Source organism: Macaca fascicularis, chromosome 11, assembly GCF_037993035.2.
Source record: "Macaca fascicularis isolate 582-1 chromosome 11, T2T-MFA8v1.1".
Taxonomy (NCBI): domain Eukaryota; kingdom Metazoa; phylum Chordata; class Mammalia; order Primates; family Cercopithecidae; genus Macaca; species Macaca fascicularis.
The window spans coordinates 104,706,271-104,778,359 of NC_088385.1; the positions used below are offsets into that span (position 1 = coordinate 104,706,271).

Genomic DNA, 72,089 nt, shown 5'->3' on the forward strand with positions numbered 1-72,089 from the left:
ATTATTGGAGGGGACAAATACAAGATACTAACATTATACACGAAGTGATATAATATTGTTTTATATAGATAGTACTTAGTTAAAGATGTAGATTATAAATATCAGAGAAACAACTGAAAACATCCCCACAAACAGATATAGCTAATAAACCAACATGGAGATAAAATGTAACCATAAAAATGTTCAACAAACCCAAAAGAAAGCACAAAAACCAGAAAAATGAACAAAACAAATGGCACAAATAGAAATAACATAGCAAGATACTAGATATAAATTCAACCATATTGATAATTAGATTAAATATTTTGTTTTATGCTCCAATTAAAAAATAAATATTTGGACAAAATAAGAGAGAAAACCCCACTTTATAAGCTGTCTATAGAAAACTGACTTTAACAGTGGTAGAAAGGAGGCATTTATTTGCACCAAGTAAGGAGGACCAGGTAGCTAACATGTAAATCCTCACCTCCTTGACGGCTTGCAGGTAAGAGTTTTTAAAAGCAGGGTAAATTTCAGGAAAGTGAAAGTTACAGGCAAACTCGTAAATCAGTACATGGAGGTAACACATTGGTTTTGGCTCAAAAGGGCAGGATCCCTTAAAGTGGGAGCATACCAGTCATAGGTACAATAGATTCTAAGATTTTCTGATTTGCAATTGGTTAAGCAAGAGAAGCTTGGTTTAAAATTTGGGGTCAGCAAAAAAGAATGTCAGCTCAGACTCCCTTCAGGCCCCTCAGGAAGAAATTCAGAGCAAAGTATGGTGACCAGAGTTCAGTCCTCAGTTCCCCCTAATCTGAGATCTACATGCCAGCAAATCCATTTGGTGGGAGGTCGGGTTTCTGAAAAACAACTCAGGGACATATGTTAAAATATTATATTTAGTCTCTGATACAGCTTGGATATTTGTCCCCTCCAAATCTTATGTTGAAATGTGATCCCCAGTGTTGGAGGTAGGGCCTAGTGGGAGGTGTGTGGGTCATGGGGCCAGATCCCTCTTGAATGACTTGGTGTCCTCCCCATGGTAATGAGTGAGTTCTTACTCTGTTAGTTCACATGAGAGCTGGTTGTTTAAAAGAACCTGGCACTTCCCCCTCTCTCTCTTGCTCCCTGTCTCTCCATGTGACACATCTGCTCCTCCTCCTTCGCCTTCCACCATAAGTAAAAGCTTCCCAAGGCTTCACAAGAAGCTGAGCCATGATTGTAAAGCCTACAGAACCGTAAGCCAAATAAACCTCTTTTCTTTGTAAAAAAATTAAAAAAACAAAAAAGAAAACTGACTTTAAAAATAAGGATACAGATAGTTTAAAAGGAATGGAAAGATACATGATACAAACTCTATTCATAATATAGCTAGAGTGGCTAAATTAGTATCAAAGAAAGTAGAACAAGGAATGCTATCAAGGATAAAAGTAACATAGCATAATAGAATATTAATTAATCAAGAAGACAGCAAACTTAAATGCATGCGCAGCCAATAACAGCATTTCAAAATACATGAAACAAAAACTGACAGAAGAAGAAAATAAGCAATTTCACAATTATAGTTGGAGATTTTAAAATCCCTTTCTCAACAACTGATAAAACAAATAGACAAAAATTCAGCAAATATATGGAAGATTTGAACATTATCAAACCACTTGACCTAATTTACAAATATAGAACATTCCATCCAATAAGAGCAGAATATATATTCTTTTTAGATTCACCCAAAATGTTTACTAAGATATTATATTCTGAGTCATAAAAAACATTCAAAAATTTTCAAAAGTAAAATCATAGAAGATATATTTTGTGACCACACAAAATTAAATTAGATGTTAGAATATACATTTTGAAAATATTCAAACATTTGGAAACTAAGTGATAGACTTTTAAATAACTTTTTGGTTAAAGAAAAAGTTATAAGAAATATTAGAAAATATTTTGATCTGGAGGAAAATGTAGATACATCAAATTTTATGGATGCAACTGAAGCAATGATTAAGGAATTGTATAGCTTTAAATACTTACATTTGAAAACCATAAAGGTCTAAAATAAATGACTTAAACTTTCATTTTATTGTGATGGGGCAGGGAATAAAGGAAAGGAAAGAGAGAGAAAAACAAAGAAAGGAGGGAGTGAAAGGGAAGGAAAGAAAGGAAGAAAGAAAGAGAAAAGAAAGAAAGAAGGAAGGAAGGAAGAGAAAGAAAGAAAGAAAAGAAAGAGAGAGAGAGAACGAAAGAGGGAGGGAAGGAGGGAGGGAGGAAGGAAGGAAGAGAGAGAGAGAAAGTATGGGAGAAAGAAAGAAAGAGAGAGAGAAAGAGAAAGAAGGAAAGAAAGAAAGAAAGAAAGAAAAGAAAGAAGGAAGGAAGGAAGGAAGGAAAGAAAGAAAGAAAGAAAGAAACAAAGAAAGAAAGAAACAAAGAAAGAAAGAAAGAAAGAAACAAAGAAAGAAAAAGAGAGAAGGGAAGGAAGGAAGGAAAACAGGGAGAGAAGGAAAGAAAGGGGAGAGAGAAGGAGGAAGGAAGGAAGGAAGGAAGGAAGGAAGGAAGGAAGGAAGGAAGGAAGGAAGGAAGGAAGGAAGGAAGGAAGGAAGGGAGGGAGGGAGGGAGGGAGGGAGGGAGGGAGGGAGGAAAGAAGGGAGGGAGGAAGGAAGGAAGGAAGAAAGGAAAACCCACCAAGACTCATTATAATTGAACTGCTGAAAAACAGAGATAAAGAGAAATTCTTAAATGTAGCCAAAGAAAAATGACCAAATAGGTCTAGAAGAACAAATCACTTCTGACTTCACAAAAAAGTATGCAAATCAGAGGCAATGGAATGACATATTGAGGATTTAATACAGGACAGGACTTTTGGAAACTTTTCATTCATTTAATCTTCAAGACAATGCTCTGAGGTAGTCTGTGTTTTCCACATTTTACAAAAGAGAAAGCTGAGGCTCACAGAAATAAATCATACATAGTAGTCATTAGCAGTAGGAGCACAACCAGAATGTAATGCAGGTCCACCAGGTGTCCAATACTTGACCTCTTACCTCTTCCCACCATCCCAGTCATTTGTAGCTTTGGTAGACCTGATCATATCAGTGTTATGGTGCTTATTAGGTGAGAAGCACTGTTCTAAGTGCCTTAGAGCAATTCATTTAATCTTAATAACAACTCAATGAGGCATGTCCTACAGTTTTATCACTGTCTTACATGTGAGGAAACTGAGGCACAGAGATGTTAAGTCATTTGCCCAAGGTTAAACTGTCTATAGGCAGAAGGTCCAGAATTTGACATAACCTAAGTAGTTCCAGGGTTGCTGGCCTCAACCACCCTGCTGTACTGCCTCTCACCACAAGCTGTCAAGTACACGTGCATCCTTGCTACCCCCAGGTGAGCAATGCCAAGTAAATCCTGTTCATCAGAGGTCTGATCAGCAGCCACTCCAGAGGCAAGCCAGACATGGATGGATACATCAGCAAAACCTTCTCCAGCTTATTTTTTTCTTAAACTTGTCATAGTTGAGGTAACCACTAGAATAATAGATAATAGACTCCAGTTTTTCACCCTTCAGGAAATGTATTTCCCAGTCCACATGCCAGCACGTATCCCAAGCTGGGATGACAATTGGGTTTTATTTTTCTTAGAAAAGGTGAATTTCACACATGGAGTTGATCTCCATGGGTTGCTTTTGCTTTTGTTTTTATTTTTACTTTTTTTTAGAAAGAAAATATACATTGGGAAGTTGTCCAAAACAGTATAGCAATTATTTACACTGCTTTTGTGCAGACCCTTCTCCCAGCTGCTGCTAAAAAGGCAAGAAGACATTTTACCAAATGTTGTACCTGTGGCAACTCCCTTCTGTTTGTTACCTCTGAAGAAGCAAAGTGAATTTTGCCAAGAAGCAATGTGAAATGTGTTCTCAGAACCGTATCCCTCCTTCTGTTTCCATGGGTAGGTGGGGGTGAATTTTTTCAGACTCCCTTTACTTACTTTGTCCTCATGGAGATGAAATAATTGATCTAATTGCTCAATTTGGGAAGAATTCTGTAACAAGTTCTGTTTCTCTTTTATATTGTCTTGAGCTGCCTTCAGGGCTAAGAGAGGAACTAACCTTAAATTTGTGTGTGGCTCGTTTCACAGCTCAAGAGACAATTTCCCCACAAGATTTCAAGCTTAAGAAGCAAAAACTTTATTTTTACTTCTACTTTACATGAGAAACTGATCCCTCCTGTGATCCCAGCATTTTGGGAGGCCGAGGCAGGAGGATAGCTTAAGGCCAGAAGTTCAAGACCAGCCATGAAACATAGTGAGACCCCATCTCTAGAAAAAACAAAATTAAATATAATTAGCTAGGCATGGTGACACACACCTGTAGTCCCACCTATTGACTACAGGTATGGGCCAAGCGTAGTCAGTCAGTGGGACTACAAATGTGTGCCACCTCTAGAGGCTAAGGTGGGAAGATCGCCTGAGTCCAGGAGTTGGAAGCTGCAGTGAGCTATGATCATGATCATGCTACTGCACTACAACCTGGACAATGGAATGAGACCCTATCTCTAAGAATAATAAAAAGAAGTTAAAATATACTTGAAAGGGAAATCTCTTAGGTCTAAGCAATTCCATGAAGGGAATCAGTGGTAGTGGTCACAGTAACATAAAACCGAAATGCCTGCTCACAAGATTTTGGAGTGCATGGAAGCCAAACTATTGAACAAAGCTCACCCTTCACGAAAGTATCTTCAAAATTCTAGTAACACAAGTCCCTAAGGGGGAATGAGAATTGCGAGGTTCTAAGTACACTTGAAAAAGCAAAGCACTCGAATAAGACCGGTGACTGGAGCTGCCGTCATCTGAATTTCTACACATTGCTAGCAGGTGGAAAGATCTCAAGAGACCTTTTCTGAGAAAGAAGCCAATATGAGGACAAAGACTTTCTCTCACATACATAGTAAATGCAGTGTCCAAAATTAAGCTCTGGTGAGAACATTTCTGCCAACTGTGTCCACATTCATGGATTGTGACTTCAGGACAAATGGCAGCTACTAATCGACATGCTGATGAAGCTAAGACTTCTGTCAAAGGCCATTAAGTTTCTGGGTACCATCTGTCCAACACTAATTCAGATAATGCAGAAGGCTTGCTAAATGTTGGGGTTTATTTTCTGTTCGAGTTCTGAACAATTTGAGAAAATGTGATACAGAGAACTAAAATACGAGGAGAGACTAAGTTAGGGTGACTAAGTCAAGTCCGGAAGTTAAGTGGACTAACGACTATTGAATTCCAGAATTAGGCAGACCTATCTGCTGGGTCACACCAGTGCTGGGGCCAGCACTTCCAGTCTTCCCTTGCCTCCTTGATGATCTCTAGACCTTTGCTTCTTTTCTAAGGACCCTTAACTGATTCCTCAACTTCTTTATACTGGGCCTGAATGTCAGACACTGGAGAAACAGGACTCAGTTTTCAATCAGGCCCTGGGCTGACTTGCTTCACCAGGCTGCTTTCAGATGAAGAATTATTCGAAGTATTGTGCTTCTCCTCCATCTCCATCCCTGCAGGAACAACAAAGTTAAGCGAAGTATGTTCCCTGCTGGCAGCTCCTCTCAAGAGGAAGAAGAGTGAGCCAGCATGCACACACCCAGTGATGATTCTTCTCCAATGTTCAAGGTGAAGAAACCAGAGAAGAATTCCCTTCTTCATGGAAACTAAGAGTGGCAAAATGGTGTTTCCATCTAGCAAAGTCCAAAGGAAATATTCCTTTTCTTCTCCTACTTTCTGCTTCAGATCAGTTTGTAAAATATTTTATCATAACTTAAGGAACTTGGTTCTTATACTTCAGTCTTTTGTATTTTTGCAACTCTTGTGGTTGTACAGTGCAGTGATTTAGAATAACATTAGCCCTTTACAAGTTTGTAACAGTAACAAAAGGACTATGGTAAAAAGTCATCTTGCTTTTACAGTTCATGGCTGACCTCAAATAATATGTACACCATTTTCTGTTAACATTTCAGTGTAGACCATTATAACTTTTCTGTCAGAAAAGGTGAAAAACACTTTTTCCTATTAATCAGTGGGCCAACAAAATTTTTAAAGATTTTGGTTTTTTTCCCCAGTGGCCATCAACTCCAGGGATATGAGCAAGGAAGCAAGCATATCACTTTTGCCCTTTGGCACCTAGAAGAGGGATTTCCAAATTATTTTGCTCCATCTATATCACCCAGGTCTCTCCATATATATTGATCTCCCTTTCCATAATCATACATGATTCTGGCTTCTCCACCCCACAAAGTCTTTTCTATCACAAATAGATTTATTCCACTTTTCAATTCTCTAGTATGCTTTCATTGATGAGTAGATAAAATAAAATAAGCTATAACTTTTTCAAAAATACAATTGACATGGTGGGCTTAAACTCAGTGGAGTGTGTCTGCAGAGCTGTGAAAGAATGACCCTCGTTTCTCTTCATTGAAGTGATGGGTCAGTGACAGATATGACCATTAACTGTTGTCCCATCTGGACACCTTAACCATCACGTATGACATCAGCCATAGAATTTCCTAACCTGATCTGCCAATGTTGAAAAGGTTAACGAATGTGATTGCTTAAATTTTACCCCTAAGCTACATTTTTTCATGTATGTCACATCAACGGAGCTTGAGGAGGATTAACACATGAAAGTTTGAATTTCTGAAAGAATGTCCATTTTTCTCAAGTTCTTCAAGACTTTGAAAAAATTACTGTTTTAAAGACTTATTTTATTTTTTGCAAGACATCAACTCTCAGTAAGTGTTTATCTTTAATTTTAACCTGAAACTAAGTTTGAGAAATTTCAGTCCACATGGATTTTATTTTCACAAAACTCATCAAAAAGGCTTACAGAAGACTGCGTCTGGTGGAAAAAAAAAAAAGATGAAATTGCTACTTCAACTTCAAGAAAGTCTCGAGTGCTTTATTATTACTGTATGACTCAATTTACTCACAAATCTCCAATTGGTTGAAATCCAATTTAAATAGATGAAATTTCAACACTTTCCAAAAAAGAAAGAAAAAGGAAGAGAGAAAGAAAGAAAGAAAGAAAGAAAGAAAGAAAGAAAGAAAGAAAGAAAGAAAGAAAGAAAGAAAGAAAGAAAGAAAGAAAGAAAGAAAAGAAAAGAAAGAAAGACAAACAGCAAACAAGCAAGAAAGAGAGAGAAAGAAAGCAGGCAGGGAGGGAGGAAGAGAGGGAGAGAGGGAGGGTTACAGAAGATACACTGACTTTCTGAATATCCACAACACTCAAACTATTAGAATTGGAGTAGGGTAGGTCACTGAACTGGAATTCTTTGATAATGCCTTGAAGAAATCCCTCCATTTGGTGGACTCTCAATAAGGACTCACTGTGGTCAGTACCACCAACCACTTTAGCACTTCCCTCTTCATTTCCCTACATTCTCTCCTCAACCCATATTTGTAACAAGGCCAAGGGGCTCACCATCTGCCTGTGAGCATTTCTACTGAAAGAAAATGCTTTCTACTGCTTTCTACTGAAAGAAAATGAGCCCTACAGCTGACAACAAATACAAATCATGCCTTCCAGCCTTCCCTTGCCTTCTTGATGATCTCTAGACCTTTGCTTCTTTTCTAAGGACCCTTAACTGATTCCTCAACTTCTTTATACTGGGCCTGAATGTCAGACACTGGAGAAACAGAACTCAGTTTTCAACCAGGCCCTGGGCTGACTTGCTTCACCAGGCTGCTTTCAGATGAAGAATTCGTCTAAGCATTGTGCTTTGTCTGCAGGAATCAGCCTGGACCAATGGAGACAGCCTGGGCTTTAGCACCAGAGCGGTCTGAATTTGAATCTTTGCTATTAATTTTATCAGCTGTATGACCCACACTGCAGCCAGGGTGTTCTTTCCAAGATGCAGTTCTGATAAAGTCCCTGTCTTCCTTAGAACACTTCAGTAGCTTACTATTGCTTTTTGGATAAAGGCTGCGATGGTTAGTTTTATGTATCAACTTGACTGGGCCACGGAGTGCCCAGATATTTAACTAAATATTTTTTGGGGTGTTTCTGTGAGGATGATTCTAGATGAGGTTAACAGTTGAATTGGTCGATTGAGTAAAGAAGATTGCCTTCCCCAATGCGGGTGGGCCTCATTCAGCTCATTGAAGGCCGGAATAGAGTAAAAAGGCTGAGTAAAGGAGAATTCACTCTCTCTGCCTGTCTTTGAGCTGGGAAATCAGTCTTAATCTGCCTTCAGACCCAGACTCGGACTGAAGATTACACCCTCAGCTCTTCTGCTTCTCAGGGCTTTGGACTTGGACTGGCATGACACCATCGCTCTCAGAGTCTACAGCTTGCTGATTGCAGATGTTGTGGCTTAGCCTCCATAACTATGTTACTATTCTCCTTATAATACATTTACAATTTCTGTTTCTCTGGAGAACTCTGACTAAAACAAAGACCAGACCTTGCATTCTGGCTTGCAGGCTCTGCAGATTCTCTGTCTCAACTCCTCCTTGAGCTTCTACCCATACTATTCTCTCATTCACACTCTAACTCTAGCCCTATTGCATCTCTCTCAGTATAATGAGCTCTTTTGCTTGATTCGAAAGCAGGGGACAACACACTTTTCCTGTAAATGGCCAAATGATAGGAATTTTGTTTAGGCTTTGCAGGCCAAATAGTCTCTATTGAAACTGTTCCCCTCTGCCATTGTGGTGCCAGTGCAGCTGTAGACAACACATACATGAATGGGTGTGGCTGCATGACAATTCAACTAACACATGGGAGATTGGGGCCAATTGGTGGGAATGCAGATTGGGCTGGGCCTTATTTGCTGACCCCTACTGTACACCTTCATCCATGCTGTTTATTCTCTCTGCCTGGGACACCTTCCGTCTTCCCTTCAAATGGCAAACCCATTTTTAGCTGTTTTTTTTTCCTTGCCCTAGTTAGATGCCACTTTCTCTAGAAGTTTTCCTTTATGCCAACTCTAGATTATGTACCCTCTCCCCATGAACTTTTAATGTGCCTTATACTTTCTGCACTATTGGCTCATCACTCTGTATTGCAATTGCCTATTTATGCATTTTTTTTTTAATCTCTACCTAAACTGTAAAGTTCCCTAGGTCAGGGATTTTTTTTTTTTTTTTTTTTTTTTTTGAGACAGAGCCTTGCTCTGTCACCAGGCTGGAGTGCAGTGATGTGATCTCAGCTCACTGCAACCTTCGCCTCCTGGGTTCAAGCTATTCTCCTGCCTCAACCTCCCAAGTAGCTGGGATTACAGGCACGTGCCATCACACCTGGCGGATTTTTTGTATTTTAGTAGAGACGGGGTTTCACCACGTTGGCCAAGATGGTCTCGATTTCCTGACCTCGTGATCCACCCGCCTCAGCCTCCCAAAGTGCTGGGATTACAGGTGTGAGCCACTGTGCCTGGCCCAACAGGGACCATTTTATCACTTTATACCCAGTACCTGAACCTAGTAGGCACCCAGTGAATAGTAGTTCTTATTGTTATTATTGCTACGGCATGATTATATTAAGTGAAATATTGTGGGCAAGTCCAAAGATCTAGCTATTCTTCTATCAGAAGAATCAAAATGACAATCATATAGCCAAAAAAATTCTCAAAATAGGGCTTCCTCGAGATCTAGATGGAAGAAATTTTAATATAAACCAAGGCAATAGCCTAAGCCCCAAATCGGTGGTTCCTAGCCTTCCTGTACATTGGAATCACCTCAGAGGGCTTTAAAGATTACTGATGTCCAGATCCTATCTGTAGAAAGCTTTATTTAATTGTTCTGGAGTGCAACCTTGACATGGCATCTTTACAGTCTTCACAGGTGTATTGGTTTGCTAGGGCTGCCTCAACAAATTATTACAAACTAGGTGACTTGAAACAACAGAAATATATTCTCTCACAATTCTGGAGGCCAGGAATCTGAAATTAACTTCTTGACAGTGCTATGTTCCTCTGGAGGCTCTAGGGGAGAATCCATCCTTGCCTCTTCTATGTTCTGGTTCCTGTCACATTTCTCGGTATTCCTTGGCTTGTGGCCACATGACTCCAATCTCTGTCTCCTGTTCACATCTGTGTCTCCTGTGCATGTGTTCTCCTCTATGTCTCTTAGCAGGATACTGGGCTTTGGATTTAGGGCTAACTTGGAGAATCCAGCATGATCAAATCTTCAAGACCTTAACTTAGTTACATCTACAGAGACTTTTTTTTTCCAAATAAGGTAACATTCGCAGGTTCCAGAAATTAGGATATGGATCTATCTTTTTATGGGCCACCATTCAATCCAATGCAGCAGTTAATTCTGATTTACAGCCACACCCTAAGTAGTATGTACACAGTTGTGGGTGTGCCTGTCATATCTGAGCCTGGGAATTGTGCTGGAATTGACCATTTCTTTTGCCAGGTGTGAATGATTGTTTTGGAGCATTCTTTGCCCCATGGAAAGAGGAACGAGGGTTAAGGATGGGAACGAGGGTTAAGGATGGATGATGAGGAAATTTCAGGCAAGTGTGGCAGAGGGGATGCAAAGCATGCACTTGATAACTAATATATACCTATTCTGCCCTTTGTTCCTCTCTCTTTCAGAAGGATTTTTCTCTCTATAGGGGAATCTGTAATATCCATACTTTTCTTTCCTTTAAAAACAAAACAAAACAAAACTTTCCTTGGTTGAAGCATTCTGTCTTAGATTAAGTACCTACAGTCTTTATTATTTCATAATCTTCCAAAGACAACCATGCCCTTCATTTGAGTAAGACTTTTAGACAAAACCCTGAGAAGGCTTTTGGTATGTTTCTGTAGGTATTTGAGACGTTCACAATAATGATACAGGTGAGGCTGCTCTTCTAGGAAGCAAGATCTCTTCTTATATTTTAGTAAAACTAAAACTGCCTTACACTGAGTTTGAATCCTTTAAAAACTTAAAAGGGAAAGAAATGAAATGTGTTTTTTCTCATGAAAATAAGAACTCCTTCATGCCTCTCTGCTGTTTAATTTTCCAAAGTCATTTTCTTTAGCTCTTAATAGAAATAAGTTTGAAAATCTAACAATGTTAATTGTGTTCTGTAAGGAGGTCATGAGGTTGCAGATAGAACGCTCGGTTACCTTTTGAGTTTTCCTTTCTGCCGTCTTTTGGGAACCAAACACCATTAGAAGTTCCAATAATCACAGTACAAGCAGTACTTTCATGGCAGTCCTTCAGCAACCTCCTTGAAGGGAAATGTCTAGTCCGTATTTATAATAACATAATAATGTGATTTTGAAAGAGACAGCATGATTGTGGATTTTGTTTTGACTAAAAAAAAAAAATAGACTCTACATTTTTGTTTTTTAAGGGAGAGAGTAGAAAGTTGTTGGATGCTGTTTAGATAAGTAGTAAAGAGAATATCCTCATTAATGCATCCTGCCTTCTGAGATGCACGCTAATACCCCCCGCGTGCTGGCACCAACTCGCCTCTGCTGTTTTGTTAGAAAAAAAAGAAAAAAAAGAGGAAACACTCATTCTGCTCATTTTAACTTTATTGTCTCATTCTGATTCTAATCCCCAAATAAAAAGGGCAAGGTCTTTCTGCTGAGTCAAGACTTTCAGCAATTTGGCAAAAAGTCCCATTTTTTTTTTCTTCCCAGTTTGGATGAGAAGCTGAGCAACCCCGGTAGATTAATTTAGGTAACTTTTCAGGTGTTCTTACTGAAGTGAGAATTGCCACCAAAAAAAAAAAAAAAATACAGAAATGCTAGCACTTAGCAGAAATGCAAATGTGGCATTTGTTCAGCTTAATATGAATAGCCTTGCCCAGGCAACAACAGAAGAGACAATTAGAATGCAGTCATGGTTCCAAAAATTCACCCTTTTATCCAACTAATATGACATTCTTTTTTTTCTTAAAAAAAGCAAAATAAAAAGAAAGGAATGAAAGAAAAAGGAGAAATATATGTGGTTTTGCTTCAGTTACTAACACAAAAATACCAATTTGGTATGGGCTTTATTTTAACTTAAAAAATCTGTTATTGTGCAAGTTTTGTCAGAACAAAGTAGCAATAAAAGAATTTCATGCCTGCACTGATTTCATTATGGCTGGATTTTAACAGCAATGGAACATGGGTCAACCTATGTTAGGAATGACAGTGGGTGTTATCCACTGAGGACTGCGGGAGAATAGCCATGTTTATTGCCCATCATTTCTCAATGATTTTATGCCATCATTTGGGAGATGAATAAAATAACTCTGTAGCAGGCATGCATGTAAATAAATTAAGCATTAAGAACCAGCGAGTTGTAATCATCTTTCTTTGAGAATATACTAAATAGTTGTAATCAATGAAAAGGACAAGAAATTGCATTAAATTGCCTTTTCCAGCTACAATAGCACACCAGCTAAAACAAGACTCAGGTTGGAGGGATGTCTGAGGGGAGAGAAGAATGCAGTTGTGTTCTGGGTGTTTCAAGCTATAAAACCACACTGGGCAAATAATGCATAGGTCATTTTACCTTCCTAAATGAAAGTATCTATTGTTGATAAACAATGAGTGAACTCTTTAGCAATATATTACCATCTCCCTCACTTAAGCATTCAAGTCTTCTAGTCCTGAGAACCACGGCAAATATAAAACTCTGGCATCATCATGCCTCTTTCCACAATGATCTGACGAAGATCCTTTGCTTGGCCAAACTTTAATCAGGCTTCTGAACCATTTCCTAAGCTCATCTATGCATTTCCTTGTAAAATCTCATTGTAGCCAAAAAACCTGCTAAGCGAGTTTAGCATGAAACCCCCACCGCTGACATCTGATCACCCTCCTTATCTAAGTTTCCTCATTCGTTAATATCATGCATGAGATGTGTGGTCAACCTGACCGGTCTTCAGCAAGAATCCTGTTAGGTCAGTTTAGCCAGAATTTCCATTACCTCTGAATCTCCCTCTTAGTGACTTTGACCACTCCCCCTGCCTCTTTGACGATAAATTCTTACTTGCCTTTGCTGTATTCAGAGTTGAACCCAGTCTCTTTCCCCCACTGCAAGATCCCATCACAGTGACTCCTATACCTATCACAATGTTTCTAAATAAAGTCTCCCTTACAGTGATTTAAGAAGTATCACTGAATAACATTTTTCTTTAACAGATCATCTTAATTTTTGAAAGATTCCTTTTAAAAATTAAGGTTGAATGAGAATAAAAGGAGGATTTGATAAAGAGATGTAGATCTCTTCCCTTTTTCTTGAGAAGGAAAACAGGAGCTGTATATAGGGAAGCCTTTTCTAATTGCAGGCTAGGGCTCCTCTCCTTCCAACGTGACTTCACCCACATGTGCCAGCAAAATTAGGGGGCTTGAAGCTTTGTACTAGGCACTTTTACATTCCTTGTTTGTTGTTCTGCAAATACATATTGAATCTCTAGTACTATGACCAGAAACTCTTCTAGGAACTAGGGCTACAAACATGAACAAAAACAATAAAAAGTCCTTCCTCTAATGAGTTTTTATTGTAGGGGAATAAATAAATAAATAGATAAAATATCAAGTAAAGATGTGTACTTATAAAAAACTTATGGCAGGGTAGGCTCTATGGATTCAGAGCATCAGGAGGGGTATATGTTCTGTCATGCAGATTAGAAAAGGCTTTGCATATAAGGTGACATTTGCCATGCTTGACTGAAGTAAGGAGGTGGATTAGGGAAAGTTAACAGTACATGCAAATCCTCTCGGGCAGTGATAAACGTTGCATGTTCTTATTCTAGAAAAAGCAAGGAAGCCAGTATGGATGAAACCAATAAGAGAGGAGGGGAATGTGAGGCAGTGAGATAAGAGAGAAATTAGGAGGACAGATCACGTAGGGTCATTGGCCATGGTGAGGATCTCACATTTATTCTGGATAAGGTAGGATGCCACCAGAAGATTTGATTGAGCAGAGGAGCAATATGATCCACTAGACACCTTTCATGGTTCCCATTTTTACTTAGAGCAAAAAACAAGCACTCATTAGTGAGGTTGTGCTGGAGAAGCTTGCTGGAAAATGGCAAGTAAGGTGTAATTCCAATAATGTTACTTCATAGGGTTAGGCAGACAAATTGTACTTGAAGGAGGTACTGTGAGCAAATGGCATCTGATTCCTGTAAGTGCAATAACAATGCCATTGCCACAAAACAGTTGCAGATCGTTTTACATTTTTCAACATGCCATTATGTGTATGTTCTCCCTTTCTTTCTGTGCATTAGTCAAGGAAGGTAAAGACCTATGTTAAATTTAGGGAAACTGAGGCATAGTAATTTTTAAATGTTAGCCAACTGCAACATTTAATGAATAGTACAATTATATGTGGTAAACATTTTTCTAGACCTATATATACATGGTTTAAACCCGTTCAGTCTTTCCCCAGATTCTATGAGTTGTGCCATTTTACAGATGAAGAAACTGAAGTATAGAGAGATAACATATCCTGCTCAAAGTCATACAGCTAAGAAATGACAGAGAAAAAATTCATCCAGACTGTTTTCACCAAAGCCCTAATTCTTAGAAGATATTTAATTGGTTCAAGGTCACATAGTTTGTAGATAAGTGACTTGATTCTGAGTAGTTGTTTTCCCAGAAGAGTGACTATAATTTGACTCACTCACATTAATTCCAGATCATTATGTAAATGGATGAATGGCAGAGGGTGGGAGACAGGTTTCTCACTGCTGGAGTGAGAGTTTACAAAAAAGCAAGGGGAGGAAGCTGGAGTGAGACATGTAGTAATGATTGAAATTGGAGACATCAGTATGAACTCATACTTAACTAAATATACATGCAGATGATTACATATAGAAATATCTAGGCCAGACATGGTGGCTCACACCTGTAATCCCAGCACATTGGGAGGCCAAGGCAGGTGGATCGCTTGAATTCAGAAGTTCAAGACCAGCCTAGGCAACATTGCAGAAATATGTCTCTACAAAAATTACAAAAATTAGCTGGGTATGGTAGCACACCTGTAGTCCCAGGTACCTGGGGGACAGAGGTGGGAGAATAGTTTGAGCCCGAGAGGTTGAGGCTGCAGTGAACCTTGATTGTGCCACTGCAGTACAGCGTGGGTGACAAAGTGAGACCCTGTCTCAAAAAAAAAAAAAAAGAAAAAAGAAAAAAGAAAAAGAAATATCTATAGACACCTGTGTATCTTTAAATCTACACACATATGTATTTCCTTGCTCTTTAAGCTCAGAAGGCATAGAGGAGCCAACACTCCAGTAACATGAGCAGAGATCTTGGTTTTCATTCTCCAGTAAAAGAAGCAAGGATTCTATCTTAGTTGTTTGTGTTGCTATAACAAGATACCTTAGAATAGGTAATTTATACACAACAGATTTTGTTTCCTTATAGTTCTTGAAGCTGGGAAGTCCAAGATTGAAGCACCAGCCTTAGCGTCTGATGAGGGCTGCTCTCTGCCTCCCAGATGGCACCTTGTTGTTGTGTCCTCACATGGCAGAAGGTGAAAGGGCAAGAGAGTGCTTCCATTGACCTCCAGCACTTTTGAAGGTTGTCACCTCCCAGAGGGCACACCTCTTAATACTGCTGCACTGGGGATTAAGTTTCAACATAAATGTTGAAGGGGACACCATTACTTAAACCATATCAGGCTCCTTGAAGAACTGGCTTAAAACGGCAGATGTACGTCTGGGGCATGAAATATACGAGAATAGCCTGAAGCATCTTATAGTGCCATAAAATAAGTAAGTGCTCAAAGGACAAACAAAAATAACACACAATGAAAGAAAGAATGCCAAAGGAATACAACTGAAAGAGCTCTAAGTAGCCAGAGTTGAAACAATTTGACAATAAATAAACAAATAAATAAAGTATTGGATGATAACTTTAAATATAAGATAAATATCCACGAGCCCTACTGATATAAGTAAGGATTGATTAAACAAATGAGGGACAATAGACAACTCCTCCATGCAGAAGAATTCCAAATAATTTATGTAAATCTCCACTCTCAAAGATATAGAGCCTAACACCTCATTCTTTAGTGTTGCTGCACACAACACCTCATCCAGGTGATCAAGGGTCAACAACAGTGACGTCATGTTGATAGCACGTATCCATGATATGATGTAGTGAAAAATAGTATTTTTCCTCTGTGGTTTTCCTCCCCTAAACCCATAGCCCCAATCTAATCATGAGAAGAACTTTGGACAAATCCCCAAAGAGACATTATGTGGAATATCCCACCAGTACTCCTCAAAACTGTCACGGTCATCAAAAACAAAGATAGCCTGAGAAATTGTCACAGTCGAGAAGAACTAAAGGAAGTATGATGATTAAATGTGATATGGTATCTTGGATGGGGTCAGAAGAATGACATTAGGTAAAGACTGAGGAAATCTGAATAAAGTATGGACTTTAGTTAATAAGAAGAAGGAGGTATAAATATTGTTTCATTAATTGTGACAAATGCTAATGCAAAATGTTAATAGGGAAAATTGAAATCAGGGTATATGGGAATTCTATTATATTTGCAATTTTTCTGTAAATCTAACACTGTTCTAAAATAAGAAATTTACATGTATAAGAAAAAGTAACTGAAGACAGAATTCCTAGGTAAAGTACTCAGAGAATAAGGGGTGGGCAACAGGAGAAAGAGAGTTGAAGAAGAAAATAAAGGTAGTTATTTTCTGAGACTTTAACTTGAACTAATTAACAGGTTTGCCTACTTCATTCATCTGTTTACCTAACACATATCATTTGCCTGTCTGCCTGTACCAGGACCTCTGCCAAGAGATAGAGACACAATGGTCAACCAGGAAATGGCATATCCCCTGTCCTCAGGGAACCAAATGAGTAGAGAAGACAAAATTTACTAAAATAAACATTTGAGTAAATGTAGAATTTCAAGGGTCGTTAGAGTTACAAAGGAGAGGTACACACTACCATGAGAACACAAAAGGGGCATTTGTGTCCATCAGAGAAGCTAAGAAACATGTCACAGAACCAACATGAAACCCACAGTGGTAACATATGGACCACTGTGAGAATGTAGGGAAATACTTGAGCTCTTTACCAAATATAACGGCAGCATTTGAGATTTCTTCGCTTCATTTTGTTTGTTGCAGTTAGCCCAGATTGACTGTTGTGCAAACAACTTCCATTGGTTTAGTTTTTGATAACTCATTTTATGATAGGCAGCTGCTTCTTATTTGAAGTGAGAGACGAGGTAAGAAAGAATTCAGAAGATTTGAAAGCTACCTGACAGGGTCGCTTCATGATAACAAACAGCCATTCTCAATGTTTGAAGTGGAGGGCATTACTTCCTCAGGGTCTTGCCAGTTTTTTCTCTTTTGTTTTTTGTTTTTTTCAACTGTGTGCTCCCCCTCCCTATTCCAATGATTTCTCCCATAGATAAGAAATAATTGCTTGTTTCTTGAAGAATTTTTTTAAAAGGGCTATCCTAAGGCTGCATTTCTCATATTTGGTATGAATATGACTAATGTCTATTCTAATCCTTGAGGCATTCTTAAGAAGAGGCAGCAAACGAATTTTAAAAAGGCTTTAACCTTTTTCCTTTGCTCATTATGTAAATTCTATTTTTCAGCTTCCCTTTTCCCCCCACCATCCACCCTTCATGCTTACTCCTCTCCTGTTTATTTTTCTGAATGAGTTTTCTTCTCTTTTGTCTTTTTTCAGGATAGATGTTATCCTTCACATTCTTTCTGGGTGGAGGGGGATATACTAAGCCTATTAATATGTTTACCTTTTTAGCTATTTAGAATATGGTGAAGGACAAGGAAAATAAAATGAGTAAGCGGTACCTTCTGAATAATGCCATGGAGCTTATGGTAATGGCGGAGCCTTTTCTGAGCATTAAAGTGGTAATCTGGCTGCATTGTTAGAGTAAATAGAGTATTCAGCCTTCTCATCTTTCATATGTAACAACAGCCCAAGTATATTAATTATAACTTCAGAAATCAATGTGAGCTTCTAACACACAGGTACCATTTTCCTAAAGGCAGGAAGAAACAGTGTTAGCATAGAAATAAAATAATCCTCATAGTCACTGCTCACCTTTGCCCTCATTTTCATTCCTGGTTTTATTCAGGAGTAACTAAGCAGGTTAATGTCACAGAACTGCCTGTGATTATCTTTAGTTTAAACAACAGTGTCTGCCCAAGATAAATGCACGTGTGAGATAGATTTCACCCCTGAGAGCAGTTCATCTTTCCTTCTGCGTGCCATTTTCCCTGTACTTCCCCTCAAATGGATTCTGAACATATAGATTACATTATCACATTAAATGAGGATGAGTAAACTTCAAAGGGTTCAGAGTTAAGATGCACCTGGACGTTTAGATTCTGACTTGAAAGTGAGCTCACATTAACTGATCCATAAAGCTGTGATGGAGACACCTAATGTCGTTGTCAAATTCCTCTGAGTAGTTTTGAAATGAGCCAAACCAAATGCAGGACTTCAGGGCTTGTGAGTTATTCTCTCTAAAGTGATGCTGCAAAGGAACATAACATAATGATTGACAATTTTACTAAAATCATATATTATAAAAGTGTATTTGTATCAGTACTCACAGCCAATTGTATACCTACCCAGTTGTAACCATTTAGTTATTACACAAGAAAAAAATGTGTATAAATCGCAGTTTGGGGGCACATAGAAACAACACTATATACAAATTAAAATTTGTATTCATTGGTTTATTCCTTTGTTTATTCATTCAACAAATACAGATGGGGCTTCCACTGCATCCAACCACCATGCAATCAGGTGAGTCCATGAGGATATCTTTAGCCACCAGGCTGTGAGCTGAAATGACACGTGTCATTTCTGGGCCAAAGATTTTAATTGCTGGTGCAAGACTCTCCAGAGCTCTCTTCCTCTGCTGGGTGACTGAAAGGTTCACACATCTCAGATGGTTCAGTTATAATACCAGGGGGACTATTAGCCTGGGTTCTGAGCGTAGCCCTCACTAACCCACAATGGATGTGTAGTATGGGTGAAAAACAAATCGTTGTTGTGTTAAGCCATGGGATTTTGAGATTGATTTGTTATTGCAGCATAACCTTGTTTTTCTTGGCTAGCTAGTGGAGTAGTTAATGCCTAAGTGGTAATCATGATTATAAACATTTCCATGTATTAAGTCCATAGCAAAAATCCTGGAATATAGCCATTATTATCTGCATTGCAGAGATGAGGAAACTGAAGCTCAGAAAGTTAAGTTACTCAAGGTTTCAGGGTTTATAAACAGCAGAGAAAGGCACTGAACCAAAAGCTGTGTCCATAAATGTTTCTCCTATACTCTAAGTATCATAATCAGAAGCTACACATAAGAAGGAAAAAGATCTTTTCCAATATTAGAAAGATAATTGCTAATTCATCTATGTAGTTCAAACCTGTACGGTATCCATAAAACAGAAATACCCCTGTAAACAGTGTGTCCCACAATGCATTCTACAAAATCTTCAAGATATTAATAGAACTTGTTCTATGGTCAAATAATTTTGTGGGGCTATCTATACTATTCGTATAAATAGTATGCATCCATTCAGATTCACTTAACTTCCCCTGTCTCCCAGCTGCTACTGTTGTCTTTTTGGCTATAGCTGCTACTACCTCATCTACCAGCATTACCAGCTCTCTTGGCAAGTATCAGACTACAGCAAGCCCCCCATTACTCCTGTTGGTGGGGAGTTAAGACACAGTTCACTGATGTGTCAGCAAGACATACTGGTGCTTGCTAGAAATAGATTGCTACTGCATGGCAGCCACCACATGGGTGAGCCTGAAGCCCTCCCAATGGGCAAAGATGCAGGTAGTATACAACAATTGGCCACAGACTTGATGTAGAGAAGTACCTGTGATATGGATATGCATTGACTTCTCGGCAGCACAAATGGGCTACCTAGTTGGCTCATTAACTAGAATAAACGAAACTAAAGGATCAATAACTAGAGTGTCTGGGATGGAGCTAGGTAAAGGGATCTGTGGAAATGGGTAAAAACAAGCCAGCTTTGATAGGTTTAGAGTTCAAAGAAGAATATCTCTAAAAAGATCAGATTTGAGGGAAATACAGTAAGACTTTCCTTGATACTCAATGCCCTCCAGTTGCTCACGACTGTAGCTTTTACCATAGAACCCTATTTCTTCTGATCTCAATATGGAACTAATCTATATTTATATGAAAAGCATCACCCTGCCAAAATTACATGTCTATTGTGTGCCCTTCAAAAGTGTAATGTAAATGAATAGGTGTTGGGGACAGATATCCACTACAGCAGCAAAATGGTAGAGGAACTAGCTCTGAGCAAGACAGCCCTTTGGTGCTTCCTGGATCAGAGTCATCAGTTCTGCCTGAGGAGTCTAATTCTTCAGTAGTATCAGCATCTCTCATGAATTTGCCCATTCTGCCCAGTATACAGGCTTCTAAAAGCCTAGGGACACACTGGGAACTCTTGAGACAGTACAGAGCTATGTAAGGGTATAGCAGGACTGAAATGTTTGATGGGAGAAAGAAGGGCAAGGATAGTAACATTTGTGCTACTAGCAGTGTTTCCTGAAGCATTATTCCTTACAGTTATTTTTCTAGGAAGTAGGGGTCCCTGAAAATGTGATAGTAATGCTGAAGATAAAGTAGTGAAGTCCCCTCAGATGACATGGACTTGAATCCTGGCTATGCAACTTACTCAGTAGGTAACTCTGGGGAAATAGTTTAACCTGTCTCAGTTCTCTCACCTGCAAATTGGGTGTAATAGACAATATCCACTCTGCACGTAAAGTTATCACGAGTTTTAATAAGACCGTGGTTCTTTCATTATTTGTATAATCTTGGGCAAGTCAATTAAATTTTCTGAGTCCCCTTTTCTTCATGTCATCTCTATATTAGAGGCTTAGTTCCAATAATCACCATGATCCTTCCAGCTCTGATATTTGATGTCTATGCAAATGGATGTGTTCACTGGGAAATGTCAGAGAAATATAAATCTGATTATCCTTATAGTTTATAATATTTGTATTAATATTACTATTTTGAATGCAGCAGTCCTTAGGAACCAACTTCCTCTAAGGAAAGAAAAAGTATGATCTTTGATATTCTCCACCTGGGACTGTTGTCTATGGCAGGGATGTGTCTCTGTAAAGGCCATTGCTAAGAAGCATGGAGCCCCTTTGCTCCTCCTGCTTGAAATTGATGCCCTTTCCTGCTCTAACCACCAGAGGGGAGACATCATCTGTTTCATGTTCTGATTTACACACAGGCACTACCAGAGGCAGGTTTGAAATTAATGAATCCACGCCCTCAGAAGTCAGAAGCAGCAGAATCATCTATTTCTCATTGATTTCTAGGCAAGAAGAGGAATGAAGACTCTGCCCTCTCACCTTCTCTCCTCTGCTCTCCTTGGAGGATGAATGGGGTACTGCAAAGGAAACCTGGTTTCCAAAGGGTCATAAAAGTGCTCCTGAAAGTCACTATGTTTTCATTCCTTTACAATGATGATAAACTACTTATTAAGTTTGACTGAGGAGTTGGCACTGAGCTCTGTTCTTTGCTAGTATTTTCTTGTTTAATTCTCACAACAACTCCATGAGGTAAATATTCATCTTACACCCAGGACATGAGGGCATATAAAAGGTAAATAACTGAGAAATCAGTAAAATGGGGATTTCAATCTATGTTTGACCCGAAAGAATGAATTCTAAGCCAGCAGTTCTCAACTTTTTTGGTTGCAGGACTGCCTTACCTTATCAAAAATGACTAAGGGTCCCCGAAAGCTTTTGTTTGTGTGTGTTACATCTACGAATATTTATTGTATTAGAAATTCAAGCTGTGAACAATGTAAAGCACAAGAATATACAAGCAAACATTCCACTAGTCATTGGGTGACACCATCACATGTTATTTAGTCTCTGGAAAACTCCACTGTACATTCAAGAAAGAATGAGAGTAAAAGAGGCAAATGACATCTCAGTATAATTATGAAAATACTTTTGACTTTGTGGATCCCTTAAAAGAGTTTGGGAGACCAACACAGGTTCCTAAGCCATACTCAGTAAACCACTGCTATAAACTTCTGCATTTTGCTGTATCCTACTGCACACTATGCTAACATGCTTTGAATGTCTAATGTAATGTTCAAGTTGACATAAGTATCTTCTACAAATCAGACAGTATCTATAATTCTCAAATGTGTTCTCTATAGTAAAGAATGCCCCCTCTCTCTCCTTTGTATTTATTTATGCATTTATATTTTATATTTTTATTTTTTGAAACAGGGTCTTGCTCTGTCACCTGGTCTGGAGTGCAGTGGTGCAGTCATGGCCCACTGAGGCCCCCATCTCCTAGGCTCAAGTGATCCTCCTACCTCAGTCTCCCAAGTAGCTGGAACAACACGAACCCATCACCACACCTGGCTAATTTTTTATTTTTTGTAGAGTCAGGGTCTCACCATGTTGCCCAGGCTGGTCTCCAACTCCTGGCCTCAAGCAATTTTTCCACCTCAGCCACCCAAATCACCATGAGCCACCATGACTGACCCTCTCTGTCTCTTTTAAATGTAAGAGTTAAAGTCTTTATATTTTTCTCCTCAAACAATAATTATAAAAAACCTATACAAATGAAAGATGGTATTACTATTATTGCCAACTCTTCATAATCCTTCCTCTTTACTTATAGAGTTCTGAAAATCTACATGTTACCAGATAATTTTGCATCATTGCATTCTGTACAAAAAGATGCTATTGGAAGTAGTTCATTTTTATCTTCAGGAAGTATTTATCCAGTGCCTCTCATGTGCTCATCACTGAGGTGGACCCCAGGTTTACGATGATGAACGTAACCCAGTCTCTGTGTTCAAGAAGCTCAAAGTCTGGAGGGAAGGATAAACAAATCAAATGTAATGTATAAAAACAATGTGACAAGATAGAGATATAGGAGCACATCGGAAGGATACCTAATTAAGCTTTCAGTGATTCAAGAAGATTAAAAGATCTACTAGTAATTTCACTGCTGTATTTAAAAGTTTCCATTTTTAATTTTCATTCCATTATCTAACTTGATGTCACTTTAAACATTGACTTCCAGTTTCTCCCTGCTATTTAAATGTTGAAGATTTCCTTTTTTACACTCTGACATATCACTTTGCATTTTCAAAGTCAAGTCTCATTGTTATTCCTTCTCTAGGTCCTTTTGTATCATTTCTCTGATATCCCTGGTATTCATAATATCTCCCAAATGAGTACCATCTGTGAATTTCATCAGTGCGCTGTCTGTTCCCTATTCTGGCTTATGAATGAAGATGTTAAATCAGAACAGACATTGTAGGGCAGCTGCTTTCTGCCGCACCCCACCAGGAATCGTCTTAACGTTTATGACACCTCTTCGCTTGCATTCATTACCTTTTGTTTATAGTCCTTCAGGTAGCTTTGAATCCCAAGTGATAAGGATGATGTTCAAGTGAATTTAAAGTTTTGTGATTAAAATTTGAATTGAGACATGGCTTGCTTTCTGTTCAGTTCTGAGTTCTGAAAAGCAGTTATCTAACTTCCTCCCCTCTCTGCCTCTATCCCAAAATGACTCTAGTATTTGCTAATAAACTTAAAATCTGCATGTGGGGACTACTTTATCTCAGTGTACAGGATGATAAAATGGAAATTGGTGTCACATTCTGATGTGAGATGAGAAACCATGATGTGGAATTTGAAAGGAATGTTACTTTTAAAATCTGTTAAAAGATTCTTAGCATGTGCAAGAGGTGAGACCCTATTTCTACACACACACACACACACACACACACACATACACACAAAATAGTCAGGCATGCTGGTGCCTACTTGTGGTCCTAACTACTCAAGAGACTGAGGCAGGAGAATCACATGAAATCCAGGTGTTCAAGGTTGCAATTAGCTAAGATCTCATCACCAGAGTCCAGCATGGGTGACAGAGTGAGACCTTGTCTCTTAAAAAACATGATTCTTAGCCCAGCACCCCAAGAAGGGTAGCAGTAGTTGGATTATTGGAGATTGCAGAGGAGTTTTGGAGGCAGCTGGTGTGTCGTGAGTCTCACTCATTTACTAAAGTGTAGGAGGGGTACTTCCACCTCCACCTCAAGCCAATAGAGAGGGAATTTAGGATGATTCAGAGAACTTGATAACTATCCTCTAAGTTTGTGGGATACTATATTGGGATCTTTCACCCACAACAACATCTGAAGAGAGGAAGGGGTGACTGTGCTAGGCAGCTTGCTCCTCCAGAATTAATCTGAGCTAAAAATGTGAGGTCATGTGTAGGACATACCCAAGAGAAAGCTGCTTGGGCTCATTGTTGGGTTGTCCAAAGGACTCCTTGCTGCTGAAAGGAGTTCAGCAGAAAGAAGCCAACAGCTCCACTCAATTTCTACTAATGAAGAATGAGAGGTAAGCATTCAGCCAGAATAGAAATGCATTCCTTTAGGTCAAGGAAACTGCAGGTGCAGATGGGGTGGGAATTGTGCAATTCTGAAGAGCCCATGTGTATTAGTAAACTTTTGCTGCGTAAAAACACACTTCAAGACTTAGCAGCTTAAAACACACAATTATTTAGGTCACCAAGTTAGGTGGAGCTCAGCTGGGCAGCGCTTACAGTCTTGGCTGGCTCACACATGTGTTGTGGTGAGATGTGGGTCAGTTGAGGGGTCACCAGTCTAATGTAGCCTCATCTGGAATAGTCAGTCTCTGCCTCACATGGCTTCTCATCCTCTAGCAGGCTGTTTTGGTGGCACCAAAGCAGATTTTAAAACTCTTCTTGTGGCTGGAATATCTTTGATTCCTTCACATTCTGTTGGTCATGGCAAGTCACAAGGCCAAACCAGACTCAATGGGTAAGGAAACAGATTCCACTACTTCGTGAGAGGATTGTAGTCTTTTTCTGCATCATTCTGCATGTAACATGAACATGAGCCTGGAGGTACAGCATCCATTTTGTGACCATGAGATTATACACATGCTGAAGAAGGACTCGTGCAGAGGGGGAAATATTGGGGAAACACATGGAGTTTTAATCACATCTTGAGCCCTTACTAACCTGCCCTTACTACCTACCCCCATGCTTTTATTGCATGAGACAAGCAAATCCCTTTCCTGTTTAAGAAATTATGTGTTAGGGTTTTCTGTTACGTGCAGTCAAATATATTCTTGACTGATGCAATACATTTTTATAGAAGATGAGCTAAACTGAGCTGTACAACTAAAGAGGGATCAAATTAAAAGAAGAATCATAAAAGATGAATTAAGAATTACGTGACAAAACATCAAAGCAAATAGAATTTTTCTGGTCAGAAAAGAAAATGCAGAACTTGGAGAGAGAGTTTAGCAAAATTGTGTGAATAGTTAGGTGCAAAAACTTATGAACAGGTTGATCTTTATTTTTTTTTTATAGAAAGAACAAAACAAGAACAAAGATTACTCTGTAAGATGGTTAGATGAATGAATTTATCTTTGATGAGAACAATGTAAGTATTGAAATTCTGTCTTAGCATGGTTCTGAATCTCCTTTTCTAGAGATATTGAAGAATGGAAAAACGTCTTTTCTACCTAGGATTAGACCTATTTTTATCTTTGTTTTTTTGCACATTAGTAATGAGGCAGATTTTTGTTTAAAGGCTGGCTATTAGAATACTGTTGCCTGAATAGCTATGGTAGATATAGAAGGTAGTGATATTTGAAGTTTACATACATAAGCAAAGAAGCGGAAGCCCAGCTCACAAAGGGATATTTGATCCTCCGTCAAGAGAAAAGCTAAAATCGCATGCTCAGTTGGGTTTATTTGGACCGTGCTCTCACTCTCTGACAAACAGAAAAAGATCTGGATAGGAAATTGTCTTTGCACACACAAAATTCTGGCTTAATTCTCCTTCCTATACAACTGTACGTCAGTTAAAACAACAACAACAACAATCTGTCTTGAAAAACTCAAGAACCTGGACTACTAAAAATAAAAAGGAAATTTTAACGTAGTAAACAAATTTAGTGAGCACCATGTGTATTTTCTGTTATTAATGAAGACATGATACATTTTTAAAGTATGTATTTTTTAGAAACAAAAAAAAAAACAAAAACAAAACAAATCTAGAGGGAGTCTTGACTAGAAAAAATTCAGCCCAACTTTTATCCCTCTCAATCAGAAGTGGGTTTTAGCACCAATCAGCAACCCCTCCTCCAGCACACAAAGGCACTGCCATTTGCCTTGTGAGCAGAACATAAAACATACACCTTAGCTATTGAATTTGAACATTAAGCAGAATCACTGCAGAGCACATTTTGATGGGTTACTTCAATACCCACCTGGTCTAGTTCACAATATCTGTCTGTACATCCAGTTTATACATATTCTGCAGGCATATTGAACAATATACCGTCTATTGTCCCATTATTTATTTTTACATGGCAGTTCTTGTAGCTCAAGCAAACGTTAAGATCATAAAGAGCTCTCTTGAAGGAAATTCTCAGGTGAAGGTACGTTAATGAGAAACCTTAAAAGTTAAACAAATCTGGTTCTTTTTTACTAAACTGGCGGGATAAAAGCAGAATGGCTATTATGAAGAGCAGTTTCATTTGTTTCCTCATGGGAAAAGACCAAACTTTTCTGGACTGCTTTAATTTAAAAACAAAGTCAATTAAAAAAATAAAATATACACCTTGAGATATTACAAAACTTGAAATAATGGCAGGTATTATGGAATGGGAAGCAGAGTTTTTTTGTTTTGTTTTTTGTTTTTTTCCAAAAAAGGAAACTATAACAGATTTTAAGGGAAAAACAAACAAAACATACCAGAACTCTGAATACGGGCAGCACTACGCAGACTCTATAGTGCAGAACACCACAAAAGAATCAGTTCTACATTGGTAATAGCATAAGAGTGACGTGGGGGCTAATAGAGAAGAAGAAAGACTGCAGGCATAGGTTTATTATAGACATGATATTTAGCAACATAAAAATGATACCTTCCAGCTGGGCGCAGTGGCTCACGCCTGTAATCCCAGCACTTTGGGAGGCTGAGCGGGTGGATCACCTGAGGTCAGGAGTTTGAGACCAGCCTGACTAACATAGTGAAACCCCGTCTCTACTAAAAACACAAAAAAATTAGCCAGGCGTGGTGGTGGGTGCCTGTAATCCTAGCTATTCCGGAGGCTGAGGCAGGAGAATCGCCTGAACCAAGGAGGCAGAGGTTGCAGTGAGCTGAGATCATGCTGTTGCACTCCAGCCTGGGTGACAGAATGAGACTCCGTCTAAACAAAAAACCGGCCGGGCGCGGTGGCTGACGCCTGTAATCCCAGCACTTTGGGAGGCCGAGGGGGGCGGATCACAAGGTCAGGAGATCAAGACCACGGTGAAACCCCGTCTCTACTAAAAATACAAAAAATTAGCCGGGCGCGGTGGTGGGCGCCTGTAGTCCCAGCTACTCAGGAGGCTGAGGCAGGAGAATGGCGTAAACCCAGGAGGCGGAGCTTGCAGTGAGCCGAGATCGCGCCACTGCACTCCAGCCTGGGCGACAGAGCGAGACTCCGTCTCGAAAAAAAACAAAACAAAACAAACAAAAAAAAAACAGAAACAAAAAACCTTCCAAAGGATTCCCCGCATGGGGCAAAATTTGTTTTTCACTGCTAAGCATAGGAAGGATTAAGAAAGTGGAACAAATTCCCTTGTAACTATAGTATCTCTCATATTTGAATAGCAAGCATGTTCAATCTGTTGCTACATGTTAAGAAAATATTGAGGATACATATGAATAAAGCAAAATAAGAAAAAAGGCTAAATTATGATCTTTAAAAATGAGAATAAAAATCTGTTTTTAAGCCAAGTAGGTGTGATTCTGATAATTATTATATATGATATAACCCATAGAAAGCGAGGCCAAGAAATAAATCTTCGTATTGTTCAGTACTTGGACTTGATATTGTCCTAGAAAAAACAGTGATAAGTCAACAAATGCATCACACATACAACTAAAAAGTCTCCTTCTGGTTTCATATAAATTTAAACAACAATCTTCCCAGGCTAATTTTTTTTTCCTAGGCTAAACCTTCTACATGCAGGACCAGTGTAAATCCCTCTACCCTTTCAAACACTAGATCCGAACATCCAGGAACATTCTGCAATGCAACGTGCCTTGAGAAAGAGATGAATTCTGTAGTACCAATGACATAACTGATCGAGGAAGCTGGGAAGAGATTAACACTGATGGGAGCCAGTCAGGCAATGGTGGTTTGTTTCTCCTTGGGTGTTTCCTCCATCTGCTGCACGATCAGTTCATAGAGGGCTCTGCAGAGCTTTGCATAGCCCTCTCCTGTAAGATGCAGAAAATCAAATATCTCATGGCAGGACATGGCAGTGTCAGGGTGCATGAAGCCCCCATCTGTATGCAGGACCTACACATGGGCAAGCTTCAGCAAGGAAACCTTGAGAAGCTAGTTCACCTTTTGCCTCAAAGGGTTGGGCTTCTTACCTCAAGGTAACACTTCCAATACAAGAATTTTGCCTTGTGGTTGCCTTATATTGATAAATTGATAGAGTGAATGATGGCCTTGATCCCACCTTCTAACTCTACTGCTGTATTTTCATGGTTGTTTGTTCCTACCCAGACAACAATGACCTTAGGTTTAATATTCTCCAGTTCTCTACTCTTTCGTTTCTATAAAACATGTCTTGTATCTTCCTCAGTTCCAAAATTCAGTGCGTGAAATGGGGAAAAAAGCTCTCGCCATATCTCATGTTGCTGCATTAACTACACCATGGGGTCTCCAACAAACAGAACATTAGGCTTTTTGTCTTTACCATCCAGGACAAATCTGTTGTGCTGAGATATCCATCTGTCGTCTCCTTGAATATCTTCCACTGCATGTGGAATAGCTGCTGTGTTTGAGTCTGCTTGGCTCATTCTACACTCACGTAGAGGGTCCATGGAGGCCCTACAAGGTTGCAGCATTGATGGCTGGTGCGTCTGTCACTCGCTCAGTTCTTGCGGCCCTCCTCCGGCGCGGACCTCCTCGGGCCCCAGCACCAGCAGCAGCCTAGAGATATTTTTATCCCAAAGAAAAAGAATTTAGCTAACTTCTTTATGGGATTTGTCAGCCCTAGATTTCTTTAACAAATTCTTAATTATGCACATAAGAAATAGATACGTATATAAAGCAAACATGATTCCTTCAATAACTCGAGGTAAGCATTCGAGAAGCAAGAGCATATCCTCTGGAATGCTGTGGTAGTAGCTTATGCTTCTATTTCTTTACACTCAGAGTCAGGATCTTGACTTCATGACTCCCCATATGTCTCACACTTAGCTTTATTCAATAAGGGTATCTCTTTTTCTTACAGTGATTTGGTGTTTTTGTGTATCTCCTTCATAATAGAAAAGTAATTCATTTCACTATCAACCATCATAGATTTTATAATTAACATTTTAAATCTTGTTTAAATTTTGTCATAGAGCATATTCATCAGTTTATGGGATCTATTGTCATCATTTCCTTAATTTGCTCTAGTTTCTATGTACCACCTGAAGAGCCCACTATACTTTTAAGCTTTCAGTTCAGAATGTCTAGTTTTAGTTATTGCAAATAGTGTACTCATAATACAGGTGATTCTTTCAGTCTTTGAAATATGTTATCTTTCTGTAACTTGCAGCATACCCAGCAAAAAAGTCTTATTAAGACAGAATACTATATAGGGGCTATTTACCCTCGTTTAGCCCAACTTGAACATCAAAATCAGGACTGAAGACTATACTAGTGATGTAGTGTCCATAAAGCTCAGTCACTTGCCCAGAGGATTTACAGACAACAGCAGAATTTGAGAATGACTGAAATCTATACTAAAGGATAAAAACTATAAATGTTTTAAAGTATATTCTTTTTTCCCTTCTTCTTTTCTTTTCTTTTCTTTTTCTTTTTTTTTTTTTTTTTCAAGAGACAGGGTCTTTCACTTTGTTGTCCAGTTTGAACTGTAGTGGTATGATCATAGCTCACTGCAGCCTCAAACTCTTGGGCTCAAGTGATCCTCCTGCCTCAGTTCACTGAGTAGTTGGGACTATAGGAGCATGCCACCATCCCTGGTTAATTTTTGTGTTTTTTTGTAGAAATGGGATTTTGCTATGTTGCCCAAGCTGATCTCAAACTCCTGGGCTCAGCAATCCTCCCGCCTCAACCTCCCAAAGGGCTGGGATTACAGACATGAACCACCATGCCTGTTTGGCAAGTTCTTATATTTAAAAGAAAACTGTTTGTCTGCTCACAACACTTTTGATACCAAAGGCATGGGAATTTTTCTTCTTGTACCAACCAGTTCTCTAACTTTCCGGACACAAACTGAGTGTCCTATAGCTTAATTCAATTCTGACACTGACTACACATAGTTAAGACAGATCTCATAGGTTAAGGGTTCAGTCCTAGAAGACTGCCCTACTGCCAGTCACAAGTACTGGTTGTCCAGGGTATCCACACTTCTGTCCAACTTAGCTACAAATCAGGGGTTCCCATAATCCTCCCCTCAGGTTCAATAATTTGTTATAACAGCTCACAGAACTCAGGGAAACACTTTACTTAACATTTTTATTACAAAGTATTTTATAAAGGCTATAAATCAACAGCCAGATGAAGAGGTATATGGGGTCATGTCCAGAAGGGTCCTGAACAGAAACTTCTGTTCCCATGGATTGGGGTATGCTACCCATCTGACACATGGGTGCATTCGCCAACCTAGAAGCTCTCCAAATTCCAGCGTTTAGGGATTTTTCTGGAGGCTTTATCATATCGGTATGATTGACCATTAACTCAATCTTCAGTTCCTCTTTCCTCCCCATATGATAGGGAATGGGGCTGACAGTTTCAAATTTCTAATCATGGTTTGGTCTTTCTGATGACCAGCTCTTCTCCTGAAGCTATTTATGAGCACACTAAGAGTCATCTCATTAGAACAAGAGATTCTAATGTCACCCAAAAATTTCCAAAGGATTTAGGAGCTCTGTGTGAGACATTTTTGTCAACCCCATCACTCAGGAAATTGCAGGGGTTTTAGAAGCTTTGTGTCAGAACAAGAGACAGAGACCAAATATATATTTCTTATTGTGTCATAATATTCAATAAATCATAAATAAGACACTTTGTGTCTGACAGTAAAATACTGTTTCTTCCCAATAAGAAATTAGATCTGTGGGAATACTAACATACCCATTTGGATTTTTCTTGTAGTGTGTTCTATGACATTCCCATCAGTTGACATGAGAAATGTCTGTATGGTACCTTGCTTTGGGACCCTAATTACTAAGTATGATTTATCTCTAGTCTTTGATAATGCTTTTTCTCAAAGAATAGTCTCTAAATGCTAAGTCATCATCAATAGCATTTTATGGGGGAGCTTAGCTTCCCATCTTTCCTAAGCACTCAGGAAGATACCGGCTTGAAGAGAGTTGGATTTACCATGAAGCTAAGAAACTGAAACTTTGGAAATCTTCAATTGCACTACCCCTTTTCCAAGATTCTATAAATGTGTAAAATTTGCAAAAATGAAATAACTACCACAATTACTGAAGGCCATGGTTTTTCCACTCCACTCTCCGCTGTGTCATACTTTCCTTCAAGTCAGATATTGTTGATGTAGCTGCAGGTAATTTGGGAATCTGACTAAGGGAAAATTGGATTAATCATACACTAATTTGTGTTTAGTGGATGTATTTGTGTAGCTCGGTTCCCTCTGAGTGAAGTCAAGTTATTGCTCGTCTTTCTGTTGATGAAATGGCTTCCAGGCACACTTCTACCATTCATTGCACTAACTCATTTAGCTTCATGATATCAAGGTGCAGGGCCAAGGGCCATATCACCATGATATGAGCATGTCCAGTGGCACAGGAAGAATGTGGGATCCTGGAGGGGAAACAGGTTGCAACTGTGTGGAACCAGGAGCTAGTCTGTGGAAAATTTATTAGCAGACATGTAAAATTGAAAAAGGGGCAATTACTTCTCATTAATGTCTATCAGAACAGAATTTCTCTCCCGTCAGAAATATATTCATTATAATATGGTATTTGCAATCACAAACATTACAAAGATTTTTTTTTTGATGGTGACAGTAAAAAAGAGAATTTATCACATACCAGTATTATAAATAGTGTGTACATCTGTAATAGCTCATATATAACAGAACATGATAATAATTTTCTTAAATTTGTGAGATAGTGCCAGTAATTAGTGTTAAAATTTCTAAATTATTAACAATAAAAACAGATATTAATCAATATTGCTGAAATGATGATTGTTTTTTATTTTCCCTAGAAATAACTACATTTCAAAACTATAGTCATTTGAAGAAACAATTAGAGAATATGCAGCTAAAAATATTATAGAGTTGTGTCAGGCAGTTGAGTAATATAAACTGTTATTTTTCGTGATGTTTGTGGTATTTGTCAGTTTTTAAAAATCTACTGTTTGTTGGATTTCTATTGTAATTCTAAATAGTCATTCTAATTATTAAGTTATTATTTATAACTTTAGGTGCTTTTTTAAAAAAAAAAAAAAAAAAAGCCTCCCTAAATTGTAAAAGTTTCAGGATGACAGAAATTTAAATCCATTCGAACAGGAGTTTTTTTTCTCTCTTTCTTTTTCTGCTATTTGCTCTGTGCCACCCTCTTGTTCCCAAGAAGAGCAACCCTACCTGGAATGCAGGTTGACCTCTTGTGTCTGAAAGCACTCCTTCTGATGCATTCATTTTCCTTATCTCTTTCTCTTTGGTAAAATGAAAATTAAATGTATAAGTTACATTTATACATTGGCAAGTTCTTATATTTAAAAGAAAACTGTTTCTCTGCTCACAACACTTTTGATACCAAAGGCATGGGAATTTTTCTTCTTGTGCCAACCAGTTCTCTAACTTTCCAGACACAAACTGAGTGTCCTATAGCTTAATTCAATTCTGACTCTGACTATGCATAGTTAAGACAGATCTCATAGGTTAAGGGTTCAGTCCCAAAAGACTGCCCTACTGCCAGTCAGAAGTACCGGTTGTCCAGGGTATCCACACTTCTGTCCAACTTAGCTACAAATCAGGGGTTCCCATAATCCTCCCCTCAGGTTCAATGATTTGTTATAACAGCTCACAGAACTGTTGGAACATCTTTCTCACACACACACACATGCACACACACACATAGTTTAGTGCACTTGACCTCTGTGCTCTTTGCAATATGTACAATGTATATATTGCAGGGATGTAAAATATATATATATATATAAAATATATGCTGCAAAGGACTATATATAGATAGATTAATAGATCTCTATATGATATATCTATATGATACAGATATGTGGATGTAGATAGATATAGTTAGATACAGATATACACATAGAAGCACTGTGTGTGTGTGTGTGTGTGTGTGTGTGTGTGTGTGTGTGTGTGTGTAGAGAGAGAGAAAGAGAGTCAAATCTGGCTTCTTGATATTTTAGTTTAGAAAGGGACATTTCAAAACTCTTTCTGATGTAATAGTCACTTATTGGGGGAAGAGGAAGTGGTGTCTGAGTTGATAAGAGAAAAATGGACTCTTCCATCAGCTTCCATTTTAGCAAGAGGTGTTAACCATTTCACATGAATTATGAATTATTATGTTAGTGACATTGAAAGCAATCTCCTCCTGTATGATTTTTTCTTCTTCCTCCTCCTCGCCTATCACTGCCACCACCTTTAATAAATCTTGTACATTTAATTTTCATTTTACCAAAGAGAAAGAGATCAGGAAAATGAATGCATCAGAAGGAGTGCTTTCAGACACAAGAGGTCAACCTGCATTCCAGGTAGGGTTGCTCTTCTTGTGAACAAGAGGGTGGCACAGAGCAAATAGCAGATGTAGAACCCACGATTCAGATTAGAAGAATGTTGATGTCAAATGGCAGGTGGTTGGTTAGGGGTTGGAGGAAGTTCTTTTACCAGGGAAGAATATAGACAGACATAAAGTTTTGATAGGCCTAAGGACAGAGCCAGGGTACTTGAGACACTAGAGTCTAAATTAGAGACTGCCGAAGGGATGCGGGATGAGCCCATTGCAAACACTCAGAGACATGGGTTCAGGGAGTCCTACATCCAAACCAGAAATTGATGCAGGATCATGGATGTAAAGCCAATGTCAAGCATTTCTAGGGCATGAATGGCTTTCAGAGCAAGGTTACCAGTCAGTGCCCTGGAAATGGTGGAGCAACTCCTCCAAACTCAATGTTCCCTATTATGAAGGATTGGATTTTGCTGTTGACTGGCCATAACAGCATGAACTCTAGGGAATCAGGTTCTTAATGGTTCCAGGATTAGATACAGATGACATCCTCATCAAGGAAAAATTCCAATTTCACATAGGTGTCACTACAACTTTCTTCTCAAACTTTAAGGAGGCAGGTGGCACATTTGTAAGGATATGAAAGATTTGAGGCTTCAGGTTGCAATCTTCTTTCCCAGGATGAAGTCCTTCAACCCCATGCCTCTCTCCACTAACTGATAGCAGCAACTTTTCATTATCCTGCAAGTAGTTGCTAAAATCATTCATTGATATTAGTGAGGTGAATTTTAAAAAAATTATTCATTATATTAATAGTATTGGCCTGCTTCAGAGGTTTTTTCATTTTTCTTCTTCATTAAAGAAACATGGCATGTATCCTAGATATTAGAGTTGCTATTATTGGAAGGAATAGTAGCACCATCACTTAATTCTACTTACACATTTTATTATGTTTGTCCAACTGAGTATTATTATGTCCCAGAATAATGGAAGATATTCATAACCTTCAATCTCAAAATAAACCAAAGACTTACAGTTTTCCCCAGATACCTCTAGTCTTGAATTCAAGTATTATTCCTTCTTGCACATTCTTCCATTTTGTTCTATGAGAATTTTAAATATTGCTTCAAACCCCTGAAGGTTTCATGAACTTAATCACAGGCTATATTTGAACAGACTTCACTGATAATTAATGAGTTGAATGTGTTTAACTATTACTCATTGTCCAAATAAATGCAAAATAAAGTACCTTAATTTAAATGTACAAAATACTCATCTATAAATTCATAAGCAATAAAGTTATATAGTTGGATTTGTTCCATTTCTTTGACTAAGATAAAAATAGAATGTTAGCCCCTTGATAATATTTTCTCATACTAAAGAAAGATATCACACTTTTGATTATCTATCAACTTTAATATTTACTGATATGGACAAGCACTAGTGTCTGCTAAATGCGGAGAAGCCTTGACCTACTTTATTTGGTTTTGACATTTTGTATTTTAAAATGCAAGATCAAGAATTGTAGATTTTTATCATCTCTCCTTAGCCTTCTTTATAATAAAGAGAACACAAGGACATTTTGGAAAGAGAAATAATACAGGGCTCGTGAGGCCAATTTGGTAGAAAGTATTATTTTAAATAAATTCGAAAATGAGACACATTGAGACTTGTGCAGGGAGAGACATGGAATTTTCTTCAAATCATGTAAAAAATCAGGTGTATTCACAATGAATGCTTGACTTGCAAAGGTTATTTTATAAGCCAGTGCCTTCCATTCATCCGTCTCTCATAAATCTGCCAGACACTGAGGGACATGAGATATTGGGAATTATCCTTTGGAGTTAATTGAAGAAAGGGCTGTGCTTGTCTATAGGGAAAAATCTACTGTTATGTGTCAGATTTTGGGGTTACTGGTAGAGTATTCAACAGACATGGTTAACTGAGGAAATCAAGCAAATCTAAACCACAGAAGAGAAAGACAATAGCATTACCTTCAGGAGACACAGTTAGGTGACAAGACGGAAAAGGAAATAGTTTTGCAGCTATCAGCATCCTGAACAAGAGATTGCATGAAAAAACTCAAGAAGATACTGTCACAGGGAGCTAGAGCAAGAAAGGAGGAGAGCTAATGAAAGGAATGAGGTGTGTGGGGCAACTATTGAGCATATGTGATTGCTAGCATACTTCTATAAATAGATATCTGGAAGGGAGAATTAGATTAAGAGGGAAGTTGGAGTTCCTGCAATCATGGATAGCTGCAAAGTCAGAGAAATATGGTTTAATAAAACTGGTGTTATCTATTCCTACCACCCATCATAGCATGAACTAATACAACATAACTCCAAAAAGAATTTTGGAAGAAATCATGGAATTCCAGACACAGCTTCCTTGTAATTTATTGTTACCAAGGACAGACCTGTTATTCAATTATTAAGCAGTCTGAACATTTTCTGATTTGGGTCTGAATAACTACAGCATTCAAATAAACATATTTTATGCTTACTTGTCTTAGTTTGAACTTCCTCCAAAGTAGATCCTGATTGCCTTTCAAGCACATACCTCTTCATCCCCTACCACTCATGATAAACGTTGCAAATGGATTGTGGGAAAGATATTACAGTGTGATGTTATTGGCATGCTCTTGAGTCAAACTACTGGGTATGTGGTCTGATGTTGCCATTTAATAGTCATGTGGCCTTTGAGTAGTTGCTGGTCCATGTCTTGATATTCTTATAAAAAAATGCTCATATTAATTCACCTCTTAGAGTTGTGGCAAGTATAAAGTAAATTAAAACAAATACCAGGTTAGAATAGGACCTGGTACATGACAAGTGTCCAATAAATATTAGCTCTTTCTATGATGGATTTTTTTCCTTATAACTTCAAAACCCTTCTCAAAACAGTGTTCCAGGCAGCCACTGCCAAGTAATCAGAGTTGACACAAGAGACAAAACCAATTTGTCAAGTCTCCATCCTCCTTAAAGTGAGAAGATGGCAATACAAGCAGAGGAACCTGGGGTTCTGTATCTATCTGGCTTTGAAGGCTTGGAAATTATAGAATCTCAGAGGCGAAAGAAACCATAAAAGTCAGCCACTCCAACCTCTAACTCGCTCTGGAAATTCCTTCTATAGTGTGCCCTAACACATGTGCATCTAGGGCCCTGCTCATTCAATGCTCATTACATCATTCAATTTTAGCTTTTAGACATTGCCTTAGGCAGCTTGGGCTGCCATAACAAAATAACATAGACTTGGTGGCTAAAACAGCAAAACTTATTTTCTCACAGTTCTGAAGGCTGGGAAGTCCAAGATGAAGACGCCAGCTGATTCAGTTCCCGGTGAGGGTCCTCTTCCTGGCTTGTAAATTCTCATCTCACTATGTCCTCACATGGACTTTTCTTGAGAGAGATGTTTTCCTTTTCTTATAAGGCCACCAATTCTATTTGATTATGATCCTACCCTTATGATCTCCTTTAACCTTAATTACCTTTAAAAAGCACTAGCTCCAAACATACTCACATCGAGAGTTAGAGCTTCATCATATAAATCTGGTTGAGTGGGAGTGAGGAGCTACAATTCAGTCCATAGCAGAAATTTTTAGTTTTTCTTAATTGAATTACGCCTCACTATTAGTTGCAGTTTTGTTACCAGGAGCAACAGAAATGAGACCTTCCAAGTGAACGAATTTGAAGAATTTAAAACACTTAAAATACTCTCCCTAGGTTTTACCTTCTGATGCATTGTCCCCATTTATTTAAATAATTTTTTATCTAGACTTCTCACCATCCAGTGAACACGATATCCTTTGTAAGTTCATATATTTAAAAAGAGTGTCCACAATTGAAAAGTTTCAAATGTGATCTCTGATCAATATAAAATGCCAGGGAATCAAGATCTTCCCTCTTCTTATACCTATTCTGGCTTTGCTGCAAGTTGAGATTGCCTTTATTGTATTAGTTGTTTGGTGACAGCTTATAGGAAGTAGCTTACTGCCTGCACATTAGGTACTCAGTAGACCCTGGCTGAATGAAACTGGAGCCCATTCTGATGGAATTTTTGTTGTCATTCTTACAGTAAGACATATTTTTCTGAATCATCTCCAGTCAAAAGAACTTATAGAAGATGTCAAGCTAGGCCATTTTAGAGTTCTCTTGAAATTTTTCATTTACATGAAAATGGTAGCAAGGGTCTGGACCAGGATGAAGAACAATTATAATGAACCAATATAGAGAATGCCTGCACTGAAGAAAAACTGAGAATATGTTTTTCATCTCTTTCTAGGACTGCATGGACATAGAGAAAGAGTGAACAAGGGGCAAGCTTCTGTTATGTGTCTTCAATAATTACTTGAACATGTGACTTGCTGTTTAAGGAATAAATGACATTTACTAAGGATTTAATATATGTCAGCTACTGTGCCAGGCACTTTCACATTATCTCATTAATCCTCTCAACAGCCCTGTGAGGTAGAGGTTATTAGATCCACTTTACAGGGAAGTTATGGGGCTTGCCTAATTTTGCATGCTAAAGGTAATTCTTGCTTTGGCTGCCAAACCCCAAGAGCTTTCCATAACACCCACACTAGTAAAACTGGAGCATACCAGGGGATACTGGAAAGCACAGACAGAAAATGGCACAACATCCTGGGATATTAATATTACTGATGGCAGGTGTATTGGTTTACTAAGACAGCCATAACAAATAACACAGATCAGGTGGCTTAAACAACAGGAATGTACTTCCTCACAGTCCTGGAGGCTAGAAGTTCAAGACCAAGATGTTGGAAGTGTTTTTTCTGCCTTTCCCTCCATTTGGTTTGTAAATGGCCATTATCTTCCAGTGTCTTCACATGGGCTTCCCTGTTTGTGTGTGTCTGTGTCCTAATCTCTTCTTCTTAGAAGGTCTCTAGTCTTATTTGATTAGGACTCACCCCCGATGACCTTATTTAACCTTAATTAGCTCTTTAAAAGCTTTTCTGCAAGTATAATCACATTCTGAGGTACTAGAGATTAGGACTTCTATATATGAATTTCAGGAGCACACAATCCAGCCCATAACGGCAGGTAATTCAAAACACTCTAGAAAGGAAGTAAAATATAATACATAATAACCTGGACTCTGGACTTTGATTGCTTTGGCTGAATCCTGATTCTTTCATTAACTAGGTGAGTAACCTTGAGCAACTCATTGAACCTATCTTCCCCTCAGTCTCCCAGTCTTTAAAATGGAGATAATCTTTTGTAGAATTGTGTGTGTGAGAAAATAAAACAAGTTAATACATATTAAGAACTCAGAAGAACCCCTGGAATGTAATAAGTACAGTATATGTAGTAGCTTTTATAGGATAGATGAAAATGAAAAATTCTTTAATTTTTATTGTGTATATTTTAGATGCACATGTTTTGTTATACATAGGCATAGTGAAATGACTACTACAGTCAAGCTACTTAACATACTCATCATCTCACATAGATACCTTTGCATGTGTGCATGTGGTAAAAGTACCTGGTGTCTATTCTATCAGTGAATTTGCAGTATACAATAAAATATTTTTAATTAGAGTCATGTGCCATGCATTAGGTTGCTAGACTTATTCATTCCACATAACTGCAACTTTATAACCTCTGAGCTACATCTCTCCATTACCCCCTTCCTTAACACCTCTGCCCTTGGTAGCCACCATTCTACTCTCTGTATAAGGGAAATCATACAGTATTTTTACTTCTGTGTCTGGCTTATTTCACTTTCACATAATATCCTTAGGTTTCATCCATGTTGTTGGATAAGGCAAGATCCCCTTCCTTTTGAAGGCTGAATAATATTCCAATGTATATATATTGATGTGTGTGTGTGTGTGTGTGTGTGTGTATCACAATTTCTTTATCCATTTATCTGTCAATGAATGTTTTGGCTGATTCCATATCTTGGCTACTGTGAATAACACTGCAGTGAACATGGGAGCACAGCTGTCTCTATGAGCTGCTCATCTCATACCCTTTGGATATATACTAAGAAGAGGGATTGCTGAGAACAGAATACAGACCCAGAAATAAATCCAAGCACATACAGTAAATTAATTTTTAACACGGGAACCAAGAAGACACATGGGTAAAGGGTGGCTTCTTCAATAATGGTGCTGGGAAAACTGGATATCCACATGTAAAAGAATGAAATTGGACCCTTATATTAGAACATACAAAAAGATCAACTAGAAATGAGTTAAAGACCTAAATGTAAGACCCAAAACTATAAAACTCCTAGAAGAAAACATAGAGAAAACATTGGCAATTATTTTTGGATATCCCACCAAAAAATCAGTTGAGAAAAAAAATAAACAAGTGGCACTACCACGAAATAAAAAGGTTCTACACAGAAAAGAAAACAATCAACAAAATAAAAAGGCAGCCTACAAATTGGGAAAAACATATTTGTAAGCCATGAATCTGAGAAGGGGCTAATATCCAAAATATATTAGGAGCTTACACAACTCGATAGCAAAAAATACAGTAAATTAAAATAATCTGATTTTAAAATGGGAAATCAATCTGAATAGACATTTCTCCAAAAAAGACATAAAAATAGCCAACAAATATAGGCAAAGGTGCTCAACTTCAGTAATTATCAGGGAAATACAAATTAAAAGTACAATGAGATATCACTTCACACCAACTAGGATGGTTATTATAAAAAATACAGGAAGAGTCAGGCATGGAGGCTCAAGCCTCTAATCCCAGCACTTTGAGAGGCCAAGATAGGTGGATCACCTGAGGTCAGGAGTCTGAGACCAGCCTGGCTAACATGGTGAAACCCCATCTCTACCAAAAATACAAAAAAAAATTAGCCATAGTGGTGGTACACGCCTGTAATTCCAGCTACTCAGGATACTGAGGCAGGAGTATTGCTTGAATCCAGAAGGTAGAAGTTGCAGTGAGCTGAGATCGCGCCATTGCACTCCAGATCGGGCGACAGAGTGAGACTCTGTCTCAAAAATAAATAAATAAATAAATAAATAAATAAATAAATAAATAAATAAATAACAAGTGTTGGCAAAGACGTGGAGTAAAGGAAACCTTTGCACACTGTTGGTGGGAAGGTAATCGAGTACAGCCATTATGGAAAACAATAAGGAGGTTCCTTAAAAGATTAAAAGTAGGATTGCCATATAACCCAGAAATCCTTCTTCTGGGTATATATGTGTGTGTGTGTGTGTGTGTGTGTGTGTGTGTGTGTGTATATATATATATATATATATTCTTTAATTTTTAAGTTAAAACATATCAAAGAATTTTCTTCATTTCAGAAAGCTGCCTCAATCATACATATCTGTTTATTCTCCTGTTTGTTATTGTTGTTTTTGATTGTTTGTTTTTTGAGGAGGAGTCTCGAGTCTTGCTTCTTCTCCCAGGCTGGAGTGCAACGGTGCGATCTCAGCTCACTGCAACCTTCACTTCCAAGGTTCAAGCAATTCTTCTGCCTCAGCCTCCCAAGTAGATGGTACTACAGGTACCCGCCACCACGCCCGGCTAATTTTTGTATTTTTAGTAGAGACAGGGTTCCACCATGTTGGCCAGGCTGGTCTCGAACTCCTGACCTCAAGTGATCCACTTGCCTCGGCCTCCCGAAGTGCTGGGAATACAGGCCCGAGCCACGGAGCCCGGCCTCATTCTCCTCTTCTAATGAGCTGTAGTAAAGGAAAAAGTCTAAGAAGTGCTTTCTGCTAGCACACATTTGCTCTTCATGCCAGGCCGACTTCTAAGGTGGCTTCCAATGATTCTACTTGATGGTATTCATGTCCCATGAAATCCACTTCCTGTGAATATAGGCTGAACCTAGTGACTCACTTCTAATGAGTAAAATATAACAAAAGTGGTGGAATAGCACTTCCAAAATTTGGTTATAAAAATTAGTGACTTCCATCTTGCTCTTGCTCTTTCTCTCCAGCTCTCTCTCTCGCTGTCACTCTCATTTTCTCTTCTGGCTCCTTTTTCTTGCTTGCTCTGATGAAGCAATTCATCATGTTTTGAGCTGCCCTATGAATATGTCTATGTTTTATGGAACTTGGGGTTGTTTCTGCCCAACAGCCCTCAAAGAACTGAAACCTCTCAATTCAATAGCCCGCAAGAAGCTGAATCTCGCCAACAACTACATGATTGAGTTTGAAAGTAGATTCTTCCCTAAGCAGATTTCCTTTCATGTCTTAGGGTGACTGCAGCCCCAGTTGGCCCCTTTATAGCAGACTGTGGGAGACACTGAAGCAGACGATTCCTGACCCACAGAGACTATGAGAAAATAAATGTTTAAGCCACTAAATTTTGGAGTAATTTGTTATGCAGCAATAGATAACTAATACAGCCTTCCGAAAAGTGGAGAATATTGTGGGAATAGATGGGGACCATCATGATTCAAGTGGACAATGAAATTTGTGTGAGCACAGCAGAAGGACCCAAAGAACAGAGGGCAAGAGAGGAGCTTGGAAGATCCCAACTATTTTCCAAGAATCACCCGCTCAAGCAGTTTTTCCTCATCAGCATGACTGGAAATAACTGTTAATTAGCTAGCTTGCAATACTCTTACTTTGCACTAGTTGCATTTCAAAGTATTTAAATTGTTCAACCTGCTCCAATACATTTACTCCTACTGTTTTCACCATTAATGAGGCATTCAGCTTTTAGAATCTGGGAGATGACCTAAAGATCAAAGTTAATTTAATTTAAAATCAATGTACCAGAAAAGAAAGACCCTGCCTCCAGTATTGACGTTAGGCTGTGGGCTTTTGTAAATGCAGAAGCAAAGGCACATAACAGCATATGCCATGCTATTATTTCTAACCAGGTGAGAATATATTCATGCAGTCACAAAGGTCTACTGAAAAAAGATCCTGATAATTGGTCTCCACCTGATTTAATACCACTTATTGGGCAGACTTTGTTTGATCAAGTGAATTGCAAACCACTTCCTGGATTCATTATTGAGTTTTAAATCCCACTGAGTAGCTAAGACCAATATCAATGAATCCTACCTTCCTGATATTTTAGAGAAAGTCATTCATAAGTGAGATAATCAAAGTGCTTAGATTTATGAGCAAAGTTTCTTATAAAAGACTTATGTTTTTAACTGAGTTCTATTGGCAAAGTTACTTACTCCTGCTGCAAGAAATAAGAAGACTTTGTAATGCAATGTCTGGAGGCATCTATTTCACTTATTATATTTTTAATCCTCAAAGTCTGTTTTCTGATTTGCAATGGTCTGCACTTACATGTTTTCACAGTTAATTATTTTCTATTCATTCACTCATGCGTTTTCTTATTCAACAAATGCTTGATATCTCCTCTGTGCCAAGTACCATGCTATGCCGTGGAGGTTCAAAGAAGTACAAAATAGTACGTCAGTCAAAATAAACTGGTTTTGCTAGTATAACTAACAATATTAAACTTACCTGAATGGCTTATCCCAACCAAGGTCTATTTCTTGCTCACACAGTCTGGGAGGTCCATATGATACCTCCATGCTGGCTTGGGCTTCTAAATTTGCTCAGACAGGGGAAGAACAGACTGGGAAGCATGCCAGTAATTAAATACCTCCATCAGAGAGAGAGACAAACTCTTCGGTTTGCTTGGCCATATCTGCCTCTAAGTAGAAGTGCATTCCCCGCAACAGTTTCTTTAGGGAAAGAAGCAGAAACAGAACACACTATTGTCTATCATATACAGACTACACCTTCTGCCCCTTCTTATTTTTTTAGCCTATGCAGTCTTGTCGTGGGCATTTATATGATTTCTATAAGACACTTAAAATGTTAAACATATGTTTGTGACTCCCATTATTGCTTTCATGGACAGTTAAGAGAACAGGGACTCCATTTTAGAAATGATCCCCCTGCCTTCTCTAAAGATACCATGGCCCTTACATCCCTCTCTTCTCCTCTGCCTCTGATAGGAAGGCCTGGTCACTCCTAGAGAGTGAAAAAACCAACAAAGGAGGACATGGCTAAGACCGAGTTAGACTCTGAGAATTACCGTGAAGTTTTTCATCATTTCTGTCATCATTAGACCATTTAGCCAGCAGGCCTTGAGCATTCCTACTATGTGATGTGTGCTAGAAATGAAATGTTGATTAAAATAGACATGGTTCAAACTGTATAATGAGGAAGATTGTCAAGTAAACGGACAATCGCAATGCAGTGCGGTAAAAGCTATGCTAGAGAGGCACAGGGAGCTCTGGGAGCACATGACTGGGGAGACCCCGTGGATAAGGGAAAGTCTCTGGAGAAAATGATGTCCAGGCAAAGGCCTCATGCCTGCGTAGGAATAAGCTAGGTAAAATAACTGGGGAAGGAGTGATCATTCTAGAAGAACAATGACTGGAGGAAGGAAAGACAGAGGAAGAGGGACACCAAGAAAGAGAAGAGAGAGCAGGTGGAGCTGTTGGCCTAATCAGGGAGCTGCAAGGAGCCAAAGCATAGATTCCAGGTGGGGGGATTTTAAGACATGAGATTAGAGAAATGAGGAGAATCCAAGTTTCAAAGGACCTTGTAAGCTATGAACACAGCTTTGGACTTTTTCCTAAGAGGAGAGGGAAGGCATTGAAAGGTTTCAAACAGGAAAGAGACTGATATGATAAATACTTCAGATTTGAGGTAAGAACTGCCCTTTACAAAAGCCTGGCAGTTATTATGCTGGTAAAGTAAACAACCCAATGCCTGTTTATAGCAGTCCTGGTCTTTGGCTGATTTCCCTAGTAGGATGATTTATGAGGAAGTAGATGGAGGATTTGTGTGTTTGGTATGATTCGGAATGCCAGGAGAGCCCTTAACACAAAACTATATATATTTTCTATTCCCTTCCATAAACACTGAAACCCCATTCTTTATTTCTTTTTTTTCATTTTTCTGGTCAAATATGCATTGAGCACCAGAAATGTAAATGGAATAAAGCTCATGCACTAAAGAAAATGAGATAAGGACAGGATTCTTGATTCCAAAAGGCTAAAAGATCTCGTAGCAGGGATAAGATGAGTTTAAAAGTGTGGTGTGTGGGAGGAGAGCAGAGCAATAGGGATCCAGAGGGAGAAACGAACCTTTCAGGCCTGGGAGCCCTGGGAAGGCTTTGTGGAGAAAATACCACTATGACTGGGCCTTAAAAGATGAATAAGATTTTCTCAGTGCTGAGCCGTGTTTTTATCAGAAGTCTTTCCGCTATCCACGAGAGAAATTTAACTCAAATGAGCTTAAACAAAAAGAGGGCAGTTATTGGTTCACACACAGAGACACAACCGACTTCAAGCCTAGCTGGATCCATGGCCCCAGTGTTATGATTCAAGCTTGCGCTTTCTCTCTCCATTCCTAGGACAGATCCTCCCTGGTGGACAAAATGGTGTGAAAGGAAAATAAATCCTGGGACCCCAAAATCACTAAGCCAAAGGGAAAAGTCAGGCTGGGAATTGTAGGGCAAGCCTGCCTCCCATTCTATTCCTAATTAAGATAGAGCAAAGATTAAAAAAAAAAAAAAGCTACCTCCCTCCCTCCCTCACAATTTGCTCATAAGGAAATCCCCTGTGGACAAAGGACAGATAGAACTCAAAGTCATCCCTTTGCCTCATGTGAGGCAAAAGCATATCTGAGTGCTTCCTTTCCCCTATTGTTTCACTAAGGCTGGCTAAGGTGTAAGTGACTATTCCTCTAGATTGTGTATTCAGTGAAAGGCTAATCAGAAACTCACAAGAATGCAACTGTTTGTCTCTTATCTATCTATGACCTAGAACACCTCCTCCCCACGTCAAGTTGTCCCAGCTTTCCAGACTGAACCAATGTACATTTTACACAAACTAATTGATGTCTTATATCTCCCTAAAATGTATAAAACCAAGCTGTGACCCTGCCACCTTGGGCACGTGTCATGAGGACCTCCTGAGGTGATGTCACAGGAATGTCCTTAATCTTGGCAAAATAAACTTTCTACATTTATTGAGACCTGTGTCAGATACTTTTTGGTTCACAATGGCTCTCAACAAACCCAGTGCATTAGTTTCTTAGGGCCACTATAACAAATCACCATGAGCAGAGTATAATAGCTTCAAACAACAGAAATGCATTTTCTCACAATTCAGGAGGCCAGAACTCAGACACTGGAAACCAAGGCATTGGCTGATTGGTTCCTTCTGTGGGTTCCTAGAAGGACTCCATTGCGTGCCTCTCTTCTAGCTTTTAGTGTTTGCCGGAAGTCCTTGGCACTTTTTTTTTTTAATGCATCCCTCCAATCCCTCCCTCCACCTTCGCATTGCCTTTTTTGTGTTTCTCTTCTGTGTCTCTCAGAAGATCTAAAATCTCCCTCTCTTTTATGTTTTGAGGATACCAGTCACTGGACTGAGGGTCCACCATAAATCTAAGATGATCTTTCTGGAGATCCTCAACTCAGTGACCTCTCTATGAATATTTTATTCCAAACAAGGTCAAATTCTGAGGTTCCGATTGTACTTCAATTTTCAGAGGGTACTCTTTAACCTACTACACTCAACAAAACCATTCCACTGTCTATAGCACTGGTACCCAATCTTTTTGGCACCAGGTATCGGTTTCATGGAAGATAATTTTTCCATGGACCGGGTACGGAGGAGGATGTTTTGGGATGATTCAAGCACATTACATTTATTGTGCACTTTATTTCTATTACTATTGCATTGTAATATTTAATAAAATAATTATACAACTCACCATAATGTAGTATCAGTGGGAGCCCTGAGCTTGTTTTCCTGCAACTAGACGGTTCCATCTGGGGGTGATGGGGACAGTGACAGATCATCAGGCATTAGGTTCTTGTAAGGAGTGCATAATCTGGATCCCTCGCATGTGCAGTTCACAAGAGGGCTCATGCTCCTGTAAGAATCTAGTGCCACCACTGATCTGACAGGAGATGGAGCTTAGGCAGCAATGCAAGCAATGGGGAGTGTAAATACAGATGAAGCTTCGCTTACTGGTCTGCCACTCACTTCCTGCTGTGTGGCTGGTTCCTAACAGGCCATGGACTGGTGGCCCAGTGGTTGGGGACCCCTGGTCTATAGCACAAAAATCCCACTACCATCAGCCCCTCACGGATCAAGGGTCAAAGCTTTGGTGGAGGTTGGGCTGTGGAGTTCAGCCTCATCAAAACTACATTGATTAGATTCTTAAGAAAAAAAGCCTTCTGATATCAGAACATAAGGCATGCTGCAGAAACGTCACTGATAGGATCTTAGAACAATCACTGGAAAAGCCTTCTGGGGGATATATGTATAGCAAGACATTTGGAATTATTATGCCTCCCAACCAAATAGATTCTAGAGGGAAGTTATTCTGTTGGTTTCCATTCTTTTTATAGATGAGGAGCCCAGAAGCACATGGAGAAAGTGATTGAGGGCCCCTGTATCCGACAGCCAGTGGAAGGCATTCTGATGGAGGACAGGTGCCACCTGGCCTACATATGGGGAGCAGGAGGCACCCAGAGAGCTGGGCAAACAGAAAGGGAGAGGAGCAATGCCAGGGACATGAACAGATCTTCAAAACACTTTCTGCATTTATTGCTACAGTTATCCTTGCCTTAGTTTACTTAAGCATTTTACCTATGCAGCTAAAAGTTAGACAATTGGTTAGTGATGGTTAATACTGAGGATCAACTTGATTGGATTGAAGGATGCAAAGTATTGTTCCCGGGTGTGTCTGTGGGAGTGTTGTCAAAGGAGATTAACATTCGAGTCAGTGGACTGGGAGAAGCAGACCCACCCTCAATCTGCGGGGGGGCACAATCTAATCAGCTGTCAATACTGCCAGAATAAACCAGACAGGAGAATATGGGCGGACTTGACTTGCTGAGTCTTCCTGGCTTCATCTTTCTCCTGTGCTGGATGCTTCCTGCCCTCAAACCTCCAACTTCAGGTTCTTCAGCTTTTAGACTCTTAGACTTACACCAGTAGTTTGCCAGGGGCTCTCAGGCCTTTGGCCACAGACTGAAGGCTGCTCTGTCGGCTTCTCTAGTTTTTGGGTATGGGAAGAGGGGTTCATAGGAGAAGGGCAATGGAGAAGGCTAGGGTGGGTGCGGTAATGTAGAGAATAGTGGTAGATGTTGAAGGTTTTAAGGGTTCTTTGGTGAAGAGCTTTATTGCATCAGCGAAGGGTTGTAGTAATCCGTAGGGACCTACAACATTGGGTCCTTTACGTAGTTGTATATAACCCAGTAATTTTCGTTCAACAAGTGTAAGGAATGCTAAGTTTTGTGACTGGGACTGGCTTCCCTGTTCCTCAGCTTGCAGAAGGCCTATTGTGAGATTTCACCTTGTGATCGTGTGAGTCAATACTCCTTAACAAACTCCCTTTCATCTATAAATCTATCCTATTAGTTCTATCCCTTTAGAGAACCCTGACTAACACAGGTTTTCAGAGGTTACTCTGAAGACCTGTGTGGGAGTCATGTTTGCATTCATCTTCAGTAATATGAGAAAAAGTAAAATAACATAGAACTTTTTAAAACATCAAATTAATTCAAGGTAAAGAAATGTGTTTTATTCCTAATTATATCCTTTCTACCTTTTTGGTATTTGTTAAGCTTTTATTGTATTTAATCATGGTCACACTAGAAGGTAATTTTGTCTTGTTTGATCTAGTTTTGTGGCCTATATTTAGCAAATGAAAATGATGATGACTCAATATTGGCTTTCCACAGTTTTGGGTGGAGAAAATATTTACTGACTCATGACATCCAAAGGCCTGGGATCCCTAATTTGACCAACTGCTATGTCTCATTAGGTAGCCCCCAAGCTGAGCAACCACAATGAGAAATCAAAGGGACTTCCCTAACCATTTATTTTCTTAAGAGGAGAGTGGCTTCGATTCTGAATGGACTTTTACTACATTTGGCATGTTTTAAGAAAGCTGTTTTGCTGAGGATGAGATGAAGTTTGTTAATTGCATTATGGGTTGCTAAGGGACGTGCCACTCTGAACTGCCGCATGCATGTGGCAACTCTTTAGCACCTGTGGCCTAGGGACCTTACCGCCATTATCCTGCATGTTCAAAAACACAAGACCCACTTATTAGTCAAAGCAGCTGACCTACGAATACCTTCTAAGTCAGTTGAAAAGCTTTGACAATTTTTCAAACAGGAAAATTAGCCGGGTATTGTTCAGAATGGTTGACCTGTGAATTTGATTTTTATTTGTTTACCTACACAGCCATGACACCAAATTAGCAATAAGCGGACTTCAGCCAGACGTCATGGCTGGTGACATCTGAGCTGCACATCATCTACCACATTCCAAGCATGTGTGACTTCCCCTCCCCACGATTCCTGCTATTCAGAATAAGTGGAGGCAGGGAGGTCATGGTGAAGGCTTATTAAAAAAAAACAGTCAGACATAAAACAATTGTTTCCTTGGACTTAGAAGGACAAATTTTCTTTGCCTAAGCAGGAAGCAAGGAAATATTCAGGAGAGGCTATTGGCCATTGATCATGTCCCTATGGAGACCTGAGTTTATGTGAGTGATACTATTGGATCTACTTTCTCCACCTCTCCCAGACTATTTAAGTTTTGGTCAATTGCAGCAGAATGAAAGGGAGAAGTGTTGAAACTCCAGCAAAGAAAATATATGAGGGTAAACTAGTAGATGAATGCCCTCACCCTCCAGGCCTTAGAACAGAGAAGACAGTAAACATCTCCTACTCTTCTCATTCGTTGATTGGTTCAGTCACTGATGGGCTGACCGCATCATTCATTGATCATTTGCAAATCAAAAATTTTAATAGTGACTGTTATATGCAAATTATTCTTAGGACCATGGGATGAAGAGGTAATAAAAATGAGTCCAAAAGGAAAATGCTTTTAGGAAACTTGTTTTAGGCTGGTGTTGAGAATGTTGGTTTCTTAAGAGCCCTTGGGTATCTTTTTGGCCTCAAAAGAGCTGAGTAGGTTGGAGGTTTCTATTTTGGAAGAGATGAAACAGTCCATCTGGCTGATGAGGGCTCACTCCAGTCTTCATATCTTAAGGGAGAAAAATAAATACATCATTCATGTTTCTTCCTCAGAGCCAGTCAGTTCCCCAGGGAAGAAAAACAGATAAATATTTAGGGCATAAGCTTATCTAGGAAGAGTGGGTATGTCCCCTGGAATTTAAACTCACTGGGAAAGAGAGAAAAAGACCAATCGCTAGCCACCCTGATTCATTATTAACAGAGTTATTGATATTAATAATTATTATTGCTTGTTGGATATTAACAATTTAAGCACATGTTTAGTGTCTACTCATCATCATCACTGGGCTGAAGATACAGAAAGTCAAAGCATAGCTCTTATCCTACCAAAAGTTGCTCATTATCTAGTCAGGGAGGAAGCTTGGTCAAGAAAAAGAAGGCAGAGTCCTGCTTTCAATTGAGCTTTATAAAACACATGAGATGATATAAAATCTTTTCATTCTTCTGGTATGTAATTGGAGGGCTGGTCTATCACAATGACGATTATAACTGCCATGTGTATTGCATACTTACTATTTGCCAGAGACTATTCTAACTACTTTGCATACATTATCCCATTTACAACCACGTGAAATAGGCAATGTTATTCTAGATTTGCAGATGAGGAAACTGAATCACAGCTAAATGATTTGCATGAGGTTATATGGCTAGTAAATAGTAGAGCTAACATTCATATTCATGTAGAGTGCACCAAAGTTTCCATGCATAACCAATGTGCTATATTGCTTTGCATCTGAGAGATTATTACATCAGAACTATGGCTTAGGAGGCACCAAAGACTGGGCAGAGCAAGCACTTCAGGACGGGTTCTATCAGCCATATCAGCCATAGATGGTTGTGGGCATCACATAATCCAAGAAATCAGCCATGTTGAGGGAGATGAGCCCTGGATACCAGACGAACAGAGATAAAAAATGGACTGAGGAGATGTGATGTGCCTTTGGAGGGAACAAATGTAGCCACATTGACAGATCACAGAAGAAGGAACTAGGTAGTCCTCTAAGCAGGTGAATAATAACAAAATTAACATATGGATGACTTGCAAATGGCTGTGCTCATCAAGTGTTTATTTGGCTCCAAACAAAATAAACTAAATATAAACCATCTCAAATAAACAAGGGCACCTATTAGATAATGAAACTGAAGTGTCTATGGATACGTTAGCTTCAGGAATAGCTCAATCCAGCTGTTCAAATCAAGAATCTGTTTCTTTACCTCTGAGACCTGCTTTTTTTGTTGGCTTTCTTCTCAGTTTTTCTTTATGTAGTAGTGTCTTGTTGCTTAGGAACCACAGAGGAAAAAAGTTTCTTTTTTCCAATAGTTTATTATTTAATTAGAGTGCTTCAGGAAAAGGGAAGAGCAAACAAACTTCTAGGATCTGTTTGGTTGGAGAACACAAGCATTAAATTCTGTGCTTTGTAAATAAAGATGTGCAACACTTGGACCATGCATTCAAGGAGTTAATAGTCAAATTGGGGTAATTGACAGGTTTAAAAATAGAAACAGTGTAAGTTGATTGACACTGTGTTTGTTTGTTTGTTTGTTTGTCAGGGTATCTCTGTTTCCTAGGCTGGAGTGTAGTAGTGCAATCACAGCTCACTGCAGCCTCGATCTCCCGGGCTCAAGCTATCCTCCCACCTCAGCCTCCCAAGTAACTGAGACTACGGGCATACCATTACACCCGGATAATTTTTTTCTAATTTATTTTTTGTAGAGACAGGGTCTCACTATGTTGCTCATGGCTGGTCTTTAATTCCTGGGCTCAAGCAATCCTCCTGCCTCAGCCTCCCAAAGTGTTGGGATTACATTGTGATGTACCTGATAATAAATTTTAGGGTACACTTGGTACTTAACAACATAAATCAGAGAAGGCCTCAGTTGGGAATCAAACCTTTTCTTCTGGGATAAAAAAATGTGGAGCTTTCGTCATCACACACAGTAAACAAAATTATGGTTGTGATTTCCGTAACAGGGTCTTTGGTAATTGTTTTGTTTTACTCACAATAAAACTTGTTGAGAATAGCAGGTTATATTTACATCTGCATATCTGCTCAATGATCTGTAGCATCACTCATTGATGTGGTGATGAATCTGAAATCCATCAAGAAAGAATGGAAGAATAAGATTTACTTCACAAAGGTTAACCTTAAAATCCAGCACTGTCTTGTTGCTGTGAATAAAGGAACACTTGCTAAGAATCCCCAACTAAAACCACCAACCAAGCTCACTGTCTCTTTCTGGCTTGCTCTCTTTCTCCCTTATGCACTAAAAAAAAAAAGGATTTATCTTTTAATTTAGCTTTAATTCACAATTTCACAATTAATTAAACATCAGCCTAATCATTATACCCACAAAGCATTTAAACTGATGTTAGGAGAATGATGGGGAAATGAATAATGCTTTGAAGGTCCATTTCAAATTAGTTATTTGATTAATGAATATTTCACAAGGGCATTTGGGAGATGACCTCTGTTGATGACTTAAAGAAAGACAAGTCTGTTTAGGTAATGAGACGACAAAGCGAGTTTGAGTTATCTCTGGGTGTACGTTGTGTAGAATTACAAGGATTAATCCATACAAAATGTATTACTTTTCCCGTGGCTCGTTGGAGATAACATAGAATTGTAAGATCAATAAATAAAGTTTGGCATTTTGAAGATGCTGCTTGATGATAAACTGCAATGTGCACCCCAGACCGCCAGCCATGAGCACAAGCCGCCCACCAGAGGCTTATGAAAGAAAGCTGGGCTTGTTCCTGATAAGGCCTGTGGTGGGGCGGGCTGTTTGCCTCATAAACTCTCCATAATCCCTCCTAGCACCTGACCTTTCGATTTCTTAGATGTAGAGGAAGAAAATTGGCTGTCACCAGCTTCCTATATATTCAAACAAATAAGAAACAGCTTACCTTGTTTTGTGGTTTAGAAGGAGCCTTTTCCCAGCAGTTTCATGATCAAAAGCACATATTGCAAGAGGGAATCAAATATAGGTCAAAGACGCTGACTGCAGCACACGATAAGAATAGGACAACGAGGAGGAGGTGGTGTAATCACAACCAGCCTGCCTTCTTTGGCAAGGAACACTTATGGCAATCTCGCTGTCCTCATCTTGGACAGTTAAGTCACTTTTCATTCTTAATTATGTTAAATCTTAGAACAGTCAAAGCTGAATCAAACATGGAGGTCATCAGGGTCCCAAAAGGATTGGAGTTATTTGAACATGAAGCAAATACTAGAAAGGGTTTAATTTTTATGGTAAGCAACATAGCACTGTTTTCCTCCTGAGTTTTTCTTTTTGTCTTGAAACTATGGAAGTGACTCTCCAAAGGCAGAGTTTCTGTTCATTCCACAAATAATAATCCAAAGCCTTCTAGTGCTAAATCACTTCCTCATAGCAAGTTGAGAACTTGAACTCTTATGGACCCTGGGGGACGCCTGGACACCCAGTACAGAGGGTGAAAGCAGAGCCTCTGGTTGCAACACACAGGGCAGGTGAGTGGGGCCAGGATCCAGTGCCCACCTTCGCCCGAAGTATAAAGGATGAGTTAACATCTTCTAAAACCATCTATTAAGCCATTCTAAATGACTCTAACTCTAAGGAAAGACAGACAAATACCCCTTTAGAAACAGGAGACTTTATGACATGGCTTGGAATTTAAGACTAGTTTGGGATAGTAGAAATTTTTGAAATTATAAGATTAACTGTTCAGCTTTAGGCAAGTCACTTAGTGTCTCTCCTCTAAAAATGCAAGCACTTTTGCAGCTTAGAATTTCCTTTGAGTTCAAAACCTCTCTTCTCCTAAGGTTTATTCCTCGACATGGGAGAAAAACAATTCAGGAATTATGGCATTAAAATTGTGTGTAGTCATTGCCATGTGACCATTAGGCAAACAGATTTTTAGCCTTTTGAGTGGTTGTTTCTTCGAATCTGAGTTCTCAATTTTTGATTTTCATATGTACTTTAACATAAATCATCCAACAGGAAGTTATTTGTTACAGCTTGCATTTATCTGCACTCACTTCCAAATATTATTTGAGATCCAAGTTTCTCATATCATTTCCAGCATTGCGTCATGATTTCAGTGCTTTTTGGCATATTTCGTTTTGGGCTTGAAATATTCTAGCTCATGCATTTCTAAGGTTATTGGCTAGGGAAAATCCTTGCTTTCATTTAGCCTTATAAAGAATCATCTCATGCTGAATATCTCCCAGATAACCTTCCTCCAGGAGATGATTTAAAAGTCAAATGACACGACAAGACTGGCTCTCATTTTCCCTTTTCAAGTCCAGAAAGGCTTTCTCGAAATATTTGGCATCCTACTCTCTGGCAAAGCAGCATCTGGGAATTGCTCAGGATGTCAAGCACTTCTTGGTTTCTTTTCTCTTGCTCTTTCTTCCCTCAAATGGAGACATCCTTGCCCTTGGAATTGATTCAGGCTTGGGACTAAGGGATTTGAGTAAGTCTAGTACCTCTCTCTGGACCTCATTGTGTCTTCCTCAACATGCCTTTAGTTTGGACTTTGTGTCCTGCTCTAATGGTTGATTATATACCATTGTCCTTTCACATTTGTGTCTTCCTGAGAGCGATGGTGTCCTGCTCCTTGAACTGATGGCTAATGACTAGAAATCTCATATTATGACCTGAAACTTTCCTGATGGCAGCCACTTGCCTGGCTTTGTATTAAAAAAAAAAAAAAAAAAAAAAAAAAAAGATCTTGTTCTGGTTCAGAAGCAGGTTAGATCTCTTCAAGAGTGCCCTCAGGGATGGCAGGTCACCAAGACTCCAGAGATCTGATCACTTCCTCATTTGTAGCTGACTTTACGCTTCTAACTTTGGCTGCCCCTGGAATTCATTTCTTGACACTAGTCCAAATCAGAATTGGTGCCTGGCTTTAACATCCTAGTTGATTCCATCCTCACCATCATGCATTACAATTTCAACAAAGGGCACCACTCTCTTATACAAATAGCGTAAGTATTTTCCTTGTTATAAATTGATCAACATGTAAATTCTTTTAGTTTTACTGTTTGTTGATACCTACACCACCTTTGAGGGTCTGTATGGGGACCGAGATTTAACATCACAGATATAATTGGACAGTGACAATCTCAGGTTACGTTCTTATAAATACAGCTGTTGTGCTGCCAGATTAGCCATCATCATATCTGGATGCTTCCACTTCTTGCTGAAAAGAACTACTCCCTCTATCAGCAAGCTCACTGTTAGGAATGTCTGGTTTCTTGTTTTAGGGCCTCTCTTTCTGGCCCCAGTCCAACCAGCTACACCCTACTTGTCCACATGCAAATAATGCCAAGGAACCTGATGGAAAAACAGATTGACATAGGACAGCTTTGCTAGCAAGAAATGTCCTATTGCTCAAAAATTTGAATGCTGCCAGAATCATTCCCCTTCCCCACTTATGCCCATTCTATACCATATTTTCCTTTCATATCTGGTGCTACCTTCTCATTAGTATCCCAGTAGGAAAGAGCCTTCATGGAGAAAGGATGCCGACCGAAGTTGTCCTTGTAGAAACCTCTTCCCCTACTTGCATTTTCATGACTGAAACCTGTGGTTATATTTGCTACCTACCTTTATCACCTGGGCTTTCATGAGAAAGATGCATTTGAGAAGCAAATAAGATTGGAATCTAAAAAGACCAGAAAGTGTACTTCAGGACTGAATCTCCAGCAGAGAGAAGGTGTTTGGGAGAGTAGTTGCAATCTTTATTCAGAAATGGACCCAATTCAGAGGGCTTTTAGTGCAGTAAATCACACACTTGATAATCATCAGACATGATTTTTGCAGTGAACTATCATTGTGAAGTCCTATTTTAAGACACTAAACTTATTGTCCCCACTCTGTAAAAGTTCAAAATCAGGGCTATTGTGAGTTTATCATACCTTTAAAATTGGTGAGTCCTCCCCGCCTCTCCTATGCCCAGTCCCTAAAACAAAACACATTTTTGCACATACAGATAGAATACACATAAAGAATCCTTAAGATTTTGGCATATGGCAAATGTTAAATTTGGCCTGTGGAGTAACACCTCCTAAGGAAGAGAGAAGTGAGGAAGCTTTGCTGCATAGTCTTCAGTGCAAACCTGCAAAAGTCCTGGGGTCGTGGGTGATTGTGTGAAGTAATCTGAGCTTGTCTAGCTTCAGATCTATTTTTCTTGGACTATCCAAAGTCAGGTACTTATTGGGGTTTAGATGTAAAGAAAGACAGTCTGTAGCATCCCTGGGATCCTTAGCTGTGAGTATTGTGATTTTGGATGAAGAAACTAATCTATTTCTAGCAATTCTTTTTCTTCTTGGACAGGTTCTTAGGATTTGGGTGCAAAAATGAAAGTGGAAGTAGGGGGAGGGTACAATACAGTGATTTATACCTTATGTTTGTGGGTTATCTTCAAGCCATTATTTTTGCTCCTTTTTAAGTAACTGAGATCCTCCCGGAGAAGAAAGAATATAGATAACCTCTTACATTATGGTGCCACTGAAAGAACTTGTTTAAGCACATTTCATTGCAAAGCAGAAAAACCTTCCTAATTAAAAACACAGAAGGGGTCCTAGGACCTACTTCTGTGTAGGAAGTTCAACTATGCTTTATACTTGCTGGCTCTGGGAACATAAAAAGTCAAGATGTTCTTTCTGCAAACTATCTTTCTCTACTTGCCCATGGTCCAACAAGATTTTAATCTTCCCATATTCCTATTACAGTTTGCTTGGCTCAAATTTAGAAGTGTTTCCAGTATCAACGAGGTCTGGCCAGGAGGGACAGATTCTTGTATGCCCAAACCCTAGCACAATGCTGAGCACACAGTGAGTATGCCATATACTTATATCAAATGAATTAATGAATCAAATGATCTTTAAATAAATTAGAGAGATAGCCCTGCAAAATCTCTTCACTCAAAATATCAAGAAAGCAATGATCTCAAGGAAAATAAAAACAGACTTAAATGAGGAACAGGCACAAAAGTTCACTAATGCGAAGACCTCTGACATACTCAGGATGGTGCTACAGAGGGAGGCAGAACAGAAATAGACCAAAAGATGCTGGATGTAAAGTTATTCCTCAGAGAGGAATATGATATTGCAAGAGACCCCCAAAAGCCGTCTAACATACTGGCTTCATGTTTTAGTCAGAAGTATCATGTCTTAAAAGAAGATACTCAAAAGAGGACTACAAAAGATAACATAAAGCTTGATTAGTGTAGAAAACATTTTTGCAGTTAGACTTCCAAACATACTCCATGGAGATGTCCCCAAATAAAGACTCCCTGTTTGGCCAAGTTTAGTCAGATTCCTCTGAGTCCTCTTCTTGAGTAAGCTTCAATTTTTAGCAAGAATCCTGCTAAGTCATGTTAGCTATAATCTCTAGCCTTTGATATCAAATTCCTCACCCACTCCTCTTGATACCTAAGCTATTGGCCCACCTTTAGCAAGCATACTGTTAGGCCAGTTTAGCAATAATCCATCCTGCCATCCTTGATGTCTTGTCTTCGTAATTTTCCATCTACTGATCCCCTCACTCTGGCTATCAATCCTCAGGTGTCTTTGCTGTATTTGGCATTGAGTTCAATCCCTTTATCTTACTGCAATATTTTTCCCCCCATTATGATAGCCTTAAATAAAATCTTTCTCATCTTCTTCTTTTTTTTAAGTGTCAGAACAACTTTTTCTTTGACATCCCCTCTTTACTTACTAGCCATTCTTCCTCCCAGGCTACCTTTTCTGACCTCTGAAAAAAGAGGGACAATGACTGCTTCTTCCTGTAGCAACATCCAGAATATTATACAGAGGTTCTCAAACTAGTGAGTTTTCTGGCTACTCCTCATTCAAGGGAGACTTGGTTTTCTTGGAGACCATGGCTTCCCTGATATTTTGTGAAATGATATTTTGTGATATTTTTCTAATTCATTTATAGATTATTTGACTCATTTATTCATTCATGTGACAAAAATAACTTGAGTGCCTAGTATTTTCTCATCATCATGCTAGAAATTGGCATACAAAAATTTGTAAAACTCATAGTCATGTATTTTTTAGGTTAATTTTAAATTAACTTTTAAATTGTTTAAAATAATTTAAGCAATATATTAGTAAAAATCTAATACCCTCATGAACACCCCTGCTCTCTCACCTCTAATCTCCCTCCCTGGAGAGATTCTTGTGATTTTTCTCCAAATTCAAACATAAGGGAACAGGTTCAGGAGGGTCAACCAGATTTTCTCTCCTGCAATTTGAAATTGAGACCTCATGGCTATTTCATCTTCATGTCTTTCACTGAAAGTTTTAACCTAATCCTGATGTCTGTGAAAGGAAAATAAAAACTCAGGACTCCAATTCACTATGCCAAAAGAAAAAATTGGGTTGAAAATGGAGTCAGGCAAGAAGCTACCTTGCCTTTTGTTCCTTAGCAGACAATTACAGATAAGAGGTTAAATACCTCCCACAAGTAGTATTCTTGTGTTCCCCTTATCTTACATGAAGTACTGGTTTACTGAGCATTAGATGAATACACAATTAACTATTCCCTTTCTCCCTCCTTTTCTCTTGCAACATGTGGATTACCACACCATCCTTCTTTTCCCTCCAGCCCATTTCCCCTCTAAATATTGAAGCCCTCAAAATCATCTCTGAAGAAACAGATCCCAGACTATTTCTGTGATTCTATGTTTATTTCTTCCTTAAACTTGGCAAAATAAACTTCTAAATTAATTGACACTTGTCTCAGACAGTTTTTGGTTTACATGCCAAAGGAGTCAACCTTTACATACAGTGTCTAGTATGCTGTAGGTGCTCCATAAACATTTGTTGAGTGAGTCATCCTCCATATAGACACCTTGGCTAATCCAAGAGCACCTGCTACTCACATAGAACCTTCTATATCTACTTTGCTATAAATGACAGTTCTCTCATCTGACTGACTCTCGTATAATAAATATACCCTTGTCTGTATATTTTCCATATTATTTTGTTAATCTTGTCTTATATGTATACCATGTCTTTCAACTAGAATAAAACCTTCTTGAGTGTTCAAGGGTGCACCTCACATTGACAATGTGCCAGACTTTGGACCAGGTCCTGGGGAAGTGATAATAGTCACTAATACTTATGAGTACACATACTTCATTGAGAACTTCAAGTGAACTAACTTATTTAATTATCATTACAACTCTCTAAGGCAGGTACTATTATTAGCAACATTTTGCTGCAAGAAAACTGAGACACATCGAGGTAACTTGCCTAACCCTATCCAGCCAGTAAGTGGTGACACACAAAGTAACTTGCCTAAGCCTATCCTGCCAGTAAGTGGTGCAGCCAGGTTTCAAACCCATAGGGTTCAACTTCAGATTCCATGCTACTGGTGAGGTCTCTGTTTTAAAGTCTGACTCATGGTAAGTAATAAACACTTTCTGGTAAATTAATTAGAATATATGGAAAGATCACATTTTCCCACCATTCACTCAATCTGAAAAGAACTGTGTTGGAGAACATAGGTTGGCAAGTTTGACATCTTTTTAGCTGGTTTGCTTGAAGAGACGCCTGCTGTTCTGGAAATAACTTCAGCATGACATTGTGTTTTGCCAGCCTCCCAGCTAATTTAAACCGTGTGGGTCACAACTATAAATGCTCTGTCCTTTTTCTTGTTGGGATTCTGAATTTGCAGGGCTTACATAAGTAGATGTTGTTAAGGCAAGGATGAGAGATGATTTGATTCGGATATATTTGCTCAGGAAGGGAGTGCAATAGAGAATTAGCCCTGAGAGGAAGGACATCGGATATCAGTTTTTCATTTTCCAGAGAATTCACTGTGCCTCTAAGCAAGTCATTTTACTTCTGTCGGCCTATGCGCCCTTCTCTAAAATGTGTGAGATAATTCCTATGCCTCCCGGAAGCAGATCAAGAGGCTAGATTATTTAAATACCAGAAAAAATAGGATAAAAAATTCTATTGTTACATGCTCTTATGACACTACACAACAGCCGATTTACAAGAAGTTTGAAAGACTCAATACCTTGAAGCAGCAGGTGGCACATCCACAAGATTAAGCTCTGTTAAGGCACCATTGGATAAGAGGGGCTGCTTACCTACTTACAGGCACCCACTCTGGATCCCTGAAGTTCAGCTGAAATAGGCTTTGAGAGTCTCTTCTAGAGGTACCAATATAAAGTATTAGGAGGAGCTTTATTTCAGAATCTCATGAATACAAAAGAAATTGTTTAGAACGACATGAATACACATTACAAACAGGCTAGAATGTTATTACATATACATAAAAATGACAAATTCAGCCAGGCGCGGTGGCTCACGCCTGTAATCCCAGCCCTTTGGGAGGCCAAGGCGGGCAGATCACGAGGTCAGGAGACTGAGACCATCCTGGCCAACATGGTGAAACCCCATCTCTACTAAAACTACAAAAGTTAGCTGGGTGTGGTGGCGCGTGCCTGTAATCCCAGCTACTCAGGAGGCTGAGGCAGGAGAATCACTTGAACCAGGGAGTCAGAGGTTGCAGTGAGCCGAGATCGTGCCACAGCACTCCAGCCTGGTGACAGAGCCAGGTTCCGTCTCAAAAAAAAAAAAAAAAAAAAAAAAAAAAAAGTTAAAGTCTATGCACATGAGGTTCTAAAAAACCTCAAGAAATAAACTACCAATTTTTCCTCAGTTAGAAACTGATGACAATGCTTAACTAAAGGGGTAAAAAAAAGAGGCTCTGTTCTCATTTATTATGGATTTGTTTTTTCTTTCTTTTTTTTTTTTTTTTTTTTCAGAGTCTCAAAGACTGGTGTCTCCAGGCTGAAATGCAGTGGTGAGATCTTGGCTCACTGCAACCTCTGCCTCCTGGGTTCAAGCAATTCTCCTGCCTCAGCCTCCTGAGTAGCTGGGATTACAGGCATGCGCCACCATACTTGGTTAATTTTTTATGTTTTTATTAGAGACGAGGGTTCACCATGTCGGCCAGGCTGGTCTCGAACTCCTGGCCTCAAGTGATCCGCCTGCCTAGACCTCCCAAAGTGCTGGAATTATAGGCGTAAGTGACCACAGCTGGCCTTTTATGGTATGGATTCTTTATTGAGATTCTCCTGGTTGTGTATGTGTGTTTCTCATAACCTGTGCTGAGGTTGGTAGTTTCTTAGTTTCTTTGCATTATTCCTTAATACTTTTTGTAGATGGTTTTTGGTCTCTGCTGATGTGTTGGTAGAAAGTTCATTCTAAGTGACATGTATCCGTTGATAGGGAATTCAATGCCCTCCAACAGGCTCCCCAAGAAGCCTGTAGTCATAATGTTCTACTCCCAGACTCCTACGTCTATTCCCCTCTCTTTGCTCTCTATTGTGCAGTGTCATAGGGAGACATATTTACTCGCCTAGTTGGGGGCCAAGTTGAAGACAAAGCCTCATCATTCAGGACCTTCAAAATGCCATTATTCAACATAGCCCTGAAGTTGGAAACAAAAGCAAAACCAAACATCTTTATGACTAATATTATCATACCTTTTATCATTTTCTTTATTGCCTTAATATCAATATGCCTAGGGGATCTTGACTTTCATCTGGATAATGAAATATAAAACCTGTTGCAAGTGTAAGAAAGTGATGAAGTAGAGGGAGGAATGGAGAGACAACTTCAGGAAGTGAAGGAGAACAAACTATGAGTTGAATATCATATCTGGTTTTGCATTAGGATTGTGGCTGTTTTCTTTTCTTCTTTTTTCTTTTCTTTTCGTGTGTGTGTGTGTGTGTGTGTGTGTGTGTGTGTGTGTGTGTGTGTGTTGAGAGGGAGTCTTGCTCTGTCGCCCAGGCCTGTCACGCCATCTGGCTCACTGCAACTTCCATCACCTGGGTTCAAGCGGTTCTCCTGCCTCAGCCTCCTGAGTAGCTGGGATTATAGGCACCCAAATTGTGTGCTGTTTTCCAGTTTCCTTCCATCTGAGGAAACAGATACATGTGATGTACCTTTGATGCAGGGAATTATTTTTGTTTACTTCTATCCCATTCCAATGATTCAACATTTTTCACAATCATCAGGAGTTATTTGGAATGTGAGAAAAAAGAATAATTTCACACTTGAAATTCTGTGGAATAAGAGGGATGGATTAGGTAAGGGAGAGACCCAAATACACTCACCACATAGCTTTCAGACTGGGCTGTTATATTTCAAAGTATACACAGGTATGCTAGTATATGTTATAAATGATGAAGGTTGTCTCAATGCAAGGTAGCTCTTTTGATGTAAGAAGAAGCTGGATCTTGGCATACCCTTTGGCATTTGGATACATTAGCAGTGGACAATGAAACTTAGAAATATAGGCATGGAGCAAAATGAGTCTTCTCCTAGTCAATACGCAATACAAGCCTATTTTACATTTGATTTGGATCAGTGCCTCTAATTTACGTGTTAGTCGGGATCAGGATGGTTTGCCCAGCAGCATTTCCATGACATCACACCTGAGAAAATGGACTTGATGAACTGTTATCTGTGTACATGATGATGGTACTTGTGTGCAGAGGTGAGAAAATTAGTTTTATGCTGTTTGTGGAGTGGTGAGGACAAGACAGTCCTGAAATGCAGTGAACTCGTCTGTGCCACTATTGTTTCATTCTTCCCACAGGTGGGAGGCCAAAATGTCTTGGGAAAGGGTGGGTTCCTAATCCCAGCTTAGTTGACAATATTCCACAGAGCAGTGATGGGTCCTACAGAGTTTGTTGGCCGGGCTGAAACTGGAGTTTTCCATCTGTTTGGGTATAGCATTAGCCGTAGCAGGATTCCTTCTTTTTATGCAACTGTTGGGTATGAATGGAGCAAGAATCTGCCTCAGTGCCAGGTGGTGTGGACAGGCCATTGGAGGGGAGAAACAAAGTTGTCTTCAGAGTTGAATTTTGACTCCTCTGCTTCCCAGCTATGTGAAGAACAGGTCACTTAAATTCCCATAACTTTAGTCTTCTTGTCTCCCAAACACCAATAATAACGCTCACTTTATAAGACTGTTTTGAGGATTTTTATGAGATAAAATCAGCATAGAGGGTGTTTAGGAATTGCAAATTTCCTTCCAAATACTATACTCAAATAATGTTTATTCACTCCAATAGCACACAACTATATATGTGTGTGTATATATGAGGGTACATATACATACATATATGTACATTGATATATATGTATGCATTTGTTTTCCCTTAGAATATGTGTGTGTGTGTATATATATATACATACACACGCTCACAAGACACTAGTGCATTGTCAACAAAGAAGGGGAAGGGGAAGGAAATTTGCCATTCCTAAACACAATTCCTAAACACATATATACACACACTTATATATAGTTGTGTGCTACTCAAGTGAATAAACATTATTTCAGTATAGTATCTGGTGCCATCCCTTGGATCTAATTTTTTGCTTACCAAAAGCAGACAGTTTTTATCCAGTCTGGCTGCAGAATTAAGTATCACATATGTTAAAATAAGAAAACAATTAAGGAACATCCATTTATCCTAATTATTATAATAAAACTTTTGTTTTAAAGCAGTTAGTGAAATTTTAAGCATATAAATGTCTTACACACAATAAAAATAGGTTAGGCTTGCTACCAATAATTTCAACCTGAAAACCAAACATTTCACTTAGCCCTCATTGTACAGTATGTTCATTTAGTGAGGCTGCTTGAAAGTTATTTTTAAACTCAGCCATTTAAATCATCATGTCTAGCATACTGTCTAGAAGACGCAATGTTTCATTATCAAACAGAAACATTATGTACTGTGGCATATGAGTCATTAAAGGAACAGCAGATATGTTGTCACTTCCAAATAATAAGGCTTGTTACCATTATTGATTATATGTCTTTATAGAACCTCTTATCTGAGAATCTCAAATAACATTATAATTGAACTATATAAAATTCCAATAATGCAGGGATTCTAAAGGATTTTTGTATTCACAGTTCATGCTTTTATTTACTTAACAAAAATGTACTGAGCATCTACTATGTGCTAGATAGAGTCCTCAGCCCTGGGAACTCAAATAAAGAAGACCAAGACAAAGCCTTATGCAAATCAACTAGTATTTACACAAATCTAATTAGACACTGTTTTACTGTCTGGTTTACTTTAACCTCTGGAGTAATCTCTGTACACTAAAAACCCTCCCTCTCTTGTAGAATTAAAAATAGAAGCTGTTGGGATGCAGATTTCAAAATAAAAAAGCAAAGATGATTTCTGAAAACTATGTCATTTGGAAGAAACCAAGAGACCATTCAAAATCTTGCTATATTCTACTTAAATATATTTTTGGTTTAAGGTAAAAATGGGAGAAAGTTGGAGAAAATCCAAATTGGATTTTCGGGGAAGGGTTCTCCTAAAAAGCTGTCAAGAATATTATGCTAAAAAAAACAAAGACCAACATGAGGTTTATATTTGGACTAGTGATTTAAACCATATATGTTGTCGTTTATTTCAGCTCAGAGGAAAGGGAACATAGTCGAAAGACTATTAAAACATGTAATCTTTTTTTCTGATAAATATATAAGTAATTAGGTTTCTACTGCCAGACAGAGAGAGAAACTCTTTAAAAGTTTTTACTCCCATAAAGCTCTGAGACCCCAAAGTACTAGAAACACATGTACATACATACATACATACATACATATCAGGGGGTATGCATGTAACTGTGTGTGTATAGGTATTGTGTGTGTGTGTGTGTGTGTGTGTGCGTGTGTACTTCCTCAAGACTTTTGGACTTTTATCATTAATTCACAGCACTGTGAAAAGGTTGCTCTCTATGACTCAGTAGGCCTAAATTAAATTAAGAAAATGTTGAAACAATGATCAATAAATAAAAACCTATTTTTAATAGATTTTGTATTGTTTTACATTTCTATTTTTAAAACGTTTCTCTGAAATGTCTATAACAATTCAAAATGGTAATTTATTTTAAATTAATATATCTTGTTCATAGATACTGTATTATAGGTCTAATAGGCAATAATGAAAAGATGAAAAACGAATAGAAAATTATAATGTCTAATGTGTCTTCATCACTAATCACACCTTCAGAATAGCTAGCAATAAAGATCACGACAACAAAGTTGAGACTCTATTGTTTTTAACGGACGCTTTATCAAAATTTAGTTCTAGTACTAGGGAGAAAATGAGCATTCTTACAGTCATCTTGATGAATAGAAGCATTTTATATATTCACTTAGGAAACATCTATTGAAAGCCCATATTATGCAGGCCCTGTTCCAAGGGATGGAAGTATCACAGCAACTAAGACATGACACACTGCCCTTTTGGGTACACTGTCCAGGAAGACACTCAAAAGCACAGTATGATCAAAACCAATGGAGCATTTACAGCTCCATGAGACTTTGTACCAACTCTTACCTATCCGTTTAGGGAGCGCCAGAACATTCTCTCCCTGGAGTGCCTGTTCCCTTGTTTTCTGAACCAGCATTAATCCTGCTTTCAATCTCAGTTTAAACAATACTTTTCTTTTTTTTTTTTTTTTTTTTTTTTTTTTTTTGAGACGGAGTCTCGCTCTGTCGCCCAGGCTGGAGTGCAGTGGCGCGCTCTTGGCTCACTGCAAACTCTGCCTCCCAGGTTCACGCTATTCTCCTGCCTCAGCCTCCCGAGTAGCTGGGACTACAGGCGCCCGCCACCATGCCCGGCTAATTTTTTTTCTTTTATATATATATATTTTTTTTTTTAGTAGAAATGGGGTTTCTCCGTGTTAGCCAGGATGAACAATACTTTTCTTAAGACACTTTCTGTAACCCTGCAGCCAATTCTAGGTCTACCCGTTTGGTGTCCATAGCCCCCCTACTTTCTGTTTTTTTTTAAATCACAGTGCCTTAGATTTTTTTTTTTTTTTTCCTGCTTGTGCAGAAATACCACAAAGGCAGAGTCTGTGTGTCTTCCATTTCATGCTGTACCCGACATCGACAGCAGGAGATTCCCATAGCTGTAGGCCCTGGGAGGAGAGCATTAGAAGAAATCTGCGCAATTGGGAACTTCCTGTTTCCTATGAACTTACTCATTTTTATTGGATTCCGGACTTCGCCCAGAGCCTGCTCAGCTCCCTGTCTACTCATCTCTTCTTATCTAGAAACCGGTCCCAAACTGCTAGCCTGTGGGGTGCGCACGAATTCGTTCTCTTGACCTCAGAGGGGCACTTGGAGTCTAAACGAATCTTCTCAATTTGGAACGCAGACTCTATTTCCAATGGTCTCCCAGTTATTCCCCCATGTGTGTATCACACTATCCCCCAGAGTCCTATGTTGAATTTTAGTTGAAGGCTTTCTGGTCAGAATTGATGGTTTTGTCAAGTTACAGCGCTGACAGCAGGCCTGGCAAGCACAGATCTACAAAGAGACACCCCACATCAAAGGCTTTGTGTTTGGAATTTTGTTTCTTTTAATATTTAGGTTTAAATATTGATGAAATTTGTATCTGTACAAATTAGATGAGAAAACAAGGAGAGAAAAGGGCTTCCTACATCCCATGAGAAAAATCAAGTAAGAGAGTGTGTTTGCTTCCACAACAGGACACATTTTGCATTTCTGCCCTCATAAATATTAAAATTTGCAATCTAGCAGCAGTTATTTCTGAACAAGAATAACCAGATTTTTATAATGGGGTAAAAAGACTACATTGGCAATGCAACCAGATTTCTTGGTCTACTGGAAAAATACCAAAAATATGATAATTTCACCAAAATGAAAAAACCAGGACAATGCTTTTAGGAAGTACACACACTAGCTCTCTAACACTATGTTTGTACACAGAGGTATAGCAAACACAATTTATAATATAAGTTCCTTTTACTTGCTATCGATAATTTTTCAAAGTATCTATGAAGTGCACATTTCAAGGTATATATTATAATTCCAGTTCTCAAAGGGTTCAAGGGGTTCTTCCCTGAAGAAGGGACTTTTCTACCCAGTCTTCCCTTACAGCTAGGTTTGGGCCAATGTTGCGCAAAGAACAAAATTAATGAATGTGGAAAGTTAGACCACAGCTTAAATTATTTCTTCTTCGAGTCCTTGAGAGTTACATGAGATTAAAGAGATAATTTGATATCTGAAATAAGTTAATTTGCTGACTCTTACAGTTATTTAAAATAAGTTATCTTGTTACCTTTCTTTGAATCAATTAGTAAATATTAAAGAAGAAACACGATATAATTGTCTTCAAATATCTAATGAGAACACAACCAGCTGTTTTTATCTCAACGCCATAGAAAACAAATAAGACAATGCATACTTACCCTGAGATAAGACAGTGAAAAAGAAAAGATCTCAGGAGTGATTGAAATACTAGCAACAAGCACTTTGGGAGGCCAAGGTGGGCGGATCATGAGGTCAGGAGATCAAGACCACGGTGAAACCCTGTCTCTACTAAAAATACAAAAAATTGGCTGAGCATGGTGGCGGGCGCCTGTAGTCCCAGCTAATTGGAGAGGCTGAGGCAGGAGAATGGCGTGAACCCAGGAGGCAGAGCTTGCAGTGCGCCAAGATAGCGCCACTGTGCTCCAGCCTGGGCAACACAGCGAGACTCCGTCTCAAAAAATAATAATAATAATAGGAACAGTAATAATAATAATAAGCTAGAAATCATTTTTGTTGTTTTTATTATCATTATATACTTTTTTCAGATCACAGATGCTGCATAGTTTTATAAAATTACACATTGCAGAACTAATACCATGAAAAGTGAATGTAACTCCAAAAGATAACTACTCTCAAAGCCTGGGTAGTTCTGCAACTTAATTTTATATATATTAATTATCTTAAATGTCTTTTTATACTGATAATATTTCTTTTTTCTCCATTTTCATTTCTCAATTTTTCCTTTTTTTAATTGCTGTATATTAGTAGTCCATTATAATAGTGTTCTTATATTTTTTAAAACATTTTCCTAGTGATTTTTTTTATTATTTCCATTTATGTTAATACAAGCAATACTGCAATGGATATTTTTGTATGCATTTATATGTATAAATTCTGGGAGTATTTCTGTAGAAAAAAGTTTCTTAAATGCTTGATCTCTTTAAAAAATTATCAGTTACTCTACTACTGCTTTCTGAAATTATATGCCCATTTCCACACACCCTTGCAAGTATGGTATTGTCAATTTTTATAAAAATTCTACTATTTATAAGAATGAAACATCTTGTTTTTGGCTTCCTTTTTTATTTCTTTGCTTATTAGAGATGTTGAGTAATTTGCAAATAATTTTTTCTTTTTTACCAAAAACACTTGTCCTTTTTCTGTCTTTTCTCTCTTTTTTTTTTTTTTTTTTTTTTTTTGGTTTGTTCATGTTTTCTCCTATTGATTTATAGAAGTCCTTTACATAGCTAGTCAAAACCCTCTCCCATTAAATATTTTGTAATGTTTTCTAACAGTATCACATGTATTTTAACTTCAACCAATTATGCTACTTAAAGTTTGCTTGCTCAAAGTCAATGGAACACCAAAGCATGTATTCAGACTTCTTTTTTTCCTTTTGGCTACTAACAGACATATTCATATTATTTTAAGTCTAAGGGTGGAATTAATATATTTTCAGGCATGAATTCTATCCAAAAAAATTTCACCTCTGCCGGGTACAGTGGCTCACGCCTGCAATCCCAGCACTTTGGGAGGCCGAGGTGGGTGGATTTCAAGGTCAGGAGATAAGACCATCCTGGCCAGCCTGCAATCCCAGCACTTTGGGAGGCCGAGGTGGGTGGATTTCAAGGTCAGGAGATCAAGACTATCCTGGCCAACATGGTGAAATCTTGTCTCTACTAACAATACAAAAATTAGCTGGGCATGGTGCCATGTGCCTGTAGTCCCAGCTACTCAGGAGGCTGAGGCAGGAGAATCACTTGAACCCCGGAGGCAGAGGCTACAGTGAGCTGAGATTGTGCCAATGTACTCCAGTCTAGGTGACACAGCAAGATTCTGTCTCAAAAAAGAAAAGAAAAAGAAGAAAAAAATGTACCTCTAAGTCCCTTACTTTTAGGAAGCTACCAGAAAATATTCTCCAAATATTGCAATAAGAAATCTTCCCTGACCCCTTTGCTGGCCTTGCAACAGGGGTACCTTGCTTATTCATCTGCAGCTCTCAACCCCTTGCAGGAGGGGCAGCATGCAGATGAGCAGGTGCAGGAGCCAGAATGAGTGTATCTGGGTGCCAGCAGGAGCAAAACTCTGTGCAGGCTCCACATTAGTGTCTAGTGGGGGAGTACCCACAGCCCCCAAAGCCCCAGAGGGTGTGTGTTACAGGGCGCTCTTTTAGCTTTGCTGTCCATGGATGGCTTAAGTGTTAAGCAACTCAGTGGGCCCTCTGCTTTTTTGCAAGAGGTGGTTATTCTCTACCAGCGAGGGCAAAGGCAAAGGGTCAGTGTGACAGCCTTTAACATCTGCACTTGTGGCACCTAAGCTCTTGTTCAGTGTCCAGGAAAATTCAGGTCTCACAAAAGAATTGAAGAGTGGTGAATGCAGAGGATTTTATTGGTGATGGAAGTGGCTCTCAGCGGGAAGGGGAGCTGGAAAGGGGATGTAGTGGGAAGGTATTCTTCCCCTGAAGTGTTGCCATCAAGCCATCCCTCTGAAGTCATATTGCTTCTTTCTGATATACAGCTATTTCTTCTCTTCTCCCCTTCTCTGCTGTCTGCCAGTGAAGCCTGTTTTTATGGGTACAGGATTGGAGGGGGGTGGTGCAGAGTGGGCCATGGGTGGTTTTGAAAAAGGCAACATTCAAGTGGGAAAACAGGAATGCATGTTCTCACTTTGGGCCACAGTTCCAGGCTTGAGGGTGGGGCTTCAACAGGGACCCTGCCCTTTTCTGCCTAGAATTCCCCTGCCTCCTGTCCCTATGAACTTGAATAAGTAAACAAATAAAAAAATAATATGTGGAATCCAAGCCAAAATGAGTTCAGCATGGAGAGGTGTGATGAGCACTCCTAAGATGATGAGTGTGTGGGAAAACCAACTCAAACTGTTTTTTCCTTGGCTCTCACACCACAACAATCAATGTAGAAGACTTCTGTGACCAAATGTGGGAGAGTTTCTTCCCACACCACCAAGCAAGCAATCAATTTTGTGGGGGACAACATCTGGGTATCCCTCAATTCAATTCAATCCTGATGCTATCTACCTGGAGATAGCTTCAAAAACCACAAGCTGAGGGCTCAGTCACATAAAACCACCCTCTCCTTCCCATCAGACCTGTCATGGTCTTTCCAGGGGACCAGCCTCATCCCAAGCTACCTAGGGGCTGCAAATCATCATCAACTCATTGGCATACAAAGACATCATTTGGAAGTTTCTACGGATTTTAGGAGTTGTTTACCAGGAAAGAGAATCAAAGACCAAATATATATTTCACAGTGTCACAGTAGGGAATGGGATTACCAGAATAAGGGTAGGCAGCAATTCTAACAGTCAACTGATCCATACTGCAGTATATAGAGGCCTAGGAGAAGAATTTCCAAGGCAAAAAAAAAAAAAAATGGAATTAATGGATTACCTGAAGTATTTTACCATATTGAAGAGAATTTTACATTTCTTATCAGAGTTTGGGGAAAGAATTTGTGATAATTACATTTCAAAATTAAGCAAGCAAAATGAAACAATTTTTAACAGAGTCATACAGTAAAGGTAAACATACAATAAAGCCAAAGTTATAATTTTGTAAATATTAATGAAACTTATAACCCCCCCAATACGACTAATTAAGGGGAAAGAAAATGAAAAAACGAATTGCCAGCAATGAAATAGGAAGTATCTGTCTACATATACACCAATTAAAAAGAAAATAAAGAAATATTACCATTTAAAAAATAAAAATTGAAAATTTAAATGTAATGTACAAATTCCTTAGAAAATACAACTTACCAAAGTGGATAAAAGAGAAATTTTAAACATTCCAATAGCTATTGAATAAATTGGACCCATCATTAAAGGTTTTCCCACAGAAAAACTAAATAAACCAAAGAACTGATAGCTTCACCAATTAATTATTTCACCAGATAACTTCACCAATTAATTACTTCAAACAATTAAGGAAAAATAACAATCTTATTAAAAACTCTTCTATTCAGAGAATAGCATAAAGAAAAAAATTTCTCAAGTCATTTTATGAGGCCAGCATAACCTTGACACAGGAAAGGAGGAGACAATACCAGCCCATTATGTCTATGAATATCAGTAAAAAATGGTAAACAAATATTTGCAAATTAAATCTAGTAATATATGAAAAGGAAAATGCATCATGACCAAGAGGCACTTATCTCAGATATGCAAGAGATGTTTAAAATTAAAAAACTAATTAGTATAATTGACTACATTAACAGTAAAAAGAGAAAGTGTATATGATTGTGTCAGTAGACACAAACGAATCATTCTATATAACTCAACATTAATCAGCTATTGCCAAATTAGGAATAAAAGGGTACTATCAAGCCCATCACCAGACCCTCCCCTTTGGGTTGCCCTCAGGATAACCCTCCAGAGAACTGCCAATCAGTATGGGAATCTAGGCCACTGGAAGGCAAACTGCCTCAATGGGCTAAATGGGAAAAGCCTCAAGAGACCTGCCCCCTCTACCATAAGCTTGCTATTGGAAAAAGGACTATCCCCAGAGCTAAAAAGGCCCCCAGGCCAAACCCCAATCCAATAAAGGCCTTGAGCTGAAGGGGTCCCTGTTGAATTAGTTAGTTTAGATAACAAATCTAAACTTATATTTGCTCTCAGATCATCAATAAGACAAAGCCAAGGACAACTCTGGAGGCTGTGAGTAAAATTATAAATTTCCCTTTTGGGTTCATGAGCTGCCTACTCTGTGCTAATCTTCTCTGAGCAACTTTCCTTCAAATCCTGTAATGGGGGCAAAAGTCTGATAAATAGTATCTACAACACATCATCACTAAACATGGTATTTAATGAATTCTTGAAAATTTTTCCCTGCTAACTGAAAAAAGACAAGAGTATCATTTCTTTTCAACATTGTGTTAGATGTTTTAGCTGATAGGATAAGGCAAGAAAGAGCAATAACATGCATAAGAATTGAAAAGAAAAATAAAATTATATAATATTTGCAAGTGATATAATTATATATATGGAGAAAAACCTTAAGAATCTATAGATAAGCCACTGGAATTTAAAAAGTAAACTTAGCAAGGTCACTGGGTGCAGGAAAATAAACTATGCAAAACTCCTATTCTGAAAATGACAAAACAAAGTTGAGAGAAACTTTTAAAGACCAAAGAAATGGAAATATATATACTATATTCATCATAAATGGGATGACTCAGTATTTTAAAGATATTAATTATCAGATCGCTCTGTCAAATAAGTTAATGCCAAGTGAA

At 38.8% G+C, this 72,089-nt stretch overlaps 1 pseudogene; it reads right to left on the minus strand.

Moving 5' to 3' along the window:
* Positions 1–27,570: 27,570 nt before the first annotated feature.
* On the minus strand, positions 27,571–28,984 carry LOC107126487 (platelet-activating factor acetylhydrolase IB subunit alpha2 pseudogene; annotated as a pseudogene).
* Between the last annotated feature and the right edge of the window lie 43,105 nt (positions 28,985–72,089).